The sequence below is a fragment of the Bos javanicus genome, chromosome 15 (assembly GCF_032452875.1).
Source record: "Bos javanicus breed banteng chromosome 15, ARS-OSU_banteng_1.0, whole genome shotgun sequence".
Classification (NCBI taxonomy): domain Eukaryota; kingdom Metazoa; phylum Chordata; class Mammalia; order Artiodactyla; family Bovidae; genus Bos; species Bos javanicus.
In genome coordinates, this window is record NC_083882.1 from 79,566,300 (window position 1) to 79,638,388 (window position 72,089).

At 40.9% G+C, this 72,089-nt stretch overlaps 1 protein-coding gene across 2 annotated transcripts; it reads right to left on the reverse strand.

Annotated features, from left to right (window-relative positions):
* Positions 1–7,316: 7,316 nt before the first annotated feature.
* Positions 7,317–52,398, reverse strand: LOC133261464 (fatty acid desaturase 2-like protein FADS2B). Of its 2 annotated transcripts, none has more exons than XM_061439944.1 (12): positions 52,078–52,398; positions 38,009–38,119; positions 29,625–29,822; positions 27,796–27,897; positions 22,729–22,854; positions 18,056–18,116; positions 15,372–15,448; positions 15,091–15,188; positions 13,311–13,407; positions 11,261–11,340; positions 8,981–9,106; positions 7,317–7,393 (listed from the first exon to the last, which is right to left on the reverse strand). In XM_061439944.1, exons 1-12 carry the CDS (start codon positions 52,396–52,398, stop codon positions 7,333–7,335), a joined length of 1,458 nt encoding a protein of 485 aa, XP_061295928.1. In that variant the 3' UTR covers positions 7,317–7,332. The 2 variants fall into 2 exon arrangements, with proteins under 2 accessions (XP_061295928.1, XP_061295927.1); XM_061439943.1 differs by having other exon boundaries at positions 15,091–15,203.
* Positions 52,399–72,089: the final 19,691 nt, after the last annotated feature.

Genomic DNA, 72,089 nt, shown 5'->3' on the forward strand with positions numbered 1-72,089 from the left:
TAAAATAAAACAAGTTTACTAAAAATGTAACTTCAAATTTTTGATTATGCTTAGACAGATATTCATTGTAAAATCCTTTCAACACTGCACATTTTCATAAATGGAGTTTAGAAAGAAAGGGTATCTGAGTGTTCCTTCTCTCAACAGAATTTATGTTTAATCTTTATTGATGTTAATAAAGCACATTAAATTTTTTATATTTAATTTAGTACTTTCTGTATCTTTAAGGTAGATGATTAGCAGGGAAATAATCAAGAAAATCCTTTACAATATACTGTGATATAATTCTATTTGGCATGATTTCCAGTAGAGAACTGTGTACTTACATGATTGACTGGAAGCTTGGAAAACTAGAGCCCATGGCTCTCCACTATTCTTCCAGCCTGAGATCTGGCTGCTGGTTCCAGGGGACTGAGTAAAGTCAGAAGTGGAAGGTGATGCCCAGGTGTTATCTGTTGTAACAGGAGAAATAATTTTCTCACTTGTGACTCATAGTCCTCTCATCTAAGGAAATGCGCCCTTGTCGTCATTAAAATGGTTCAGTGTCTTTCTGTCCCTTGAGTCTATTTGACTTTGTGGCTGCTCTTGCTGTTGATGGGGCCAGGATGGAAGGAACCCTAGTTGCATTAATAACAACAACCATCATCTGAATGGGTGTTCCTGGCTTATGAAAGTATTTCTATTTGCTTAATTTATTCAGCTTTCCCAACAAAGCTATGATGCAAATAGGCCAGGTAATATCATGCACCCCACCTATTTTACAGATTGAGGCAATGTGTGAGAGACATGGCCAATTTCATGGAACAAGTAGGAAAGGGTGTGCCCTTTCCAAGTGTGTCCACTGCTCATGACTTGTATTACCACTTAATTCTCTTTATTTTTGGTTTCTTTATATGAATATTAATGAGTATTGACTATGGAATCAGAGATCCGTGGGTCTGAAACTCTACTCACCCCTTCCTACCTGTGCTATCAGGCAAGTTGCTTGGCCTCTCAAAGTAGCATGTTTTTTATCTATAAAATGAGATTAATCATAGAACTTGCCCTGTGGAGCTGTTGTGAGGGTTAAATGGAATAACACGCATTCCACACATGAAGAATGCAACTCAGTACTTACTGCTTGGTAGATGCTCATAAGTATTGGTAAGAATTTTAATAATTCAGAGTTAAAATATGAAAGTACTCTTCATATACTTGATAAAATTCATCTTACTATCTGGGCTTCCCCAGTGGCTTATTGGTAAAGAACCCGCCTGCTAATGCAAGAGATATGTGGTCCACTGGAGAAGGGAATGGCAAACCACTTCAGTATTCTTGCCTTGAGAACCCCATGAACAGTATGAAAAGGCAAAATGATAGGATACTGAAAGAGAAACTCCCCAGGTAAGTAGGTGCCCAATATGCTACTGGGGATCAGTGGAGAAATAACTCCAGAACGAATGAAGGGATGGAGCCAAAGCAAAAAGAATACTCAGCTGTGGATGTTACTGGTGATAGAAGCAAGGTCTGATGCTGTAAAGAGCAATATTGCATAGGAACCTAGAATGTCAGGTCATGAATCAGGGCAAATTGGAAGTGGTCAAACAAGAGATGGCAAGAGTGAATGTCGACATTCTAGGAATCAGTGAACTAAAATGGACTGGAATGGGTGAATTTAACTCAGATGACCATTATATCTACTACTGCGGGCAGGAATCCCTCAGAAGAAATGGAGTGTCCATCATGGTCAACAAAAGAGTCCAAAATGCAGTACTTGGATGCAATCTCAAAAACGACAGAATGATCTCTGTTCGTTTCCAAGGCAAACCATTCAATATCACAATAATCCAAGTCTATGCCCCAACCAGTAACGCTGAAGAAGCTGAAGTTGAATGGTTCTATGAATACCTACAAGACCTTTTGGAACTAACACCCAAAAAAGATGTCCTTTTCATTATAGGGGACAGGAATGCAAAAGTAGGAAGTCAAGAAACACCTGGAGTAACAGGCAAATTTGGCCTTGGAATACAGAATGAAGCAGGGCAAAGACTGATAGAGTTTTGCCAAGAAAATGCACTGGTCACAACAAACAGCCTCTTTCAACAACACAAGAGAAGACTCTATACATGGACATCACCAGATGGTCAACACTGAAATCGGATTGATTATATTCTTTGCAGCCAAAGATGGAGAAGCTCTATACAGTCAACAAAAACAAGACCAGGAGCTGACTGTGGCTCAGACCATGAACTGCTTATTGCCAAATTCAGACTGAAATTGAAGACAGTAGGGAAAACCACTAGACCATTCAGGTATGACCTAAATCAAATCCCTTATGATTATACAGTGGAAGTGAGAAATAGATTTAAGGGCCTAGATCTGATAGGCAGAGTGCCTGATGAACTATGGAATGAGCTTCATGACATTGTACAGGAGACAGGGATCAAGACCATCCCCATGGAAAAGAAATGCAAAAGAGCCAAATGGCTGTCTGGGGAGGCCTTACAAATAGCTGTGAAAAGAAGAGAAGCAAAAAGCAAAGGAGAAAAGGAAAGATATAAACATCTGAATGCAGAGTTCCGAAGAATAGCAAGAAGAGGTAAGAAAGCCTTCTTCAGCGATCGATGCAAAGAAAGAGAGGAAAACAACAGAATGGGAAAACACTAGAGATCCCTTCAAGAAAATGAGAGATGCCAAAGGAATATTTCATGCAAAGATGGGCTCGATAAAGGACAGAAATGGTATGGACCTAACAGAAGCTGAAGATATTAAGAAGAGATGGCAATAATACACAGAAGAACTGTACAAAAAAGATCTTCATGACCCACATAATCACCATGGTGTGATCACTGACCTAGAGCCAGATATCCTGGAATGTGAAGTCCAGTGGGCCTTAGAAAGCATCACTATGAACAAAGCTAGTGGAGGTGATGGAATTCCAGTTGAGCTATTCCAAATCCTGAAAGATGATGCTGTAAAAGTGCAGCACTCAATATGCCAGCAAATTTGGGAAGCTCAGCAGTGGCCACAGGACTGAAAAGATCAGTTTTCATTCCAATCCCAAAGAAATGCAATGCCAAAGAATGCTCAAACTACTGCACAATTGCACTCATCTCACATGCTAGTAAAGTAATGCTCAAAATTCTCCAAGCCAGGCTTCAGCAATATGTGAACCGTGAACTTCCTGATGTTCAAGCTGGTTTTAGAAAAGGCAGAGGAACCAGAGATCAAATTGCCAACATCCGCTGGATCATGGAAAAAGCAAGGGAGTTCCAGAAAAACATCTATTTCTGCTTTATTGACTATGCCAAAGCCTTTGACTGTGTGGATCACAATAAACTGTGGGAAATTCTGAAAGAGATGGGAATACCAGACCACCTGACCTGCCTCTTGAGAAATTTGTATGCAGGTCAGGAAACAACAGTTAGAACTGGACATGGAATAACAGACTGATTCCAAATAGAAAAAGGAGTATGTCAAGCCTGTATATTGTCACCCTATTTATTTAACTTATATGCAGAGTACATCATGAGAAATGTTGGACTGGAAGAAACACAAGCTGGAATCAAGATTGCTGGGAGAAATATCAATAACCTCAGATATGCAGATCATACCACCCTTATAGCAGAAAGTGAAGAGGAACTAAAAAGCCTCTTGATGAAAGTGAAAGTGGAGAGTGAAAATGTTGGCTTAAAGCTCAACATTCACACAACGAAGATCATGGCATCTGGTCCCATCACTTGATGGAAAATAGATGGGGAAACAGTGGAAACAGTGTCAGAGTTTATTTTTCCGGGCTCCAAAATCATTGCAAATGGTGACTGCAGCCATGAAATTAAAAGATGCTTACTCCTTGGAAGGAAAGTTATGACCAACCTAGATAGCATATTCAAAAGCAGAGACATTACTTTGCCAACAAAGGTTCATCTAGTCAAGGCTATGGTTTTTCCTGTGGTCATGTATGGATGTGAGAGTTAGACTGTGAAGAAGACTGAGCACCGAAGAATTGGTGCTTTTGAACTGTTGTGTTGGAGAAGACTCTTGAGAGTCCCTTGGACTGCAAGGAGTTCCAACCATTCCATTCTGAAGGAGATCAGCCCTGGGTGTTCTTTGGAAGGACTGATGCTAAAGCTGAAACTCCAGTACTTTGGCGACCTCATGCGAAGAGTTGACTTATTGGAAAAGACTCTGATGCTGGCAGGGATTGGGGGCAAGAGGAGAAGGGGACAACAGAGGATGAGATAGTTGGATGGCATCACTGACTCGATGGACATGAGTCTCAGTGAACCCCGGGAGTTGGTGATGGACATGCAGCCCTGGCATGCTGCACTTTATGGCGTCACAAAGAGTCGAACACGACTGAGCTCATGATCTGAATGCAGGAGATACTGGTTCAATCTCTGGTGGGGAAAATTCCCTGGAGAAAGAAATCTTACTCTCTAATTAGAAGGAACAACTTTTACACACAGCTTTTTCTTCCTCCTTCCTTCCCTCCTTTCCTCCTTCCCCCTTCTCTCCCTCTTCTGTTCTTCGTTTCTTCCCTCCCCACCTCCATCTCTCCTCTTCCCAGGCTTCCCTCTTTCCTTCTGTCCTGTAGACTGAAAAAAAAAAGGCAGAACATGAGAGCTGTGAGTTAAGTTTTACTGGTGGCAAAATGAGGACTATTGCCCTGGAGACAGGATTTCAGGTAGCTCTGAGAAACTGCGCCAAAGAGAAAGCACGGGGGTGAGTATATACATGATTTCAGTGAAGAAGGTACATGCCATCAAGCACACATTTTGATGGAAGCTTGCTAATAGTCACAGGGAGCAGATGTCACCATTAATGATCTTAGTGTTTTTCTCAGATGTGAGGAGATGCAAGATTTGGGCTCATAAAATCTTCTCCTGGAAATATCTAACTATCTGAGTAACGCTTCTGCCAATTTTTCTCAGAACACAGTGCCTGATTCCTTATCTCCTCCCTGAACCCATTTCAGGGGATGTTGAAGGTCAGCGGCTGCAATGGCTCATGATTTATTCCTTGTAGAGGTAGCAGGCAAGTGCCAGAAGTTGACACTTCATTTTTCCTATCCTCCTTCCTATCCTCACCCACCCCCTTTCTTCCTTCCTCCCTTATTCACGTCTTTACTGAGCATCTCTATCATGTGAGCCAGTCCCTAATCTCATGGATGGTGCAGGCTACCATAGAAGACAAATTATTAAAGTAATTACACAAATGGATGTAAGACTATATCTCTAGTAATTACTACAGAGCTACACAATATATCACAGGAGGCCTTGACTTAATAGGGAAGCTTCCCTGAAACTGTTACCAAGCAAAGGACTCACTGCTTGATGTGCATAAAAGCCAATACTATATATACTCAGTTGTTCAGTCATGTCCAACTCTTTGTGATCCCATGGACTGTAGCCCACCAGGCTTCTCTGTCCATGGGATTTTCCAAGCAAGAGCACTGGAGTGGGTTTCCATTTTGGTACCAGCTTTTGAGAAGTTTTATTTTGAGGCTCACTGGCAAGGAGATGGGGGCAGAGCTCAAATCTGTGTTTTTGATCTGGGGTCTGGTTAAGCTTTTATGAATTAATGGTGGCTGGGTTGGTCTGCACAAATGCTGGTGGGGCAGGTTGCCATTAGTGAGCTTCAGAACATGGTCATCTATGGTAAAATGTGGTTCAGGCTTCAACATGGGATCCTCAAGGACCATGGGCCCTTCACTTCTAAAAGGATTCTGGCATTCAAGTTTCATCCATGCCCTGATCCTTTGGTTTTCTGGGGGTTGTGGTGGTTCCTTTGGTTCCGGGTATTATTTGAGGTCAACAATTCTCTCCTCTGCACTCACCTTGGCTGCCTGGCTTGCATTTGGTTCTCTTGTCTTTGAAAAAGTCTCAGTGACTTGTTAGAAACAGAACCAGTTAGGGGTGATTCTGTGGTTCCAGGATTGCAGATAGGTGGCAGCTAACCAGGTGAGGAGTAAGGGCAGGGATGGTGTCAGAGTAGTTCAGACACTGGATTCAGAAGCCAAGACCCTTTAGCAGAAGAGTGTGTGAGCCTGGAAGGAAACCACCTGGGCTGAAGAAGAGGCAAGTAGTCTAAGGTGGGGCAGGCTCCGTGGGGGAGGACTGACATGTATAGTCTGTTGGCAGTCACCAGGTTTCATCTTCATTCCAAGAACAGCCATGGGAGTCCATTGAAGAGCTGCAGGTAGGGCTGTAACATAACTTTCATGAGCTGCTTAGTGTACAGGGATGTCAGCACAAGTTCCTGTACCTGATGCCTAGTGAGGCCAAAGAAACCCAAATGGAGTTTGGAGCAGAGAAAGGTTTATTGCAGGGCTGTGCAAGGAGAGGAGTGGCTCATGCCCTGAAAAGTCTAGACTCCCAGAAGGGTTTTGGCAAAGCAGTTTGTAAGGGCATGTGAGGGGGAAGTCCTGGGGTTTGGGATCAGCTTGTGTACAGTTCTCTGACTGGCTGATGGTGAGGCACAGGGGTTCCCATCTTCAGTTCTTAGGCTCTAGGTGGCCTTGGACTATGTGTTCATGGTCAAAAAGTGGTTCCTCCTTTTGGTGGTGGGGGTCGGGGTATAGGTTCCTATATGCAAAACAGCTCAGGAAATTTGCATCAGGTACTATTTTCTGGTGCCTCAGAGAGGAAATAAAGCAGAGGATGTGCCAAGATCGCCTTTTGGGGGAAGCTGTTGCCAGGAGGCCCCATCGGGTCCTGCTTGGTTACAGAGACAGAGGTCTGGCCAATCAAGCCATCTTTATTCCTGTGGCCAAAGAGCAGAGGGCAGAAATGATCTGAAGGATGGATCATCTGAATTCTAACCAGTGCTCAGTGATCTGGGGAGTCGTGAAAGTAGCAGGCCTTGGGTCTTCTCCTCTGGGAAGATTATTGAACAAGCTGTTAGAAAACAAAAATTCAACTGAGTATATTTGATGATTGAATTAGCTTTATTCAGTGATTTATGAACAAAGTTAATCAAATGGGGCTCTGAGGGGTTGGGAAAATGGAAGGCTTTTATCAGAAGAAGAGAGGGGGAAGGAAGCTCTCAGCAAAGTATATTTAGGGCAGACAATTTTTTGATGATGGGGAGGGGATGACAAGGGTTTTATCCTCTTCTTCCTCTGGGCTGGGGTCAGGGATGGAGAACAACAGATTACCTCCTAGATAGCTGATCCAAAAAAAATAAAGATAGTTGATCAGAAGAATTACAGATGATTAAAATTTCACTTTGGGGAAGGTTGAAACTGCAAGTAAGTCAGGCATTAGAGAGGTTTGGTATCATGAGCTTTAGCACAAGTGACACTTTGGGGCCTGTGGCTTTCTCTTTAACACAGACTCATGCACATCCACATTATGTTTCTGGATGGCTGTAGTAAGCATCCATCCAGAGGGCTGCAGACTTCTTCAGGGCCCTGCGAGAGGAGCAGACAAAATTGTGAGTAGGCGAGACCCAGGTCAAAGGAGCTACTTCATGGAACACTTACTGTTTTACTTAATTCAGGGCAACATTGTCATTTTCAGCTGTATCTCAAAAATGTCTTTCTATCTTGCCAGTGTGGAGAATCAAATACACTGACTTATGTATCAGAAGGTGAGTCCACCTTTTCTGGCTTCCCAGGTGGCTCATTGGTAAGAATCCGTCTGCTAATTCAGGAGATGCAAGACACGCAGTTTCTATCCCTGGGTTGGGAAGATCCCCTGGAGAAGGAAATGTCAACCCATTCCAATATTCTTGCCTAGGAAATCCCACGGACAGAGGAGCCTGGCAGTCCACAGTCCATCAGCATTTCTATATGGAAGAGATTGAGTTTTTCTTTCAATTATTTTTCTTCTGTACTCCAAAGCATCACTTATTCTTTTCTCCATATTAAAAGAAAAATCTCTACTGAATCTCTACAAGGTAAATCATATAGCTATACCAACCTAACCTGTATCCACCTACCTCTCCTACTTTATAAAGTTAAAGACTTTTCTAGGCTCTGGTGATACAGCTGTGAGTAGGAGTGGTGAGAGTCTTTCCACCTGGAGCTGTGGTCTATATTGGGATACACATATTACATAGTTTATTACCCAATATTCTATTAAATTATGATTGTAATAAGGATCAGAAATGAAGAGAAACAGGTGCTGTGAGAGCACATGATGGGTTTAGTCTTGGGGGCAAGGGAGAACCGAGATGAAGAAAAGACCTTTCAGGTGAGCTTTGGAGAGTGAATGGAACTTGAGAAGGTGACAGGAGGGGGTTGGCAAGTTGAGAGATTTTTCTAGGTAGGAGAAAAAGTGACCAAGGATGTGTCATGGCAAGGGGCAGGGAGTTATGTAGTGGCTGAAGGGAGGCCAGATATCGGGAGGGCAGGAAAGGAGGAGGGCAGTGGTGGAGAGTGAAGATGGGTCACTGTTCAGGGGTCAGATCTGACCAGCTCTAGGCTTGCTGGTTTATTTATTCATATTAAAAAGATACTCTTGCTTTTCTTTTTCCTAATTTTAAGATAAATTATACAACCGAGGTTTTGGCTGCTAATTTGAGGAGCAAAGGATCCTCCAGGGAACTGTGAATGCTTCAGAATGAGTATGGATTCTCAGTTCCTGTAGGAAGAGTCACCCCTGTCTGTTCCACCAGAGCCTGAAAGCATCTTAGTTTGCAACCCTGGACCAGATGATTTGAGAGTCCCTTCCACTGGTTAAGTTCTAAAGCATGTCAAGGCTCTGTGGGTGATACAGACAAATAATACAGAACTCTGGTTTATAAGAAGCTTGAAATTTAGTAGGGCATCAAGGTATTTTTATTAAGAAGTACCCAGAAGGCAGCAGGTAAATGGTAGGAATGACTGTTATCATTTCTGGGTTAGTGGTGTTCCGTATAGAGCCTCATGTCCATCCTGGGCACGTGGATGCTCATTAATGAATAGCTGTTGGCTGAATGATTCATAAAGCAGTGAAGAGTCTGGGGACCAAGAGTGAAGGGAAATGAGAGCTGTGGGTTGAGGGACTGTTATTACCTGATAATATCTCCAAATGCCTTCAATATGGGCTTATTCACATATGGTAGTCCATGCTTGGCACACAGTGACTTCACCAGAGGTGCCACCTTGTGATAATTATGGCGTGGCATTGTGGGAAATAGACTAGGAAACAGAGAAAGGAGATGTAAAACTTCTCAGACCTAAGGAGAAATCCAAAGTCCCCTTTCCCCTTTTACAAAATAAAATGGTATTAGCCATGCAGACCCAACCTTCCCCTTCCACAATATTTTTGTTTTGGGAAGTTAAAAAACTTGCTGGCAGACTCATCTTATCCCTTAACCTACTACAAGCTTTGTGGGTGGCAGTTGTTTAGGAAGAACTAAGGGAATATGTTTTAGCTCCATCAACTGTTTATTTTTGGCCTGATCCAATGAAAGTATATCATTTAGAACTTTCTACCATTTAGAACTACCCACTCTTTAGAACTACCCAGAGAACTAGAGATACTGAACCGCCCACCCTGCTCCTGCTAATCTCTGTCTTAGTCTCTCTTTCTAACTTCCTTAGCAAGAATAGATGGACGTATATTAAGTCATGGTAAATAGCTAAAAGTCCTAGGAAAGGAATAAGAAGTGAGGAGACATGGATTTTTAATCCCAAGTTTTCATTAGTCAGCCAGATGACCGTCTTGGATGTAAACCTCTCCTTTAGTAAAACTATTAGTCCTTTTTTTTGTTTGTTTTGCTGGAATTTTCAAGCCCTAATATGAATAGGGAAATAGAATGAAAAAAATTCCTTGAACTAATACAGGTCTTGTTCCTTCTCTGACTATCATAGACTCACATGGTTAGACAAAGAGAATGTGGAAAGCCTTTCCCCTGACACTCTGGAGAAACTGACTCTCAGTGTTTTCACTTGCATCAAAGTGTGAACTACCCACTTCCTCTCTGTAACTGACACATTGGTAAAGGATTTCCAGATGCCATGTAGAAATTGCAGCAGGGACTCCACCTCATTAGTTATTTTGTAAACTTGGCTCTAAAGACACAGATAAGTAAATATTTGAATTATAGCATAGTTAAGTTTGAACACAAGTTGGCTACCCAAGTGTCCTGATTTTTCTTAGGTTTTGCCAACAAAGCAAATGCAAGGAAATCACCAATTCCTAAGCCCATAGGAATCTGGAACCTGAGTCACTGATACTTTTCAAGATTTCACTCCATTTACTCGAGACTTTATTTTTTTGGGCTCCAAAATCACTGCAGATGGTGATTGCAGCCATAAAATTAAAAGATGCTTACTCCTTGGAATGGAAGTTATGTCCAACCTAGACAGCATATTCAAAAGAAGAGACATTACTTTGCCAATAAAGATCCATCTAGTCAAGGCTATAGGAGAAGGCAATGGCACCCCACTCCAGTACTCTTGCCTGGAAAACCCCATGGATGGAGAAGCCTGGTAGGCTGCAGTCCATGGGGTCCCTAGGAGTTGGACACGACTGAGCGACTTCACCTTCACTTTTCACTTTCATGCATTGGAGAAGGAAATGGCAACCCACTCCAGTATTCTTGCCTGGAGAATCCCAGGGACGGAGGAGCCTGGTGGGCTGCCATCTATGGGGTCGCATAGAGCTGGACACGACTGAAGCAACTTTGCAGCAGCAGCAGCAGTCAAGGGTATGGTTTTTCCAGTGGTCATGTATGGATGCGAGAGTTGGACTGTGAAGAAAGCTGAGCACTGAAGAATTGATGCTTTTGAACTGTGGTGTTGGAGAAGACTCTTGAGAGTCCCTCGGACTGCAAGGAGATCCAACCAGTCCATTCTAAAGAAGATTGGTCTTGGATGTTCTTTGGAAGGAATGATGCTAAAGCTGAAACTCCAGTACTTTGGCCACCTCATGCGAAGAGCTGACTCATTGGAAAAGACTCTGATGCTGGGAGGGATTGGGGGCAGAAGGAGAAGGGGACGACAGAGGATGAGATGGTTGGATGGCATCACTGACTCGATGGATATGAGTTTGAGTGAACTCTGGGAGTTGGTGATGGACAGGGAGGCCTGGTGTGCTGCGATTCATGGGGTTGCAAAGAGTCTGACATGACTGAGCGACTGAACTGAACTGAACTGAACTGGCAATTGTGACACTTCCTTCATTTCTTTCTTCCTTTCTTTATCATTGTTGTTAATTGAAAAATAGCATCCTTTAGAGAATCCTGGTTCATTTTTTTCCCTTAAGATCGCAAGTCAAGTGCTCTGGACTATATGGAGGACAGCTGTTAGTGACAGCCCTTGCCCTTTATCATAAACTATTTCTCTTACTGGTGCTCAATTTGTAAGTTCAAGTGCCCAGTGAACCAGTCATTGAAAAAGGACTGTTCAACATTACAGGTGGCCAAGACCTGCAAAGAAAAAGCTTACATTAGATGTAAATCAACCCATGTCAAACAAGAGATTGTTACTCTTTTATTTATCCATCATTCAACAAGTACTGATTGAGTATATATTTTGTGCAACAAACCATGAGGGATAAAAATAAGTCCCAGGTCTTAGGGACCTTACAATTATGAAGGAAATAAGGCATTTTGCTAAGAAGTATAGATAAAGCAATAGATATGAAGAAGTAAATAGGATTTGACAGGACTAAGTCACTATCAGCCCTCAAAATCAGAAGACTAAGTTATCATGAGTAGGGACTTTGGCAAATGGAAGCAGGATTGTAAGACTCTGGTAGAAATGATAGGAGTTTGAATATTATTACCACAGAATAGATGTAAAGGACTTCTAAATGGGGAATAAAGCCTGCAATGGCTTTAATCAAGGGTTTTGCGCATCCATTCAGTTCAGTTCAGTTGCTCAGTCATGTCTGACTCTTCAAATACATTTATTAATATATACAAGTAGCTTCCTTTTTAATCTAATGTATTTTATTTTGTACAAAGACAGACTGAGAAGAAGTTCATAGGATTCTCCAGACTACTTAGAATGCTTATGAATGTGATTTTTATTCAGTGCCTTTCTAAGATTTAATTCTTGTTAGGGTTGTTGCCATTTTGAATGTTATTTTTGCAGTTGCTCTATGTCAGGGTTCCTCGAAGTGTGCTTTAGAGCATCTTGGGGTTCCCTAGGACACTTTCAGGGGATCTTCAAGGTCAAAATTATTCCCATAATACTTCAGAGGCAGTATTTGGCTTTTTCATTCTCATTCATGCATGCTTATACCATCGGTTTTTCCAGGGGCTATTAAGCATGGGGTGATGTCATCACTTTGATGTTAACCTTTATTGGATTTATCTTATTATTTTAAAATTAATTAATAGATATTTTAAAGCTCTCAGTTTCAATTTCAAATACAGTAAGTATCAGTGGATATAACCTCCACAAACGAAAGCTCTTTGATGTTCTCAATAAGTTTTAAGAGTGGTTTCTTGACCAAAAAGAAAGAATGGTTTCTTGACCAAAAAGATTGAGAACCACTACTGTGTGGAATGTCCAGTGAATTTGGAAATGAGCATGGAGAAGGAAGCAGTATGATGACTGGATTCTCCAGTTAATCACAGCATAGCCATTGTCAGGCTTAAGAGGCAGTGGTATTCTGCATGGGTCATGAATCTTTTAATCATTAACAGCACACTTGCCGAGAATGCTGAGTCTCCTCTCTGGGCCCCACTATCTATACAATGAAATGAGGGGGATTCCAGGGTTCTCCCTTCTGTTATTCTAGGAGTGTGAGATCTGTTGAAAGACTGTACAATGTTGAAGCAGGTTTAGTAAACCTTGCCTGTAAAGTGCCGCACAGTAAATGTTTCAATTCTGCATCACAACTACGCAGTTCTGCTGTTTTAGAATGAAAGCTATCATAGAGAATATGTAATGTATGAGTGTGGTTGTGTTCCAATAAAACTACAAAAACACAGACTGGGCTAGACTGGCCCCTGGACTGTAGTTTATTAAGCCTTAGCTAAGAGCAAAGCTTCTGAAATCAAACTGCCGAGGTTTAAAACCTGCTTCTAGAGAACTCCCACTGGTCCACTGGTTAAGAGTGTGTGCTGACACAGGTTTGATCCCTGGTAGGAGAACTGAGACCCTGCATGCCACACAGTGTGGCCAAATAAATAAATAAACCTTGCTTCTACCACTTATTAGCTGTGTGATCTTGCACAAATTGTGCAACTTCTTCATACCTCAGTGTTATCATTTGCAAAGTGAGAATACTCCGAGCCTGTAGGCACATGTAGCTACATCTTATGTAGCTACATGCAAAACAGTTGACAGTGCCTGGCCCCTGGCAAGCCTCCAATAAACATCATTTGAGGTCAGCAGAAGGTAATCAGATGCTTTGGTGGATGCTTTCCCGGAACAGCATTATTACCTGAGAGCTGAACCAGTCCTGCTTCTCCTCTATGCTTATTTTCATTGGTATGTGGCTCATCTGGGTAACATATGCAACCCAGGGACTTTCAAGAAGCCTTTAAGAGAATAAGAAGAAGATATGATTACTCCTTGGGGAGTTTCAGTTCCACTCACTGGGCTTGCATAACCACTGGCAGATCTGGCTGAGCAGTAGAGGAAATGGCAGTGACTCAAAGGTTCCAATCATGTGGTGGCTGTTTGTTTTTCATCTTTGCAGACCTTTTATATCTAAAGATGATATACTAGGTATTCAGTCACACTACCTGTCTTGCAGCCTACTGTACCAGAGCAGTGTCCCCAGTATTTTCTGTAGGCATTGGTACAAGGCTCAGAAGATACCTAGATAGCTGAAGGTCAGGCTTCCCTGGTGGCTCAGTGGTCAAGATTCCATCTGCCAATGCAGGAGATCTGGGTTTGATTCCTGGGTTGGGAAGATCCCCTGGACAAAGAAATGGCAACCAACTCCAGTATTCTTGCCTGTGAAATCCCCAGAGCAGAGCAGCCTGGCAGGCTACAATCCATGGTGTCACAAAAGAGTCAGACATGATTTAGTGACTAGAGCAACAACAATTTAAGGATATATGCAATGTGATTAACAACTTGGCTGTTGTCATTAGATAGAACTGGGTACAAGTTCTGATTTGGCACTGACACTGGCCCTTACTTGCTCTTGAGTAAGTGATTTAATTTCTCTGAACTTTAGTTCTCTTATCAGAAAAATGAAATTGCTACTATCTCCATTTCCTGGTTCTGCATTTTTGATTACATCAAATAAGATAATGCATGTAAAGCCTTTAGCAAATTGCCTGATGCATAGTAGCTACCATTATTGTTATAAATAGTAATGCAAATGAATGAGGAAGGAATAAATTGGAAGCTGAAGAGGGTTATTCAGTTTTAAGTCATTTTGATTTGGGGAAAATCTCTAGTCATAAAATAACTTTTTAAAAAACTGGCATCCTATTATCTTTGGTAAGAATTATGATGTCCAGCTGGCTTACAGTTTGAAGGACTTGGTGATCTGGCAGAATACAGTTGACCTTTGAGAAACACGCAGGTCCACTTAAATGTGGATATTTTTAAGTAAACCCAGTGTACTACAAGATTACTGGTTGCATGAATTCACAGTAGTGGAACCACATATATGGATAGATGACTATGGAGCTTGAATATCTTTGGATTTTGGTAACTGAGGTGGGTCCAGGGACTAATCCTCCTCAGATGGTAAGGGACTGTTGCTACTGCTAAGTTGCTTCAGTCGTGTCCGACTCTGTGCGACCCCATAGATGGCAGCCCAACAGGCTCCTTTGTCCCCGGGATTCTCCAGGCAAGAACACTGGAGTGGGCTGCCATTTCCTTCTCCAATGCATGAAAGTGAAAAGTGAAAGTGAAGTCGCTTAGTCCTGTCTGACTCTTCACGATCCTGAGGACTGCAGCCCACCAGGCTCCTCCGTCCATGGGATTCTCCATGCAAGAGCACTGGAGTGGGGTGCCATTGCCTTCTGTAATTGGGAATTAATCACGTGAGAAAAAAGGCAAGATTGGGCAAATGCAGTTTCCAAGAAACTCATTCAACTATTTCAGCTGTTTTATCCCACATTTTCTTGGAACTGTCTCAGCTACAAGAATGCACTCTGGTGTCATAATCTGCTAATCATTGCTAATCATAAATAGACCAAGTAAAAAAGGTAAGAGGAACATCCAGGTAATAAGAGTAGGAGATATTATTGTTTTCTTACTTGACTAAGTATATGAGCACCAGGGTTCCGAAGATTCCATAGAAAGGGCCAAATGTGATGAAATAGCGGATATAAAAGCTGCTGACCCAGGCAATGTCCTGTGGAAAGAAGTGCTTGAAAGTTAAGCTAGTGGAAATAAAACTGGCTAAACCTTATATCCTGAAGTTATGTCTGGAAAGGATCTACTCAAGGTAGCTACGTCTGGACAGGATCAAGCATTTACCAGAGGAACCTTCTCTACCAGCCTGATCTAGCTCTGGAGAAACAATCAAGTTGCTCACCTCCCAGGACCTTCTGCAGTACATTGCTCGAATGGAATCCAGGTTTAAATATACTGGCACGAAAAGGGCGGCCCCAACTGAAAAAAAAAAAAAAAACAAGAAGATGGCGAACAAATGAGCAGATATATTACTGGAAGCTAGTGGGAGTTGATCTCCTAACATGCTACCCCTGAAATATTGCCCCTGAGAAGGATGCAAGGTGGAGATCCACAACCACATCCTGGATGCTGCTGGGCTTTTAGAGTCTCTGAGGGTGAACCGGGACTTTGGTTCAAGCTCCCTTAAGGAGATTAGGGAAGGTTTGAAGATCTGAGTCATTCCTGATGAAGGCATCCTGGAAGGGCTTCTGCTGTGAGCTTTCAAGTTTTCTCAAGGTCCCTGGAATCCTTCAATACTTCACGATCCTTTGCGTTGGGCCCTGTCACAATATGTCGAGGTGGCAGATACAGAGCAGGCATACTGAGTCTGGCCAGATAGTTATTTACCTGCATCTCCCCCAGGACCAGTGAAGTTGCCTGGAGCAGGTAGGAGTCTCATGGAGTCCCTTCACATTTTGACAACTCTCTTCTTGATCAAACTTGAGTCAGATGCTCTGGAGCCCCCTTCCTGACGAGGCTTCAAACTTGACTTGTAAACTTTCAAAGTCTGCGAACTGTCAGCATAAATGATTTTGTCCACCCTACACACTAAGAGACTCGCAAAAATGCTAGAAATAGTTTCTAAGAACAGTTCAAGGCTGTGCTCCTGGGATGACTCCAGCCCCCTTAAAATTCTTGAGAAAGTTCAAGACTGTCCAGAGAACTTACTGCTTGTTCAGTAGGCTTCTGACCTCCTTTTCTTCAATCATTTGTTAGAAAACTTACAATTATAAAATTCTTACTGTGTCCCTCTGGGATGGATTGTCCCTGATCCAGAGTGTCTTTCTCAAGGACTTGGGAGTCATCCCTTTGAAGTACAATCTTGAGGATTGGGGTCTGTCCTGAAGCCTCTGGGAGGGTAGGAGTTTGACTTTGATAAGCACCAGTGAGAAGACACACGTGGCTTAACCACATGACCAGCTTCCCCTCCCTTTATCCTCTTTCACTAATTTCCTTTAGCATATTCCTGTGTTTTAAAAGTCTCCCACCTTTCATTTCTGGTGAGTTGAGCTCAGCCTATACTGAATTACCTTTCCCTACTACAGCAATCTGCATGAAAGCTGTCTCACCACCTTTATGAAATGTCAAGCCTCACCTCTCTCTGACAGGTTGAGTATGACTCATTTGTACCTGTCATACTACACTGAAGACATTTGAAAGAAAATGACAAAATGAAACAGCTCCTGAGGATGATGTGGTTTGTAAGCTGGGCATTCTGCAGTGAAGCTACAATATTCATCCATTCCTCATAAGTTAAGGCTGTATTGTTTCACTACACACAGGAAAAGAGTTCAGACAAGAGACTCCAGCAGTTTTTTCTTATGTTAATACACATCTGTCTGGGCCGGAAGAGTTCCCTTCCAAACTGGGGCACCAATGTCCTCCACACTCTTTTTGGTCATGAAAGAGAATAACTGAATTAGGATAAGTCCTCAGAATTCTAGCTCTGGAAGAGGCTGCAGTGGTGGTTGAGCCTCATGTCTCAGAATAAGGACTCATAGGTCATCCCAGTCAGGCACAAGACAGATGACCACTGGTGGCCAATGTTTAGGCAAGCCAGAACATCTGCAACACTTTCTCAATCTTAACACTGTTGGCATTTTAGGGTCAGATAATTCTTATTGTTCAGGGCTGTTCTGTGTACTATAAGACATTTCATAACATCCCTGGCTTCTACCCCATGGGTGTCAATACCATTCCTCCCTCTTTGTTGCGATAATCAAAAAAGGATCTATACGCTGTCAAATGTCCCACTGGGGGCAGCAATGCTCTTAGGTGAGAACCACTGATCTACAGGAAATGTTTGCAATCTTCCCTAATTTGGGTTTCTTTCCCAAATGAATAAGTATGTTTTGCATGAGCATATTTTGGGGTCCTAAACTTTTATTTGTGGGCTATCATGAGTTTGACTTGGTTAAGAGCAAAACATTTTTGCTTCTAATATTTTTATTGATATTACCATTATTCAGCTACCCTATTTTCTCTCAAGCCTAGAACATATCCAGACCTGTCTTATTATGTGTGTGTGTGTGTATCTGTCCACTCAAATACCTTCTACAGCTGTATGTAAGCTGTGGGAACAGTCAAATTTCTTCCACACAGAAGCTCTATAGGTGACTTTTATCATGCGACTCTGCTTTTTCCGGCACCTACTGTTAGTGCTTGAGCATTCTTTTCCTAATTTTCCCCCTATCCATACACCACTATCTTTTTCTTCTTGATAAGTATTGTATTTAGTTTATCCAGGACGAGAGTCACAGATACCAGACCCCTTGATTGGCATCCTGCCTCCCATCCTTCTTGGAGCATCTCCTTCCCTGTACAGTAGCCAGAGTGATGAGATGCCCATTAAGAATGCCTAATCACTCTTCTGTTTTCCTCTTCAGATTTCATCCAAGTAAGTCTGAAATAAAACATGCTGCTTTTTTGAGGCACAAGACCTGAGATCGTCTCTCTGTGGGAGGATTTCAGTCATGCCTTCTGGCTTGACAACTGTTTGCTTCAAGGAAATAGGATGACAAGGATCGTGGCTCCCTGGTGACTCACCCGTGCAGAAGTACAGGTGCTGCTTCTCGTAGTTGATGTGTTTGACTTTGTTCTTGCCATACTGAAAGAAGAGAGAAAAAAACAAAGTAAGAACAATATAGACTTCTGTTATCATACTCAAGGTTGTGTGTGTGTGTGTGTGTGGGTGCACGTGTATGTCTGTGTGTGTGGGGGCATGTGCATGTGTGTATGTGTGTGTCTGTGTGTGTGCACGTGTGTTGGTGTGTGCATGTGTGTCTTTGTGTGTGCGAGTATGTGTCTCTGTGTGTGTGCATGTGTGTATGTATGTGTATATGTCTGTGTGTGTGCATGTGTGTGTACACATGTGTGTGCATGTATGTCTCTCTGTGTGTGCACTTGTGTCTGTGTGTGCATGTGTGTCTGTGTGTGTGCATGTGTGTCTCCGTGTGTGTGTGCACACATGCACATGTGTCTGTGTGCATGTGCGTATGTCTGTGTGCATGTGCATATGTCTGTGTGTCTGTGTATGTGCACGTGTGTTTGTGTGTGTGTGTGTGTGTGTGTGCATGTGCACGCATGTGTGTGTCTGTGTGTGTGCATGTGTGTATGTGTAGAGACTTTATAGAAAGGACCATCTGGTCAGAGTTCATTTATTGTCAAACTGAAGGCACTGAGGAACCAGAACTGAAGGGGGAGGAAATATTTTGGTGACTTTTTCTTTATTTGAATGTGGGTAATTATTGCAGGTATGGTTTATTCCATTTGAATCCAGGGATTGTGATAGTTTATTATTATTCCCATGGGAGCCATTTTCAATTTTTTTCCTGGTGTGGAATGGAATGATGATGGAGGAGAAATATTTCTGATAAGTTTTCAAAGTCTTCTTCAACCTATGTGCTTAGAATTCTGCTTGAAGCTCAGTCTGCTTGAATCCACTTATCTATTTAACAGATATCTGTTGAATGGTTACATTATAAAATACATAGTCATAACCTCTAGTATCTACTTCATCTTTCCTCCTTTATTTTTATCAGTGGATCTCATGCTGTGGTTTACTCATTTTAAGGCATGATAACATATAATTGCACTCATCTCACATGCTAGCAAAGTAATGCTTAAAATTCTCCAAGCCAGGCTTCAGCAATACGTGAACTGTGAACTTCCAGATGTTCAAGCTGGTTTTAGAAAAGGCAGAGGAACCAGAGATCAAATTGCCAATTTCTGCTGCATCATTGAACAAGCAAGAGAGTTCCAGAAAAACATCTATTTCTGCTTTATTGACTATGTCAAAGCCTTTGACTGTGTGGATCACAATAAACTGTGGAAAATTCTGAAAGAGATGGGAATACCAGACCACCTGACCTGCCTCTTGAGAAACCTGTATGCAGGTCAGGAAGCAACAGTTAGAACTGGACATGGAACAACAGACTGGTTCCAAATAGGAAAAGGAGTACGTCAAGGCTGAATATTGTCACCCTGCTTATTTAACTTATATGCAGAGTACATCATGAGAAACTCTGGGGTGGAGGAAGAACAAGCTGGAATCAAGATTGACGGGAGAAATATCAATAACCTCAGATATGCAGATGATATCACCCTTATGGCAGAAAGTGAAGAACTAAAGAGCCACTTGATGGAAATGAAAGAGGAGAGTGAAAAAGTTGGCTTAAAGCTCAACATTCAGAAAAGTAAGATCATGGCATCTGGTCCCATCACTTCATGGCAGATAGATGGGGAAACAGTGGTAACAGTGGCTGACTATTTTTCTGGGCTCCAAAATCACTGCAGATGGTGACTGCAGCCATGAAATTAAAAGACGCTTACTCCTTGGAAGGAAAGTTATGATCAACCTAGACAGCATATTAAAAAGCAGAGACATTACTTTGCCAACAAAGGTCTGTCTAGTCAAGGCTATGGTTTTTCCAGTGGTCATGTATGGATGTGAGAGTTGGACTATAAAGAAAGCTGAGCACCAAAGAATTGATGCTTTTGAACTGTGGTGTTGGAGAAGACTCTTGAGAGTCCCTTGGACTGCAAGGAGATCCAACCAGTCCATCCTAAAGGAGATCAGTCCTGGGTGTTCATTGGAAGGACTGATGTTGAAGCTGAAACTCCAATACTTTGGCCACATGATGTGAAGAGTTGACTCATTGGAAAAGACCCTGATGCTGGGAAAGATTGAGGGCAGGAGGAGAAGGGATCTCATCCTCAACAACAGAGGATGAGATGCTTGGATGGCATCATCGACTCAATGGACATGGGTTTGGGTGGACTCCGGGAGTTGGTGATGGACAGGGAGGCCTGGTGTGCTGCTGTTCATGGGGTCGTAAAGAGTCAGGCACGACTGAGTGACTAAACTGAACATATAATCTTACCACTGGGAATTTGAGTCATTTTCTAGGGGTCTTCTTAGTTAATTTAGTCAGTGCTCAAATGCACAAATGCAGCAAATATCTTGAGAGGAGGCATAGACATAATGGTTTATCTCTATTTCCTAAGAGACACTTAATACATGTTTAGTTGAAGGAATTAATGAATGAATGATAATTCAAATCTCCTGTATAATTTTACCATATGTTCAGTCAGTTAAAACACTGTGAGCCGTGTTTGATTTTTGCTTTTCCCATTCTTTTGATACCTTCCCTTCTACATATTTCTTCTGTTATTTGGATGTAAGAGTTGACCCTTGTTTCTCTTACTCTCATAAATAAAAATAAATGCCATGGTTATAAAGTAATGATAGTTATTTGCAGTTACTCCCAAGCTTCTGGATATTTAAGCGGTAGGAAACTTGAAAGAGGGAGTTGGTGGGAAACTTCCGAGATTTGCCAAATGTAGGTGAAGGACTGATTTTTGAGTATGGCTCCAAACGAGAAGTCTAACTTTTCCAGAGTATGAGCACAGGACCTGGCCCTAGAGAATTAAATTAATACTTGTTAAAGGAATGAATGTTTAAAGAAAGTGGTAGAAAGACTGACAGTAAAATGGGAAGAACAGAAACATTTAGGGCTTATCAGAATTAGTTTTGTTGCAAAACAACTGAATTTAGAGATTAAATGATTGTAAGTAAAGTGGTGCACATTGGCTTTGAAATTATAGTAAACAGAAACCTAAGGCTCACGGGATATGTTTCTCGAACGATGGAGAGGTGATGGTGTCTCCATCCTCTGTGAAGAGGCAGCATGTGAACTGGATACAGTTCTACAGAAGGGGCTTCTGGAGGGGGCCAGGCTGCCTCATGAACTCCCGTGAGACAAGTCTCCATTGCTGTGAGGGACTGAGGAGAGAAGTCAAGTGTCATAAGTTTAGTGATCAGCCGAGGAGTTCACAGGGATTCCCTGGTGGCTCAGACTGTAAAGTCTGCCTGCAATGTGGGAGACCCAGGTTGGATCCCTGGAGAAGGAAATGACAACCTTGCCTGGAAAATCCCATGGGTGGAGGAGCCTGGGGGGGCTACAGTCCATAGGGTCGCAAAGAGTCAGACACGACTGAACGACTTCACTTTAGGAGTTTGCAAACTTCAGAGAGCTCTGACTTGTTTGTGGAGTCATTGTGAAGGACAACTGACTGAAGACTACAGTCAAGGTTTCTTTCTTTCTTTTATTTTCCTTACATTTTGGCAGGAGACTTTTCCCTAATTGGAAGAAGGTTGTCTTCCAAAACTGGGAAAACCTATTTTGAGAAAGTTGCACAATTCTGGTTACCACAAAGTCCATGCAGCAAGTGACCAAGCTATACTCCCTTGTTTTTAGAAAGCTCCTAAATTCTTCCAGAAGGAGATAGAACCTCTTCCTAAGCACTTAATTCTCAGGATCCATCATTTCTTCTCAAGAAAAGATACCTTTCTGTGATTATCCTTATACCTTCTGTGTTGAAAGCAGACTCTAAAAATCTTGGTAATAATCCTTACATGCCAGTTTTTAAGCTGAGGTTTAAGAAAGTCAACAGCTGAAACATCCTGGAGTTTGCCTTCTTTTTTCTTTTCCTTAAGAAGTCTGAACTAGAGGCAAGATCCTAAGTGGATTATGAAGCATTTGAGCTGAGTTTCATGTATGCTGCTGCTGCTAAGTCACTTCAGTCATGTCCGACTCTGTGCGACCCCATAGACGGCAGCCCACCAGGCTCCCCTGTCCCTGGGATTCTCCAGGCAAGAATAGTGGAGTGGGTTGCCATTTCCTTCTCCCATGCATGAAAGTGAAAAGTGAAAGTGAAGTCACTTAGTCATGTCTGACCCTCAGCGACCCCATGGACTGCAGCCTTCCAGGCTCCTCCATCCATTGGATTTTCCAGGCAAGAGTACTGGAGTGGGGTGCCATTGCCTTCTCTGGAGTTTCATGTATAAATGAGCCAAAATGGACCTAAATTAAAATAACAGCTTAGTTTTTTTCCAACAGCTAGAATTAGTTGACATAACTAGATATGTAGATGGTTCATGATTTAGCACTTGTTGAATGTACTGCCATGCCTTCTATGAGTGATTTAGCCTGAATGACTTTTAAGATCATGGAGTTATTCATTCCACATTTTCTTCTTTTCTTACAACACCAGATTCACTTATTTAAAATTTATATCCTGGAGTTAAAAGAAGAGATGCTCTGAAAACATGCTTGAAGCCAGAATCTCCAGCCTGATCTCCTCAAGACAAAGGTGTAGACCTTTCCAAGAACCACTTCCTGGAACATTTATCTAGTGTTTAGGATTTGTAAACATACCTTGACAGGTTGTAAATCTCCAACAACAAAAAATGGGCCTACATCAACATCTGGGTCTTTGGGGTAGATGTTTGTTTTTACATGGTGTTGGAAGTGCCGGTTATTCCACCATTTTGCAGAAAAACCCTGAGGAGAAGAGAACATTCATTAGCTGCAAGATTTCTCTCCTGAAATATCTTTCCTTATCAGAGTTTTTCAAAACTAAACAAAATCAACCCTGAATATTCATTGGAAGGACTGATGCTGAAGCTGAAGCTCCAATCCTGGCCACCTGATGTGAAGAGCCAACTCACTGGAAAAGACCCTGATGCTGGGAAAGATGGAGGGCAGGAGGGAAAGGGGATGACAGAGGATGAGATGGTTGGATGGTATCACTGATTCAATGGACATGAGTCTGAGTAAACTTTATGAACTGATGAAGGACAGGGAAGCCTGGTGTGCTGTGTTCATGGGGTCGCAATGAGTTGGACATGACTAGCACTTGAATTGGAGAGGGCAATGGCAACCCACACCAGTGCTCTTGCCTGGAAAACCCAATGGACGGAGGAGCCTGGTGGGCTGCAGTCCATGGGGTCGCTAAGAGTCGGACACGACTGAGCGACTTCACTTTCACTTTTCACTCTCATGCATTGGAGAAGGAAATGGCAACTCACTCCAGTGTTCTTGCCTGGAGAATCTCAGGCACGGGGGAGCCTGGTGGGCTGCCGTCTATGGGGTCGCACAGAGTTGGACACGACTGAAGGACTTAGCAGCAGCAGCAGCAGCAGCAGCAGCGTTTGAATAGTAACAATCAGAGTTTTCTGCCTACATCTCCAAATTAAGAGATGGATTAGGATATAGATTCCTGGAACATGCAGCCCCCCATTCCTGGGTCACAGAATGATTCATTGGCTAGAGGCTCTAAAAGCCTACCAGCAAATAATTACCTTATCCAGAAATATAAACTCCAGGCTAAAACAACTCCTGATAATGAAGAAGAATAAAAACCATTGAAATGAAATGTTTTTCCATCTTTCTTTTTATTGTCCTCATTTTAAAAAGAAATATGAAACAGGTAGAGCAGATAGTACACTTCTTATTTTATAAATAAAGAAACTTCAGCTCTAAAACTAATTAGTTCTGGGGGGAAAATGGCACCAGGGTTCCTTCTTCAATGAATATTTTAAAGAGTCGTGGATCTGAAGTCATCTCCTATGGGGGCTTGCCTCTGATCATCACATGTTCAAGCTTCAATGATCTCATTAAATATAAATGAGAATAAAACTATTTTAGTTGATGCCAAGCTCATGTCATCTCTGATTAATTTCTTTAGAATTTTCTCTCTTTCAGTGAAAATCTGAAGGTTTTAACAGAGAAAAGGATTTGGAAGCTCATCAACTTAGTTGCATCCATTAGATGTATAAATGCTTCTGTGTGGTTTGGGAAAATTATCTACCCTTTGGTGTTCAATTTCATCTTCAGTAAATATAGTATAATATAATGACATTTACCTGCATGAGTTGTTTGAGGAGACATGAGATGCTGTGTGTAGAATGCTGGCATATTGAGATATTCAATTTCTCTTCTCTTCCCCTATTATGTTAATCATTTATAGAAGAGTAAGCAATAGTCATAGTTTTTATTGCATATTTGACATTTCTCAAAAATTGATTAATGTGTATTTTAAATCTGCAGTGCTCAATAGAGTAGCCCTTATCTATGTGTGGCCACTGAGCACTTAATATGTGACCAGTCAAATTGAGGTGGGCTGTGTAAGGATCTAATACATACTAGATTCAAAGCCTCAGAATGAAAAAAGAAATGTAACATATGTTAATAATTTTTATATTTCTTTCACGTTAAAATGAAAATATTTGGAATATATACAGGAGTAATAAAGTTGGAAGAGGGTGTTTGCTGTGACCAGTGTGTTCTCTTGGCAAAATTCTGTTGGCCTTTGCCTTGCTTCATTCTGTACACCAAGGCAAAACTTGCCTATTACTCCAAGTATCTCTTGACTTCCTACTTTTGCATTCCAGTCCCCTATAATGAAAAGGATATCTTTTTTTTGGTGTTGGTTCTAGAAGATCTTGTAGGTCTTCATAGAACCATTCAACTTCAGCTTCTTCGGCATTAGTGTTTGGGGCATAGACTTTGATTACTGTGATATTGAATGCTTTGCCTTGGAAATGAACAGAGATCATTCTTTAATTTTTGAGACTGCATCCAAGTACTGCATTTTGGACTCTTTTGCTGACTATGATGGCTACTCCATTTCTTCTAAGGGATTCCTGCCCACAGTCATAGATACAATGGTCATCTGAATTACAGTTGCCCATTCTGGTCCATTTTAGTTCACTGATTCCTAAAATGTCTATGTTCACTCTTGTCATCTCTGGTTTGATCACTTTCAAATCACCTTGATTCATGGGCCTAACATTCCAGGTTCCTATGCAATATCGCTCTTTACAGCGCTGGACTTCACTTCCACCACCAGTCACATCCATAGCTCAGCATCGTTTTCACTTTGGCTCCGTCTCTTCATTCTTGCTGGAGTTATTTCCCCACTTTTCTCAAGTAGCATATTGGGTACCTACCGACCTGGGACTTCATCTTTCAATGCCATATCCTTTTGCCATTCCATACTGTTCATGGGGTTATCAAGGCAAGAATAATGAAATGGAGTACAAAATGAAGCAGGGCAAAGGCTAGCAAAGTTAGCTAGACTTGGATTACTGTGATACTGAATGGTTTGCCTTGGAAACGAACAGAGATCATTCTGTCATTTGGTTTCTCACCAAATCCTAGAACATCATAGAAAGGCTGATATCCAGTTGAAGTCCTAGTTTTAGAGATGAGAACAGTGAGAGCCAGAGATAGAATCTGACTTGTTCAGGGTTGCACAGTGAGCGTTATCAGAGCCAGGGCTAAAACCCGCTTTCATCAACCCTTGTACTATTATCTAGCATCTGTCCATCTATCCATCCATCATTCCATCCATCCATCCATTCCTTCATACATTCTACAAATGCTTGTGGAAGGCCTACTGTGTGTTAGGCATTCTGTTAGGCACTGCATTTCAGGGGTGCATAGGATAATGTGCCCGTCCTCCTGGAGCATATCTGAGGGAGATAAGCCCAATTGCCCCCGCTTTTTCCAGCAGTCTGGGTTTTGCAACCCTCAGCTCTTAAACAGAGCAATCTAACTTCCCTTGGTTCTCTCTTTTGTTAAACTTTTATCTGTTTTGCATCTTTTCTTTTATTTGTACATAGTCCTCCCAGGATTAAATAGTTTGCTGGATTCCCCTAGCCTCCCAGAAGTGAATGTCCAGACCCCTTCTAAGAATATCCGTACTCATGACTTTATAGGGTATGTCTCCTGAGAGGTGGTTCTTTAATGGTGTACCAGCTGCTGCTAAGTCGCTTCAGTTGTGTCCGACTCTGTGCAACCTCATAGACAGCAGGCTCCCCCATCCCTGGGATTCTCCAGGCAAGAACACTGGAGTGGGTTGCCATGTCCTTCTCCAATGCATAAAAGTGAAAAGTGAAAGTGAAGTCACTCAGTCATGTCCTACTCTTAGCAACCCCATGGACTGTAGCCTACTAGGCTCCTCTGTCCATGGGATTTTCCAGGCAAGAGTACTGGAGTGGAGTGCCATTGCCTCTTCCAATGGTGTACCAGGGATTGGGCCAAATAGATAATTGGCTAAGAAAAAAACAGAACTTTTTAATAAAAATAAACCTTTTCTCCTAAACATTTAAAATTCTAGTTTTAGCATATATGCTATAATGTTATGTGTGTGTGTATAAATATCTATTTCTGCTTTATTGACTATGCCAAAGCCTTTGACTGTGTGGATCACAATAAACTGTGGAAAATTCTGAAAGAGATGTGAATACCAGACCACCTGACCTGCTTCTTGAGAAATCTGTATGCAGGTCAGGAAGCAACAGTTAGAACTGGACATGGAACAACAGACAGGTTCCAAATAGGAAAAGGAGTCCGTCAAGGCTGTATATTGTCACCCTGCTTATTTAACTTATATGCAGAGTACATCATGAGAAACGCTGGACTGGAAGAAACACAAACTGGAATCAAGATTGCCAGGAGAAATATCAATAATCTCAGATACACAGATGACACCACCTTTATGGCAGAAAATAAAGAGGAACTAAAAGGCCTGTTAATGAAGGTGAAAGTGGAGAGTGAAAAAGTTGGCTTAAAGCTCAACATTCAGAAAACTAACATCATGGCATCCGGTCCCATCACTTGATGGAAAATAGATGGGGAAACAGTGGAAACAGTGTCAAACTTTATTTTTTTTTTGGCTCCAAAATCACTGCAGATGGTGACTGCAGCCATGAAATTAAAAGATGCTTACTCCTTGGGAGGAAAGTTATGACCAACCTAGATAGCATATTCAAAAGCAGAGACATTACTTTGCCAACAATGGTCTGTCTAGTCAAGGCTATGGTTTTTCTTGTGGTCATGTATGGATGTGAGAGTTGGACTGTGAAGAAGGCTGAACACCAAAGAATTGATGTTTTTGAACTGTGGTGTTGGAGAAGACTCTTGAGAGTCCCTTGGACTGCAAGGAGATCCAACCAGTCCATTCTGGAGATTAGCCCTGGGATTTCGTTGGAAGGAATGATGTTAAAGCTGAAACTCCAGTACTTTGGCCACCTGATGTGAAGAGTTGACTCATTGGAAAAGACTCTGATGCTGGGAGGGATTGGGGGCAGGAGGAGAAGGGGACGACAGAGGATGAGATGGCTGGATGGCATCACTGACTCGATGGGCGTGAGTCTGAGTGAACTCCGGGAGTTGGTGATGGACAGGGCGGCCTGGCATGCTGCGATTCATGGGGCTGCAAAGAGTCGGACACAAATGAGCGACTGAACTGAACTGAACTGATATATATAAATATATATATATATATATTTAATATGTATAGTCACTACATTGTTAGTATATGTACATTTACTTGTGGGGTGTATAGTAATATTTTTTGCTGATAAGTGTATGTAGAAACCACTGCTTAGTGAAATGACTTTCAGAATCCCATCATACTCCTGGAACATTCTGTACCTTGAGATGACCAATCACAAATACTTGCATCAGGCGGTTCCACTTGGACTTCTTAAATATGGAAAGGTGTCCCATGTCGTGTTGCAGAAATAAACCCTGAGCCTAGAAGAGACAGGGTTACTGTCAGAGAAGTTGACATGGTAAGAAGAAAGTAGTAAGTGAGCCCGCTGGTAGGTTCAGGAACCCATGAGAAAAGTGGGAGATCTTGTCTGACCTCAAGCCAAGTGTGTATCTGTCACACTTGCTGAATTCTTTTCCATCTCTGTGCCTTTTTACAGGTGGTTCTCTCAGTCTAGAATGCTCTTCTCTCCACTGTCAGAATCTTCCAATGTGGAATGGAAAGAAGATGCCTTTGGAGTCAGGCTAACTTGGGCTCTAAACTGTCCTTCACCACTTTACAAGTTATACAACTCTTGGCAGGCTAGTTGGTAGCTCTGAACTCAGTTCTTTGTCTGAGAAGCAGGGATTATAATAAACCTCACTCATTCAGCTGTCATGCAGCCAAAATACAAGTAAAATTCCTGATAATGCTAAGCAGTCAAACAAATATTTGTTTCCTTTCTTGATTCTAAAAGTTGCTTTTCAAAGAATAAAGCAAGTTGACTTTTCAAGAAAAAAATAAGCATATAAAATTTTGTAATTAACACTGATGTTAATTCTCCATGAAATCATTCCCATTTGCCTCAATTAGAATTAAATGCCTCTTTCTGCTCCCAGAGCACATGCTTGTTTCTTTTCCTTTTGCCTTGTATCCTGTCGAGATATTTAAATGACCAGCTCCTCCCCTGGATGACTGTTTTCCAAGGGCAGGGTCAGGTGCGTTTCCCTTTGTGTCCACAATACAGTGCTGTGGTCATAGAAGGCCATCTTCAGAGATCTGCACTTCATTCAAAGGATTTATCAATTGCCCTGCTACATGCCAGTTGCTGATTGCCATTTCTGGCAGAATACATGATCCTATTATCATGTAATAATAAATAGACTCTCTTCATAGACTGATGTATTGATAAGTATTGGTGAAATGAGGCTTTTTGGTAGGGTCTCAGGGAATTTTTTTAAAAATACAGATAGATAACATCTTTAGTAGAATCTTTTGTTATGAAACATGATGTATAAATAGTGATATATATATACATATATACACACACACACACACATATAGGTATAAATTAATGTGGGGCTTCCTTTCTTCATGGTGGCTAAGATGGTAAAGAATCTGCCTGCAATGTGGGAGACTCGGATTTGATCCCTGGGTCAGGAAGATTCCCTGGTAAAGGGAATGACAACCTACTCCTGTATTCTTGCCTGAGGAAATCTATGGACAGAGGAGCCAGTTACAGTCTATGGGGTCAAAAAAGGTTGGAAACAACTGAGCGATTAAACAGAAAACAAAATAAGTTCACGTATGTGCCTATAGTCTTAATAAAATCATTGAACAGCCATTAAAAATGTTGGTTGGTTAATGAATGAAAGACAAAGGTGAAGGTTGCATGGCCTAGAACGGAACTTCAGTTACTGACATTGTGTGGATAATGTCGGGCAAAGAGCAGCAACTGTCAAGGATATTTACCACGTGCCAGTTTCTGTGCTAGGTACTCTACAGAGTAACTTGTTTAGTTCTCCTCAGAATATTTCCATAAAAAATTGTTACCCCATGTTACAGATAAGAGAACTGGGGCCCTGTAGGTTTTGAAAACTTATTGGTGTCAGACACTGATGACTAGCTTGCCAGGAAGTGCCAGGCAGCTACTGGCACCAGTGTAAAGAGAGAAGAAAAAATTCTGAGGCTTCCCATAGAGCCACTGCCTGGGCTTGGGATACCTACTTACCTGAGCAACCGTAAGAAGAAAAGAAATGAGTATTGTGATAAGCCAGCCACTGCCAAAATGCCACACTATTACCCAAGCCAGGGCCTCCAAAATCAAGACCTGGGCGAGGTGAAGGAAGAAGAACCCCAGGTTGGCATTGAACATATTCAAGGTCTCTAATGTCCTCCTCAGTTCTTGGAAATCTTCTACCAACTGGGACTGTGAGATAAGCATGCAAGAAAAGAATTAGTTCCTTCAGTGGAGAGGGAGTACAGATCAACATAATTATTAATCTATTTTAATAATTTAATAATTTAATCTATGATACCTTAATTTTATGAATAGATATTTATTTATTTAATAAGTATAATTAGGCATAATTTAAACAAACCCCAAACCTTAAAAAATTAACATAAAAGCAAAATGCTTAAAACAAGTTATGAAAAAATTTTTTTCTGGAGAAGAGACAGATGAGTAGTGATTTGTAAACTGTCCTCAAATTGTTATGGGACTTATAATTTACTTCTTTTTTGGGGAGTGGGGGGTTCAATGAAGAGATACATATCTCTAACAATTCTCTTTTTAAAAGTGATTAATTAAATTTTTTTGATGCAGATCATTTCTTTTGAAATCTTTATTGATTTTGTGACAATATTGTTTTTATTTTATTTTATTTTTGGCTGTGAAGCATGTGAGATCTTGGCTCCCTGATGAGGAATCAAACCTGCACCCCCTGCATTGAAAAGAGAAGTCTTAACAACTGGGCTGCCAGGGGAAACCCCCAAAATTAATTTTCTACTTATCAGAACAAAAAATTTGTTTCTTCAGATTCTATTCCATTGTAGATCATTATGAGATACTGAATATAGATCCCTGCCAAACAGTAGGTCCTTGTTGTTTGTCTGTTTTATATGTAGAAGTGTGTATCTATTAATAATAGTTGCCTTTTTAAATTAATGTGTTGTTTGATCTCTGATTATACTTTGGGCAACTTTGCTATCTACATGGATCTGTGTTACTTTCTATGTTATCAGCTGATAACATAGATAAGTGGCTGGCTTATCACAATATTCATTTATTTTCTTCTCACGGCTGCTCAGGTAAGTAGGTATCCTAAGCCCAGGCAGTGGCTTTATGACTGGCATATCAATATGCCAGTCTTTAGTGTGTGCAAAAGACTCCTTTATGAAAGATAGAGTTCACTTAGGTTAGCTGAAAGGATGCATTTCCTGTGAGATGCTCAGGAGCTCTACAGGAATGAGACAGGGTCTCCTGTGGTATTAGTGAGTGTGTCTTCCCTGGTTGCTCATAGGGTAAAGCGTCTCCCTGCAACGTGGGAGACCGAGGTTCCATCCCTGGGTCAGGAAGATCCCCTGGAGGAGGAAATGGCAACCCACCCCAGTATTCTTGCCTGGAGAATCCCATAGAAAGAGGAGCCTAGTGGGCTGCATCCATGGGGTCACAAAGAGTCGGACATGACTGAGCAGCTTCACTTTCACTTTCCATTGGCTGGAGGAGTCCTGATTCTGTGTACATGTACTGTGCTTATGTATGTAGGTCAAGTGCTAGCACTGACTTACAAACTTGCACATCATACTCAAGAGTCAGTGAAAGGCCTGGGAAGAAATATCTCCTTAGCTTAATGGCTATAATGGGTTTGAAACTCAGACTGTTGAGAAAGTGACCAGGGTATAAAAGAATGAAAACTGGATTGTTCAGATGTAAAAGAGAAGAAAAATTTGAAATAATAATAAAAAAGAGATATGAACATAATCCTAGAAGGAAGAAAATTCATTTCAAAATTCACTGATACTTTTAAATGATCCAATGCCTGGGAAAAGTCTGGATGGGCTCATCTTGAAAGGCCCATGAACATCAGAATTCTGGTGGCCATAGATAACTTTAATAGATCACACAAGTGTGCTAGTCAACAAAAGAGTCCAAAATACAGTACTTGGGTGCAAAATCAAAAAAGAAAGGTGATCTCTGTTCATTTCCAAGGGAAACCATTCAATATCAGAGTAATCCAAATCTGTGCCCTGACCACTAATGCTGAAGAAGCTGAAGTTGGATGGTTCTCTGAAGACCTACAAGACCTTCTAGAACTATTACCAAAAAAGATGTCCTTTCATCATCAGTTCAGTTCAGTCACTCAGTAGTGTTCGACTCTTTGAGACCCAATGGACTGCTGCACGCTGCTTCCCTATCCATGACCAACTCCTGGAGCTTACTCAAACTCATGTCCATTTAGTCGATGATGCCATCCAACCATCTCATTGTCTATCATCCCCTTCTCCTCCCACTTTCAATCTATCCCAGCATCAGGGACTTTTCAAATCCCTGTTCTTCGCATCAGGTGGCCAAAGTATTGTACTTTCAGCTTCAGCATCAGTCCTTCCAATGAACACCCAGGACTGATCTCCTTTAGGATTGACTGGCTGGATCTCCTTGCAGTCCAAGGGACTCTCAAGAGTCTTCTCCAACACCACAGTTCAAAAGCATCAATTCTTCAGCACTTAGCTTTCTTTCATCATAGGGGATTGGAATGCAAAAGTAGGAAGTCAAGACATACCTGGAGTAACAGGCAAGCTTTGCCATGGAGTACAAAGGGAAGCTGGGCAGAGGCTAACAGAGTTTTGCCAAGAGAACACACTGGTCATAACAAACACCCTCTTCCAACAACATAATAGATGACTCTACACATGGACATCACCAGATGGTCAATACTGAAATCAGATTGATTACATTACTTGCAGCCAAAGATGGAGAAGCTCTATACAGGCAGCAAAAACAAGACCAGGAGCTGATTGTAGTTCAGATCATGAATTCTTTATTGCAAAGTTCAGACTAAAATTGAACAAAGTAGGTAAAACCACTAGGCAATTCAGGTATGACCTGAAGTAAATCCCTTGAAGTTGTACAGTGGAAGTGAAAAATAGATTCAAGGGATAAGATCTGATAGACAGAGTGCCTGAAGAACTATGGACAGAGGTTCATAACATTGTACTGGAGGTGGTGATCAAAATCATCCCCAAGGAAAAGAGATGCAAAATGGCTAAGTGGTATCTGAGGAGCCCTTACAAATAGCTGAGAAAGAAGAGAAGTGAAAGGCAAAGGAGAAAAGGAAAGATATACCTCTCTGAATGCAGAGTTCCAAAGAATAGCAAGGAGAGATAAGAAAGCCTTCCACAGTGATCAATGCAAAGAAATAGAGGAAAACAATAGAATGGGAAAGACTAGAGATCTCTTCATGAAAATTAGAGATACCAAGGGAAAATTTCATACAAAGATGGGCACAATAAAGGACAGAAATCATATGGACCTAACATAAGCAGAAAATATCAAGAAGAGGTGGCAAGAATACACAGAAGAACTGTACAAAAAAGATCTTAATGACCCAGATAACCACGATGGTGTTGTGATCACTCACCTAGAGCCAGACATGCTGGAATGTGAAGTCAAGTGGGCCTTAGGAAGCATCACTACCAACAAAGTTAGTGGAGGTGATAGAATTCCAGCTGAGATATTTCAAATCCTAAAAGATGATGCTGTGAAAGTGCTGCACTCAATATGCCAGCAAATTTGGGAAACTTAGGAGTGGCCACAGGATTTGAAAAATCAATTTTCATTCCAATCCCAAAGAAAGGCAATGCCAAATGGTGTTCAAACTTCTGCACAATTGCATTCATTTCACAAGCTAACAAATTAATGCTTAAAGTTCTCCAAGCTAGGCTTCAACAGCACATGAACTGAGAACTTCCAGATGTTCAAGCTCAATTTAGAAAAGACAGAGGAACCAGCAATCAAATTGCTAACATCTGTTGGATCATAGAGAAAGCAAGGGAATTCCAAAAGACATCTACTTCTTCTTCACTGACTATGCTAAAGCCTTTGACCATGTGGATCACAACAAACTGTGGAAAATTCTTCAATAGGTGGGAATACCAGACTGCCTTACCTGCCTCCTGAGCAACCTGTATGCAGGTCAAGAAGCTACAGTTAGAACTAGACATGGGACAATGGAGTGGTTCCAAATTGGGAAAGGAGTACATCAAGGCTGCATGTTGTCACCCTGCTTCTTTAACTTCTATACAGAGTGTATAATGCGAAATGCCAGGCTGGATGAAGCAGAAGCTGGAGTCAAGATTGCTGGGAGAAATACCAATAACCTCAGATATGCAGATGACACCACCCCTATGGCAGAAAATGAAGAGGACCTAAAAAGCCTCTTGCTGAAGGTGAAGGAGGAGAGTGAAAAAGCTGGTTTAAAATCCAACATTCAAAAAATGAAGATCATGGCATCCGGTCCCATGATTTCCCATGACAAATTACAGTAACGTTGTACTGGAGGTGGTGATCAAAATCATCCCCAAGGAAAAGAAATGCAAAAAGGCAAAATGATGTCTGAGGAGGCCTTACAATAGCTGAGAAAAGAAGAGAAGTGAAAGGCAAAGGAGAAAAGGAAAGATATACCCAACTGAATGCAGAGTTCCAGAGAATAGCAAGTAGAGATAAGAAAGCATCTTATGTGAACAAAGCAAGAAGTAGAGGAAAACAATATAATGGAAAAAACTAGAGATCTCTTCAACAAAATTGGAGATGTCAAGGGAACATTTCATGCAAAGATGGGCACAACAAAGGACAGAAATGGTAAAGACCTCACAGAAAAGAAGATATTAAGAAGATGTGGCAAGAATAAATAGAATTTTACAAAAAAGCTCTAATGACCCAGATAACCAGGATGTTATGGTCACTCACCAAGAGCCAGACATTTTGGAGTGTGAAGTCAAGTGGGCCTTAGAAAGCATTGATATGAACAATGCTAATGGAGGTGATTTAATGCTAATGGAGGTGATGGAATTCCAGCTGAGCTATTTTAAATCCCCAAAAGATAATGCTATTATAGTGCTACACTCGATATGCAAATTTGGAAAACTCAGCAGTGGCCACAGTAGTTGAAAAATCAATTTTTATTCCAATCCCAAAGAAAGGCAATGCCAAAGAACATTCAAAGTACCATATAATTGCTCTCATTTCACATGCTAGCAAGGTAATGCTCAAAATCATTCAAACTAGGTTTCAACAGTACATGAACTGAGAACTTCCAGATATACAAGTTGGATTTACAAAAGGCAGAGGAATCAAAAATTAAATTGCCAACATCTGTTGGATCATAGAATAAGCAAGATAATTTTAAAACAAAACAAACAAAAAAAAAAACTGCTTCACTGACTACTCTAATATTCCTCTGGGTTTACTGTTTCTTCTGACCCTTTGTGGATCACAACCAGTTGTGGAAAATTCTTAACAAGATGGGAGTACTAGACCTGCCTCCTGAGAAACCTGTATGCAGGTCAAGAAGCAACAGTTCGAACCAGACTTGGAACAATGGACTGGTTCAAAATTGGGAAAGGAGTACATCAAGGCTGTATATTGTCACCCTGCTTATTTAATTTATATGCAGAGTACATCATGTGAAATGCTGTGCTGGATAAAGCAGAAGCTGGAATCAAGATTGCTGGGAGAAATATCAACAACTTCAGATAAGAAGATCATACAACTCTAATGGCAGAAAGTGAAGAGGACCTAACAAGTCTGTTGATGAAGGTGACAGAGGATGGTAAAAAAGCTGGCTTCAAACTCAACATTCAAAAAATGAAGATCATGGCATTCAGTCCAATCACTTCATGGCAACTAGATGGTGAAATAATAGAAAGAGTGACAGAGTTTATTTTCTTGGACTCCAAAAATCACTGCAGCTGGTGACTGCAGCCATGAAATTAAAAGATGCTTTCTCCTTGGAATAAAAGCAGTGACAATCGTAGATAGCATATTAAAAAGCAGAGACCTTACTTTGCCAACAAAGGTCCATATCGTCAAAGTTATGGGTTTTCCAGTAGTCATGTATAGATGTGAGAGTTGGACCAGAAATAAGGTTGTGCACCAAAGAATTGTTGCTTTTGAACTGTGGTGTTGCAGAAGACTCTTGAGAGTCCCTTGGACAGCATGGAGATCAAACCTGTCAGTCCTATAGGAAATCAACACTGAATATTCATTGAAATGACTGATGATTAAGCTGAAGCTCCAATACATTGGCCACCTGATGGGAAGAACAAACTCATTGGAAAATACTCTGGTGCCTGGACAGGTTGAGGGCAGGAAGAGCAGAGGGCGACAGAGAATGAGATGGTTGGATGGCATCGTGGACTCAATGGACATGAGTTCGAGCAAACTCTGGGAGATAGTGAAGGAACATGGAAGCCTGGCGTGCTGCAGTTCACAGGGTCGCAAAGAGTCAGACATGACTCACTGACTGAACAATGGCATCTCGGCTCCTACACCTTGTCATAGGAACCGGGCTATGTGTCCAGGCTGTCTGCCTGGTGGCCCAGTCATCTCAGTACAGTGCGTTGCTTCCTGACACACAGCCTTGAGGAATGCACATGGGCCTCAGGAGTCAGCCTAAGTATTCGTCTTGGGCCTGCACGTAACCAGTTCTCTCTCCTCAGAGTCTTCCTATCCCCTTGTGAGTTTGTTTCTTCATTTCTTTAAGTGAAAATGTAATTCTTATTCTTTCTGCCTCACAGTGATCTCTGGATCACCACTTTGTACGAAGTATTTCAAAAGAATGGTACAATTATAAGCTGTTTTAAAACATGAAGTGCAAAACACACACACACACACACAAAAACGCAGTGCTTAATATTAGCTAAAATCCCTTTAAGCTCAACCATTCTAGTGAAGTCTAATCTTATGGAGGCCCTGCCTTCTGAAGACAGTTTTTCATTCAACCAAAGTCTTGGCAAAAGAAAAGTGGTGCTTTTCGTGGGGGATACAGAAAGGTTTGGAGCCAGAAAGAGGTGAACTAGAGTTCCTGTTCTTTGCTTTTCAGAAGGTAGTTTATTCTCTTGGAACTGTAATTTCTCCAATTGTAAAAAGAACTATAGTTAGGATATAGTCACATCACTGACTCAACAGCTATTTATGGAAATCCTACTGCAGGTCCAATCCTGTGCTGATAGGTATCGAGGTCTCAGATCAGATCAGATCAGTCACTCAGTCATATCCGACTCTTTGCGACCCCATGAATCACAGCATGCCAGGCCGCCCTGTCCATCATCAACTCCTGGAGTTCACTCAGACTCACATCCATCGAGTCAGTGATGCCATCCAGCCATCTCATCCTCTGTTGTCCCCTTTTCCTCCTGCCCCCAATCCCTCCCAGCATCAGAATCTTTTCCAATGAGTCAACTCTTCACATGAGGTGGCCAAAGTACTGGAGTTTCAGCTTTAGCATCATTCCTTCCAAAGAAATCCCAGGGTTGATCTCCTTCAGAATGGACTGTTTGGATCTCCTTGCAGTACAAAGGGACTCTCAAGAGTCTTCTCCAACACCACAGTTCAAAAGCATCAATTCTTCAGTGCTCAGCTTTCTTCATAGTCCAACTCTCACATCCATACGTGACCACAGGAAAAACCATAGCCTTGACTAGATGAACCTTTGTTGGCAAAGTAATGCCTCTGTTTTTGAATATGCTATCTAGGTTGGTCATAACTTTCCTTCCAAGGAGTAAGCATCTTTTAATTTCATGGCTGCAGTCACCATCTGTAGTGATTTTGGAGCCCAGAAAAATAAAATCTGACACTGTTTCCACTGTTTCCCCATCTATTTCCCATGAAGTGATGGGACCAGATGCCATGATCTTCATTTTCTGAATCTTGAGCTTTAAGCCAACTTTTTCACTCTCCACTTTCACTTTCATCAAGAGGCTTTTGAGTTCCTCTTCACTTTCTGCTATAAGGGTGGTGTCATCTGCATATCTGAGGTTATTGATATTTCTCCTGGCAATCTTGATTGCAGCTTGTGTTTCTTCCAGTCCAGCATTTCTCATGATGTACTCTGCATATAAGTTAAATAAGCAGGGTGACAATATACAGCCTTGACGAACTCCTTTTCCTATTTGGAACCAGTCTGTTGTTCCATGTCCAGTTCTAATTGTTGCTTCCAGACCTGCATACAAATTTCTTAAGAGGATGAGCAAAATTGACATAGTCTCTGCTCTCATGGAAACTGGTTTAACAGGGAACATCAGAGAATTATAAGCAGTCATGGAAAAAGAAAAGTTATGTGCAAGTTGCATGCCAAGAAGTAGGTGGTTAGAAACATGGAATTACTGTTTGGCACAGGGCCACACATCCCATTCCTTTGATTCTCATAGGTTTAAGAATGCTGAGGATCTCAGGAGGATGACATTGCTTTGAAATACTTGGAATCCTCTCATTTATACTATTGCAGGTCCTCCCAGGCAGGATGGCTGGTTTCCCACAGAAAATGATAAATTGGCCCTGTAATGTACCTCGTCCCCATCCCTCCACATACTCTTGAGTCCCGAGACCTCACTCACATTTTTGTTTCTCTCCTGATTGGGCTCTTTTGGAGCAAGCTCTCCGATGAGCAGTGGTTTAAGGTACAACTGCACAATGTCAGGGTCCGGATGCATGGCTCTGAAGACGTCCTGTGAATCAGAGAGAACTGTTAGAGGCTTAAAAATGACACGTTTATGCACAGATATCTCCCCTTTCTTACCTCGTTCTGTACTGACCTTAGGAATCAGCACAGACTGTGTTATAGAGCATTTACTTCTAACTCTAGGTTGACACTTCAAGTTCATTGATCAGAATTACCCTTGAAATTCCTCTGTGGCAGATTCATTTTGATATTTGGCAAAACTAATACAATTATGTAAAGTTTAAAAATAAAATAAAATTAAAAAAAAAAAGACAATTAAAAAAAAAAAAAAGCCTCACACTGCAGATCCACCCACTGAGTGCATGGCTTACTAGGCAAGTCCTGGGTAGAAAGTTGATCCCCAAGCATTGGAAGAGATTGTTGTTTATTTTATTGAGCCCAGAAGCAGTAGTTGGCTTTGAGATTATGGGCCATGGTGAATCTTTAGAGTCAAACCTCAGGCTTGGTGTGGGAGTTGCCCACATTGTTTGGAGCATGCAGCAACCAAGACTGCCTATGCAAATCACATCTCTCAGTTTCCGTTTTGCTTGTTGGTCAAGGACCAAGGGACAGAGGTGTTTGAATTAAGTTATTTCCAGGGAAAGACAAGTTAAAGTTGATGATGATAACAAATGTCTAAAAGAGCATGGGAGCAAAGCCCTCGAATCCTTAGTTGTCTAAAGTGGCACTTTCTTGGTTAAGTTTATCACTGAAGGAGCCTTAGCACTCTTTCTATACAAACAAACAAACAAACAAAAAAACACCATGGCATTCTCTGTAGGGGCTAGAGACAGGCACAAAATAGAGCTGACCAACTATATTTTTCCAACTCCATTCCCATGTTATGTAGTAACTCCAAGTGGCTATGAGAAGCAGTGTTGGTTCCAATGTCCTGCTTAAGTTTGGAAATAAGAGATTAGACTTTTTTTTTTTTTTTTTCTCCAGGGATTTAAACTGCTTTGGGGGGAAGGGGGCTTCTCCAAGAGTAAGATACTGGACTTCTTGCTATTATGGCTTTGAGAATAGGAATGACTAATATGAAGAAAAATAACCAAGGTTTTAATTTGAATATGTGGAATCCATACACAATACCCTGGAGTGGTGGTGTTGCATAGTGCTGATTAGGAAACTGGATCCCTGAGCAGCCTTCCCACACCTAAGTTCTACACTTGCTGTGCAATTGTGGACAAGTCTCTTGACCAGTCCATGCTCCTGTTTTCTCTTCCCTAACATGGGAGTGACGGTAATAGCTACTCAATTTATAAAGTTATTATAAAAATTAAGTGAATTGATTAGAATCTGAGTGGTTTATAGTAAATTCTCAAACATATTAGTTCTCTTTCCTATATGTATACCTCTAGGCTTCCCTGGTGGCTCAGATGGTAAAGAATCTGCCTGCAATGCAGAAGACCCCGGTTAGATCCCTGGGTTGGGAAGATCCCCTGGAGAAGAGAAAGGCAACCCATTCCAGTATTCTTGCCTGCAGAATTCCATGGACAGAGGAGCCTAGTGGGCTACAGTCCACGGTGTTGCACAGAGTTGTACATGACTGAGCGACTAAGACACACCTGGATAAGAGCTACCTGCCTTCCTTCTCTTCAATAAAATATAACAGTTCAGAGAGTTTTTTTCCATACTCCACTCAGAGTGAGCTCTGAATTATTTTAGTGAATATAATGAACCGTCCATCTTCAAAATCTAAAGCAACTTTAGATACATCTAGAACTACATACAAGCCTACACATAAAGCATGTCCATATGTGTAGGCTTGTATGTGCATATATATAATGAATGAGATTATTCACAAGGTTGCAATATCAACTCTTTAAACTCACTTTTCTAGATTAAGTGCTGAAAGAAGGGATTTGTATCTTCTAGAACCAGTCGAGGCTCTACTGTTCATTCTGCCTTTGTACACTTTCTCTGACCCCCTTGGGAAATGCTGCTTTCAAAGATGTGTTTTCGTTGTCACATTCAATGACCCTAAAGTTAGTTTACCTAACCAGGATGAGAGTCATTCAGTGATTAATAGTGTGACTAAAACATTTCAGGGTGGCCCATACTGAAAAATCATGTTCTGCCTGCTGTTAAGGAAGAGATGAGGGTGAGAAACATTCTGAGGGATCAAGATCAAAGTGTAGAGGAGGGGTGAGGCCCTGCATTTGCATCTTACTCTGAGCAGTCATCCAGAGCCCTGGAACAGTGTGCTGATGCTAATATTCCTCTGGGTTCACTGTTTCTTCTGATCTTCAGCAAGATTCACAGGTCAATACTGCGACAACAGAACCTGAAGACCTACAGGGTTTTCCAGAATAGTAAGAATTTCCCTGCTGTGTGGAACTCTTTTCATTGTATTGATGGGCAGTACAAATGTGGTTTAGGCAGTCTTAGAATATTCAATTTGAAGGAATTCACTATTAGAGTCTAGATACCGAGTAAGTTGTGAAATCTTCTCAAAAGGCCTTCAAAAATGAGTTTTTTTTTTTTTTTTTTTAATTAACTTTATTTGGCAAGTATGCTCCTCCTGAAGAAAGTCCAGGGGTAAATGAAGGGGAGAGGGAGTAACACCATTTTTTTAGTGTATCCTGTATACAAGGTGCTCTATGGGCCAACTCATCATCATCAACTTAGTTATGTGAGGTTCTATCATTTTTGTTATACATATAAAGACGTCAAATGGCAGGAGATTGCCACAGTAAGTGGGAGAGCCAGGATTTGAACTCAAGTCGATGTGGCTTTAAAGCCAGGAAGCCATAAAGGTCCATTCCAGCTTTAACATGTACAGTTCTTTTCCTGAAAGAAGGATAACACAAGATTGTTTTGGGAGGATGTTAAGATCAGTATATGCATGGTAGGCAGTTAGTAAAGTATTTCCCCACCTTAGGTTTTAATAACGTGCATCACTTTGTCTGTGGCCCCAACCTGCTGGGAGCCGGCATATTGCATATTGAGTGCATACTGCATATTGCATATTGAGTGCAGCACTTTCCACAGCATCATCTTTCAGGATCTGGAATAGCTCAACTGGAATTCTATCACTGCCGGGAGCCAGCGTGAGGAACTCCACCCATGACAAAGGTCATGAGGAAGGAGGCTTGGCATACACAAAGGCGGGATCGAGCCTCAGGAGTCCCCCATCTACCCCCAAATCCAGAGTCTGCCTACTTTCTGCTTTGTGCTCTCACCTACACCTCTGACTTTACGGGGGGCTGTCCCCCATTACCTCTCTCTGAAAAAAGAGTTAGCTTACAGCTCCAGTTAACAATTCCTGGGTGTGACAGTGTTTAACCTACAAACTCCTTTGGAAATCCTCTAGCCTGCCTGAATAGGTTTTTCCAGCCACATGTGATTGCTCAGAGCCTCCCAACTGTGAGAGGCATGAGATGTTCTAAACTGTCTAAATACAGATTCCTTTGAGCAGTTAAAAGATTGATTAGACATTGTATTGGTGAAGGGATTTTCACTTGTTGGGCCAATGTTTGCTGCTAAGTTTCCATATCCCTTACCTGCTGTGTCCCTGGCAGTGTATTGATTAATATAATTGGTGTAAATAGTAGCTTTAATGTTTGTAACCTGGGACCCTTGAGTTAATTCTTTTTCTTGTTATAGCCCACCACACCTTTGCTCTGTAGGAATGCAACTTTATCTAATGCTTTTGGAGGGTGGCGCTTGACTTATCACCTTTAGAGAAAAATAAGTTTTGTGAAGAAAGGGTCTTAAAATGTTAACAGGCCTCCGGGCCAGAAGATGATGCAAATCACCTAAGCTTTTGCATATGATAAGTTTGCAGGAAGAAAGCCTGGCTGGCTGCCTGACTCTACCCCTTCCCCCATTATCCTCTATGCATAACTTAAGGTATAAAAACTACTTTGGAAAATAAAGTGCGGGCCTTGTTCACCGAAACTTGGTCTCCCCATGTCGTTCTTTCTCTTACCTTCTGGCTGAATTATTCAGCCTCTTTTCTCCACTGAATTTCCTCACTGAGCTATCCTCATTCTATTACTCTTTATATCCTTAATTAACGTTTAATTAAGCAATTGTTTCCTGATCTTCGCCTATGCCATCTCTCCTTCGAATACCCTGGATCAACCGGGGCTGGTCCCCGGCACCAACCTACTTCTCCAGGTTTACCTCTCACCGTACCCTTCATGCCTCATCCTCTCCAATGGAACTCTCCCTATTCAATAAACATTCCATGACCCTGTATAGTTCTGAAGTTTTGTAATACATACTGCTCCCTTTGCCTTGACTGCTTTCCTCCATTTTTTTTCTACTTAAATTTCCTTCTTATTCTTGAACATCCACATGAAATATGCCTTCCTAACACAGTCAGGAAAGTTATTTATGATCTCTCTGGGCTCCCATGACACTTGTTCCTAAGGCTTTGCAAATGATGTTGCAGTGAATCTTTGTATTCACAAAGGCCTTCTCCAGTGCCTTTTGACTTTTTTGAAGACTGAGACAATGCATTATTGATTAAATTATACCTGATATTTTTCACTGTGACTGGACTATGACATGTGATCAAGAGAGGTCTGATGAATAAGGGGAAGGGTGAATGAATAGAGCAGCATATGACTTCTCTAAAAAGGAGAAAGTTGAGAAGTATTGAGTTCAAAGGATATGGGTCTTAAGCACTGCTGTCTCTTCCCCACTCTCAGCATCTCTATTTTCTGACCTTTTAACTACTTTATCATCTCTCATTTTCATCTGTTATCTTTTGATTCACTTCTCATCTCTGTTTCCTAACCTATTCATAAATTTATACTGTAGCTCTTCTTAACACTGATTATTTCCCAAACAGTATCAACACAGAGGAAAGATGTGATTATCTTTGCTTTCACAGTGACTTTGGAAATCCTGCTGATTTTTTGCTGTTATTTAATGGGGGCTGGAAAGATGTCCATTATTGGAAGAGCAGTATGATCCCTAGTGGGAGAGACAAGTATGTAAAGTGAGAAGGCCTGAGAAGGATCATGTCCTTACATCTTAACTACTGTATACAGGCTGTGCCCCACATCAAGGCACTTGGCCTAGAGGGCATGTGTGGGTTGAAATTCAGGAGACACTCCATTTGCCAAATATTGTTCTGCAATCAATCAAAGTATGTGCCTATTAAATTTACACCAAAATACAGTATAGGGAGCAGTGCAGTATGTTGTTTATATTGGGAAATTTATCTCTGAAGCTTCGATTTGTTTTCTAACTGTGGATACTACTTAGTCTGCTGCATGGGCTCATTTATTCCTTCATTCAGTCAGTCAGTCATTACAAAACCTTGCTGAATACCTAGCCAAGCATCAAAGAGCTTAAGCTTTGGAATCAGATGCCATTAAATGATGATAATTTTATATTATTATCATTATTTGGTTCCTCTGAAGTGAGTTGAAATTTCCCGAAATTCAGAAAAAAAAAAAAACTACCCATGGTGAATTTATGTATATAGTCACAAAACAATATAACTAGAACATAGATTTTGATTTACTTATCTCAAACAGCCCACAGGGGACTTCCCTGTCAGTCTGGTAGTTAAGACTCCATGCTTCCAATGGAGGGTGTGGGTTCCATCCCTCTTGGGCAACTAAGGTCCCACCCGCCTTGCAGCACAGCCAAAAAAATAAAAATAAAAAATTCACCAGAATATTCAATACCCAACCACGGACACCCATTCCTACACCTTTGGGTAATTCCTCTTCTGGTTCCTTTTCAGATCTCATCTATTTCAAGGCAAATGCTTAATCAAGGTCCCTCGTATTTCTGGGAGATCACAAGTTTTGAGTAGGCTGATTTATGGGGAGAATATAGTCTTTGCCTTCATTGTGGAAAAAAGCCACTTTGGAGTGGAGAATATTTATGTGAAGTCACCAAAATTCCCCTCCACCCACATGGATAAACAGAGGGTTGTTTATTTATTTATTTGCCATAACTCACTCTATTGTTTGAGAACTTTCATTATTTGAGATTTTTTTCCTGTGATATACTTAACTAAGCTCCAGGCCAGACTCTCTCTATCTCCACTCTCCCTGCCAAACCTATTCATCTTTCTGACTACATTATCTCATAATGGCAACTGCCATCCACCTACCTATATAAGGCATCCATCATACAGTTTAGGCTCCTTACTCCTGCTTACTTACCCAGTCACTTATCCCCTATTATAAATTATGTCTCCTGGTTATCCACCCCCCTCCCTCATTTCTGTTGTCACTGCCTTTTTCAGGACTTCAACATGTTCCCTGGACTCCTGCCTTCATTTTGACTCTTTAAAAAAAAAAATTTATATGGGGTCATAGCCTATTAACAATGTTGTGATAGCTTCAGGCAGACAGCAAAGGGCCTCAATCATACAGATGCCTATATCCATTCTGCCTTGACTAACACTTCTTGATCTTCAGCCTTTACTTAACCAACAGGCTGGCATTTGAAAAAGAGTCCCTCTTCATGGCCATTGTCATCCATTAGCACTTTAACTGCACTTGTCTCTATTCTCATACCTATTTTTCACCTTGAACCATCATTCAAATGAGAAACAAATTAAAATTTAATTTTAAAGTAAAAACAAATGTTGACAGCCCACAAAAGATGCAGTTATTACTGATGACAACATTCCTTTTACAAACAGCTAGGTTTCCTTGTAGGATTGGGTGTAGGGAGGGATGCTGGGCTAGAGAAGTTTCATTACCTGCAGTGGGAGGAGAGGATGACCTACAGTGATGGTAAAATCCAGAGTCCTTCGCTCAGAACTCAAGACCCTTTCTCCCTCTCCTCCTTCTCTTGTCTCTTTCTTTACTTCCCACACACTTCATCCTCTCTTCCTCCTTCCCCTCTTCTCATCCTTAAGCCATCATATCGACCAGGATTGTGTTAAGCAAAGGATGTGGCCAGGCCGGGACACCTATTCTGCTGGTGCTTGCTCACGATGTGAACCTGATCTGTATTCCACCTCTGTACACATCCTCTCTTGCCCCGCCCCAGCCTTGCCTCTGCTGATTCCACATGAGTCTTTTGGACTTGCACACAGCTCTAACCTCTTCCACATTGCAGTCTTCCAAGCAGTTGAAACACATTTTGCTATATTTCCTCCAGGCTTTTGTCATCTTTTTCCTGTCATATTGAATTTTTACCCTGATGAAGAGCTTGAGTTTCTCAGTGTCCCTCTCAGACCCTGATGTTTAGACATGAGGTGGCTTAGCATGCACCTTTGGTAATAACCATGACTTCTTTGTTCTGAATTTTCTGCTCTTGTGCATACCTCACAAGATTCCATTTACATCTTTTGTGGAGCTCAGAAATATTATTGACTTACTTATATAAAACTTGGGGCTTCCCAGGTTGTGCTACTGGTAAAGAACCCACCTGCCAATGCAGGAGACATAAGAGATGCAGGTTCTATTCCTGGGTAGGGAAGATTCCCCTGGAGGAGAGCAGAATAGTCCACTCCAGTATTCTCACCTAGAGAATCCCCAAGGACAGAGGAGCCTAGTGGGCTATAATCCATAGGGTTGCCCAGAGTCAGAGATGACTGAAGTAACTTAGCACAACTTAGCATGTAGCATGCTTCATATGGACATATTGTAATCTATATGATTAATTCTTCTTGTTGGACTTATAGGTTGTTTCTGGCTTTTCATAGGTAAGTTTTTCTAGGTGAGAAGATCTTTAGTTATTAGCATTGTGCATTAGTTTTAAATCATACAATTTGAAAAAAAAATAAAATAAACAACATGTTCTATAATAGGAATTGATGTGCCTGTGTCTTGTATAATAGACTTACCCTCTTCCAACAACACAAGAGAAGACTCTACACATGGACATCACCAGATTGTCAACACTGAAAACATATATAGTATATTTTTGCAGCCAAAGATGGAGAATCTCTATAGAGTCAACAAAAACAAGACTGGGAGCTGACTGTGGCTCAGATCATGAACTCCTTATTAGCAAATTCAGACTTAAATAGAAGAAAGTAGAGAAAACCACTATAAAATTCAAGTATGACCTAAACCAAATCCGTAAGTATAATTAAGTGGAATTGAGAAATAGATTCAAGGGACTAGATCTGATAGAGTGCCTGATGAACTATGGATGGAGGTTTGTGACATTGTACAGGAGAAAGGGAGCAAGACCATCCCCTAGAAAAAGAAATGCAAAAAAGCAAAATGGCTGTTTGAGGAGGGCTTACAAATAGCTTTGAGTAGAAGAGAAGTGAAAAGCAAAGGAGTAAAGGAAAGATATACCCCTTTGAATGCAGAGTTCCAAAGAATATCAAGGAGAGATAAGAAAGCCTTCCTCAGCGATCAATGCAAAGAAATAGAGGAAAACAATAGAATGGGAAAGACTAGAGATCTCTTCAAGAAAGTTAAAGATACCAAGGGGACATTTCATACAAAGATGGGCTCAATAAAGGACAAAATGGTTCCTTCCGGAACAGAGGCAGAAGATATTAAGAAGACATGGCAAGGATACACAGAAGAACTGTACAAAAAAGACCTTCACGACCCAGATAATCATGATGGTGTGATCACTCACCTAGAGCCAGACATCTTGGAATGTGAAGTTAAGTGGGCCTTAGGAAGCATCACTATGAACAAAGCTAGTGGAAGTGATGGAATTCCAGTTGAGCTATTTCAAATCCTAAAAGATGATGTTGTTAAAGTGCTGCACTCATTATGCCAGCAAATTTGGAAAACTCAGCAGTGGCCATGGGACTGGAAAAGTCAGTTATCATTCCTATCCCTAAGAAAGGCAATGCCAAAGAATGTTCAAACTAGGGCACAATTGCACTCATCTCACATGCTAGTAAAGTAATGCTAAAAATTCTCCAAGTCGGGCTTCAGCATTGCGTGAACCATGAACTTGCAGATTTTCAAGGTTGATTTAGAAAGGCAGAGGAACCAGATATCAAATTGCCAACATCCGCTGGATCATCAATAAATCAAGGGAGTTCTGGGAAAAACATCTTTTTCTGCTTTATTGACTATGCCAAAGCCTTTGACTATGTGGATCACAGTAAACTGTGGAAAATTATGAAAGAGATTGGAATACCAGATCACCTGATCTGCCTCTTGAAAAATCCATATGCAGGTCAGGAAGCAACAGTTAGAACTGGACATGGAACGACAGACTGGTTCCAAATAAGAAAAGGAGTATGCCAAGGCTGTATATTGTCAACCTGCTTATTTAACTTCTATGCAGAGTACATCATGAGAAACGCTGGGCAAAAGCTGGAATCAAGATTGCCGGGAGAAATATCAGTAACCTCAGATATGCAGATGACATCACTCTTACAGCATAAAGTGAAAACTAAAGAGCCTCTGAGGAAAGTGAAAGAGGAGAGTGAAAAAGTTGGCTTAAAGCTCAATATTCCGAAAACTAAGATCATGGCATCTGTTCCCATCACTTCATGGAAAATAGATGACGAAACAGTGGAAACAGTGGCAGACTTCATTTTGGGGGTTCAAAATCACTGCAGATGGTGATTACAGCCATGAAATTAAAATATGCTTACTCCTTGGGTGAAAAGTTATTACCAACCTAGACAGCATATTAAACAGCAGAGAGTTTACTCTGCCAACAAAGGTCCATCTAGTCAAGTCTATGATTTTTTCCCAGTAGTCATGTATGGATATGAGAGTAGACTATAAAGAAAGCTGAGCACTGAAGAATTGATAGTTTTGAACTATGGTGTTGGAGAAGACTCTTCAGAGTCCCTTGGCCTGCAAGGAGATCCAACCAGTCCATCCTATAGGAAATCAGTCCTGGATATTCTTTGGAAGGACTGATGTTGAAGCTGAAAGTCCAATACTTTGGCTCCCTGATGTGAAGAGCTGATTCATTTTATAAGACCCTGATGCTAGGAAAGATTGAAGGTGGGAGGAGAAGGGGATGACAGAGAATGAGATGGTTGAATGACATCACTGACTCATTGGACATGAGTTTAAGTAAACTCTGGGAGTTGGTGATGGACAGGGAGGCCTGGCATGCTGCAGTCCATGGGGTGGCAAAGAATCATACATGACAGTGTGACTGAACTAACTAACTAACTCTTAGTAAAAGTCTTTGGACAAAATGACAACTTATCTCAGAATAACTAAGGAATGATAAATGTCATTTTTGAGTGTTTAATCTGTGCCAGGTATAAGAAGAAAACCTTTGTTTTATCTTCGCTGACTTTGACATCCATAATAAGATAGAAGTATCATTATCCCACTTTCTAGATAAAGGAGCTGAGGCTCCAAGGCTTCAGCAAGCTCCTTAGGACATTCCTAGCAAGTGGTGGAGCCCAGATGCAAACCACACCTCTTTCATTCTCAAATTTGTACTCTTAATCATTAGACTGGACACCTCAAAAAGTTTTAGAATGATTGACCACATGAATGAATGAATGAATGAATGAATGAGTGACCCTATGGAACAAGCTACCTTGGTATCATTACGTACTTTTCATGAGAAGGATGGAGGCTTGGGGAAGTTTCTGTGTAAATAAGGAAAGATGCCCCGCTCTGGGCAGGTGTAGCTATGGGCCAGGGCTTGTGCACAGAGATCATATGTTGGTGCACATTTGCCTTTCAGGGCACAGCCTGCAAACACTTTAGGCTGTAGAGAGAAAGCATCTGACCTCAGGTTCTCTAACTTCATGTTCTTCCCTCCGTCCCTAGAGTCATGCTGTTTCTCCACCACATACTCCTCTGTTCCCAGTTGGCAACAAACAATCAGGATTTCTAAGCAGGTGATAAACAGGAAATGTGACTCACACCTCTGAGTCTATGGAGGTGTGATATGAATAACAATAGCTATGATTTAATGAAAAGTGCATCTGGTATTATGCTAAACACTTTACAATCTTTAGTCTCATTTCCTAATTAGATGGGTAAGGCCATTCCCATTATGCAGATGATGAAGCTGAGTTCCAGAGCATCTCAGGGACTTTCCCAGGCTTGTATAACCAGTATACTGCACCTCAGGCTCCATGAGTGGCCATGGAATACTGTGGTTGTCAGAATTCTTCTGGCACCCTTCCACTCTTCTCTAGCCATCCTCTGGAGACTTTTCTCTGAACATTCTGGATCTGCCTTCTAAAAATCCAGGGTACATGACTGACCACACTTAGGGTGTTCATCCTTAAGACACAAATCCTGAGGTGTTGTGGGTATTTTCCCATAAGGTTTAATTCTTCCTTGTTAACTAGACTTGGATGCAGAATTGTGGTCTTTCTCTAACTTCTGGGAGATAAAAACTCACCAGCAAATTACAAATTCATCAGCTGAGCTGCTTTCTGCAAGCTATGTCCACCAGTTATATTCAAGGTGGTTGAAGGTACATATTTTTGCTAACACATCCTCTGAGCTGATTCTGTGACTTGTGTTAGAAAGCATTGTCCATATTTTCTTTCTGTAGTGGAGGTGAGATATGTGGTATTTTTCCCTCTTTTCTGCCACTTTATTTTTTAAATTGAAGTATAATTGCTTCACAGAATTGTGTGGTTTTCTGTCATACATCAACAAGTATTTTTTCCCTTTATTTTTGTTAATCTTTCTCCTGATTCTTGCACAAATGACTGTCCCTTGGCTCCTTCTATCCTCAGCTGTCTGGCTTCCTAGGGTCTTCCTGACACATGTGAGAATCCCATCAGGGCTACAAGCTCATGCACACTTTTCCAGGAAAAGGTTGAGCTTTGTTTTAAAAACATCAGATCAGACCAGAGTGGTTGGGGATGTGGAAGGGTCTGCTCAGAAAGGCATTCCTCTGACTGCAGAATCAAGACAAGAAGATGGTAGAAGACCCTGATTAGACAGAGAAGTTGAGAAATTAGGGGGAAATGAGAAGTGGGGAAAGAAGATGTTGCTAGTGTCAAAAAAACAAAATCTTTCTTTCTTTGCAAACTAGCCATATGCTTGTGTATTCTGTTTTTATCTGTCAAGTAATGCTCACAGAGCAGAGCTTCCTGAATCAATGTTTTTAATGCTATGCTTTGAAACCAGTTGGAAAAATTATATACTAACATGAAAATGACAAGGATAACATAAAAAAAAAATCTCTTTAAATTTCTACTCAATAATATGTTAATTTTCTGATCTTGAATTAGTTTATTTAACACCTTTTATTCTCCATTTCTTCATGTGTATAATATGGAGAAAAAGTTCCTAATTGGGCTAAAATCAACTTTCTTATAGAATATTTTAGAATGGATTCCTAAATGCATTTATGGATTGAGAAGCCTCCTAATTCAATATTAAATGGAAATTTTATTTTTAAGATCAGCTATAAAGGGCTTTCGGAGAAGGCAATGGCACCCCACTCCAGTACTCTTGCCTGGAAAATCCCATGGACGGAGGGGCCTGGTGGGCTGCAGTCCATGGGGTCGCTAGGAGTCAGACACGACTGAACGACTTCACTTTATTTTTTCACTTTTCATGCATTGGAGAAGAAAATGGCAACCCACTCCAGTGTTCTTGCCTGGAGAATCCCAGGGATGGAGGAGCCTGGTGGGCTGCTGTCTATGGGGTCACACAGAGTCAGACATGACTGAAGCAACTTAGCAGTAGCAGCATAAAGGGCTTTATGGTAAAAAACTTATCTGATTTAAAAATTTGTCACTCTTATTTGTGTGCTCTGAGACACATTATTTTCATGTTTTAGTATCAGTTTTTTTAATCTTTAATATGGGAATACTATTCACTTTTCTTAGAGGTGAAACTCCAGTACTTTTGGCCACCTCATGTGAAGTGTTGACTCACTGGAAAAGACTCTGATGCTGGGAGGGATTGGAGGCAGGAGGAAAAGGGGATGACAGAGGATGAGATGGCTGGATGGCATCACCAATTCAATGGATGTGAGTTTGAGTGAACTCTGGGAGTTGGTGATGGACAGGGAGGCCTGGCATGCTGCAATTTATGGGGTCGCAAAGAGTTGATGACGAATGAGCTACTGAACTGAACTGATTCACTTTCTTTATGATAAGGTTTAAGTGAGGTCATGCATTTGAATGTGTCTATGTGTCTTTGGGCTTCCCAAGTGGTGCTAATGGTAAAGAACACTCCTGCCAATGCTGGAGAGGTAAGAAATAGTTTCGATCCCTAGTTCAGGAAGATCCCCTGGAAAAAAGCATGGCAACCCACTCCAGTATTCATACCCGGAGAATCCCAAGGACGGGGGTGCCTGCCGGAATGTGGTCCATAGGATCGCAAAGAGTTGGACACAGCTGAAGCAACTTAACACATATGATGCGTGATATTTTAGGCATCCATTGAAAGTCTATTTTTTCAGCTATTTTGGTGGAGGAGAGTTATGAGGAAAAACAGTGAAGAAAAGTGGTTAAGACTGAAAGTTCAGAAAGATAAGTATTTTGAATCTGAGATCTACTGGCTGGGTGAACTTGGGTCAGTCATTTAACCACTCTGATTTCAGTTACTTCTTCCATGAAAGTGGGTTGTGTCACATTGAATTAACTACACAACAAAAAATAACTCTATAAAGTCTAAAAGCCTATGTCACTGTACGCTTTCAACATTGTTCAGCATTTTGATGCTCGCCAGATGAGTTGCTGTCTGTTTCAGGCACTCCAGTTGTAGGAGTCTGAGAAATTTCTACTTGAATGAAGACATTTTTTTCCAGATTTTACTCACCTATTTGTAACTTTCTTCTTGTAAGACAATGACTCCATTTCAAAATAAAACAAAACAAAAAAACATAATGCCAAGAACAAAAGCAAAACCTGAAATACACATAGTATCTACTGTCAGCATCTGAGCCCACCCCAAACCTAGTGCAAATAATAGCTAGACCTTGAGGCTTAATTAGCTTTCAACTTTTTGCTGGATAGGAATCCATAAAAATTGGTTTGGGAGGAAATGAGTGATCATGGAGCTTGAACACGTACTTGAAATGCTTTTGGAAAGACAGTCAAGGTCCCAGCCACCCAGCAGCTGGAACAGAGAGACAGAGGGCAGACTTTGAGCTCCTTACCGTGGCATCTTCCCCAGCGCAGTGGTTGAGGACCAGCCGCCCACCGGGATGCCTGTCCGCCCAGCCAGTAACATCGTAGACCTTGCGATTGATCACCAGCCACTGGTCAGTCTCCTGATTGTGTCTCTGGATCTCCTGCCAGGTGTACATGCTGATGCTTTTTCTGGGCAAGCCACACTTTGCGTTTGCCTCCTGCCTTGCAGGGAGCTTGGCTCTCCCACTTGCTGCTGGTTTCCTGTTTGCCTGATGCTTCGCACCCAGGTCCAGCTGGTTCTCATCCACAAGGCTCCCATTGCCCTCAGGCTTTTCTTCAAACATCATTGTCTTTGTGCTTTTAGAATTTCTGGCGTGACACCTGGAATTTCTAATTCTCACCTGAATAAACTACAGAATGACCTTTTCCCTCTCCTTTTATTCCATGAAGTAAGAAGCCTACACAGAAAACTTTTTAGCCTACTTGACTCTTGGCAAACCTGATAGTGAACTCCTTCCCAGCTTTTCACGTCTCTGTCCTGAGTCTTTTTTTTTTTGTCCTGATGAAGACTGTACTACCTTTCCCTGGACCCAAGAAGATTAGTCTACCTTTGTCTCTTCTCTCTCTCTGTTGGCTGATCATTTAGCAGCGTTCTTATTCATCATTAAATGTCCCTTAGTCAAGAGCTGGAGCCAATCACAACCCAGAGAATGGTGTGGCCTGACCCCTGGGAGGAGGGGCTGGGCTCCTTCTCTGCTGACTGCCTGCAATGGCATCATTCTGGATCAGGCTCATTAGCTCTCCCCATTGAAAGGAACAATTGTTTTAATTCAACACATGAGCAGAAGATTTCAAAACCTCTAGGAAGATATGAATGCCTCCTGGAATTGGGAAATGTTCTTTTGTTGTTAAGATTGGAAATTTTCCTTTTATTCTGATTTTCTCAGATTACTGCTTGTTTTTTTTTAATTAATTGAGAAACCTATATGCAGGTCAGGAAGCAACAGTTCGAACTGGAAATGGAACAACAGACTGGTTCCAAATAGGAAAAGGAGTACGTCAAGGCTGTATATTGTCACCCTGCTTATTTAACGTATATGCAGAGTACATCATGAGAAACGCTGGGCTGGAAGAAGCACAAGCTGGAATCAAGATTGTCGGGAGAAATATCAATAATCTCAGATATGCAGATGACATCACCCTTATGGCAGAAAGTGAAGAGGAACTAAAAAGCCTCTTGATGAAGGTGAAAGAGGAGAGTGAAAAAGTTGGCTTAAAGCTCAACATTCAGAAAACGAAGATCATGGCATATGGTCTCATCACTTCATGGGAAATAGATGGGGAAACAGTGTCAGACTTTATTTTTTGGGGCTCCAAAATCACTGCAGATGGTGATTACAGCCATGAAATTAAAAGACGCTTACTCCTTGGATGGAAAGTTATGATCAACCTAGAGAGCATATTAAAAAGCAGAGATATCACTTTGCCAACAAAGGTCCATCTAGTCAAGGCTATGGTTTTTCCAGTAGTCATTTATGGGTGTGAGAGTTGGACTGTGAAGAAAGCTGAGCACTGAAGAATTGATGCTTTTGAACTATGGTGTTGGAGAAGACTCTTGAGAGTCCCTTGGACTGCAAGGAGATCCAACTGGTCCATCCTAAAGGAGATCAGTCCTGGGTGTTCATTGGAAGGACTGATGTTGAAGGTGAAATTCCAATACTTTGGTCACCTTATGGGAAGAGCTGACTCATTGGAAAAGATCCTGATGCTGGGAAACATTGAGGGCAGGAGGAGAAGGGGACAACAGAGGATGAGATGATTGGATGGCATCATCGACTCAATAGACATGGGTTGGAGTGAACTCCGGGAGTTGGTGATGGACAGAGAGGCTTGGCATGCCATGGTTCTTGGGGTCACAAAGAGTCAGACACGACTGAGCAACTGAACTGAACTGAATTTATTTTTTTAACTTAAGAATAATTGCTTTACAGAGTTTTGTGGCTTTCTCTCATGCATCAACAAGAATCAGACACAGGTATGACCATATCTTTTTGCATCTGCCTCCCCATCTCACCCTTCTAGATTACCATAGAACCCCTGTTTCAGTTCCCTGAGTCATACAGCAAATTGTTCTTTTGACAGCTGTTATTTCTCCCTAAGGCTTTTAAATTTCTGGGAAAAAAAAAAAAAAAAAGCATTTTGACTTTAAAACGTTTATAACACCCTATTGAGGTTACCTTGGTTTATAACATTATATAAATTTCAGGTATGGAAAATTATATTTCAAATTCTGAAGCACTACAGTATACTCACCACCAAAAGTTTTATTTTCCATCAGTCATGGTACAGTTGACCTTTTTTTTTCCCCCTCTCTCATCTTTTTTTTTTTTTTTTAATTGGAGGCTAATTACTTTACAATATTGTAGTGGGTTTTGCCATACATTGACATGAATCAGCCACAGGTATGCATGTGTTCCCCAGCCTGAACCCCCTCCCACCTCCCTCTCCATTTCATCCCTCAGGGCCATCCCAGTGCACCAGCCCTGAGCACCCTGTCTCATGCATCAACGTGGACTGGTGATCTGTTTCACGTATGATAATTTACATGTTTCAATGCTATTCTCTCAAATCATCCCACCCTCGCCCTCTCCCACAGAGTCCAAAAGACTGTTCTATACACCTCTGTCTCTTTTGTTGTCTCACATTAGGGTCATTGTTACCATCTTTCTGAATTACATACATGTGTGTTAATATACTGCATTGGTGTTGACCTCCTTTTCCCATTTTACCACGCTCCTAACTCCTTCCACTCAGGTAGTCACTGCACTGTTCTGTATGTTTGTTTGTAACTTATTTTATTTCTGTATCCACAAAGGAGTGAAACCATATGGTATCTGTCTTTCTCTGCTTGATTTTGTTCACTTAGTATAATATTCTCAAGAAAGTGAAGTTGCTCAGTCATGTCTGCTCTTTGCAACCCCATGGACTGTAGTCTACCAGGGTCCCCTGTCCATGGGATTCTCCAGGCAAGAATACTGGAGTGCGTTGCCATGTCCTTCTCCAGGGATCTTCCCAACCCAGGGATCGAACTTGAGTGTCCCGCATTGCTGGCAGATGCTTTGCCATCTGAGCCACCAGGAAAGCTCAAATTCTCAAGGACCATCCCTATTTCCAAAAGTGTTAAGATTTCAACTTTTAATCATTTTGATTATTTTTTAATGATTTCTGATAATTTTTGTCTGTTTTGTTTTCTTTGCTTTATTGTTCAGTTGGCACTCTGCTTTTTTTTTTTTTTTTAATTTTATTTTATTTTTAAACTTTACATAATTGTATTAGTTTTGCCAAATATCAAAATGAATCCGCCACAGGCATACATGTGTTCCTCATCCTGAACCCTCCTCCCTCCTCCCTCCTCCCTCCTCCCTCCCCACACCATCCCTCTGGGTCGTCCCAGTGCACCAGCCCCAAGCATCCAGTATCGCACATCGAACCTGGACTGGCAACTCGTTTCTTACATGATATTCTACATGTTTCAATGTCACTCTCCCAAATCTTCCCACCCTCTCCCTCTCCCACAGAGTCCATAAGACTGTTCTATACATCACTGTCTCTTTTGCTGTCTCGTACACCAGGTTATTGTTACTGTTACTTTCTAAATTCCATATATATGCGTTAGTATACTGTATTTATGTTTTTCCTTCTGGCTTACTTCACTCTGTATAATAGGCTCCAGTTTCATCCACCTCATTAGAACTGATTCAAATGTATTCTTTTTAATGGCTGAGTAATACTCTATTGTGTATATGTACCACAGCTTTCTTTATCCATTCATCTGCTGATGGGCATCTAGGTTGCTTCCATGTCCTGGCTATTAAACAGTGCTGCGATGAACATTGGGGTACACGTGTCTCTTTCCCTTCTGGTTTCCTCAGTGTGTATGCCCAGCAGTGGGGTTGCTGGATGCAAACTAGTACAGCCACTATGGAGAACAGTGTGGAGATTCCTTAAAAAACTGGAAATAGAACTGCTTTGGTTTTGTTTTATGCTTTGTTTAGCTTTTTAAAAGTTGTTTGATTTCATTTTTGTTTTCTTTAGTTTGTCTGGTTGTTCTCTTGTGTGTGTGTGTGTGTTTTAACATGCTATTTTATTTTATTTTTAGTATAAATTTATTTTAATTGGAGGTTAATTACTTTACAATATTGTATTGGTTTTGCCATACATCAATCTTGTGTTTTGTTTTCTTTTTGGTTCTGTTTTCATTCCTTTTTTGTCTGTTTGTGTTACTTTGCTCTTGTTTCTATTTACAGTTTGGGGTTTTGTCTTTTCTTTTTTTCCCTTTTTTTAATCTTCATTGTGGTTTTCATTTACATTTCCCTGATGACTAACGATGTTGAACATCTTTTCATATATCTGTTGGCCATCTGCATATCTTCTTTGGAAAAATGTCTATTCATTTCTTCTGCCCATATTTTAACCAAGTTCTTTGCTTTTTAGAGGTTGAGTTGTATGATCTCTTTATGTTGAGTTGTTTGGATCCCTTTTTGCTCATATCATTTGTAAATATTTTCTTCCATTCAGTAAGTTGTCTTTTTTGTTTTTTTGGTGGTTTCCTTTGCTGTGGAAAGCTTTTAAGTAGGTCCCATGGGTTTATTTTTGTTTATTTATTTTATTTTTCACTGTGCTTGATCTTCATTGCTGAGCACGGGCTTTCTCTAGTTGCAGTGAACAAGGGATAGTCTTTGTTGAAGTGGCTTCTCTTGCTGTGCAGTATGGGCTCTAGGCACACAGGCTTTAGCAGTTGTCTTGTAGGCCCTAGAGTGTGGGCTCAGTATTTGTGGTGTAGTTGTGGCTTAGTTATTCCATGGCATGTGGGATCTTCCTGGACAAGGGATTGAATTTGTGTCCCCTGCATCAGCAGGTGAACTCTTAACTGCTAGACCACCAGGGGGGTCTCCTATGTGTTTATTTTTGCTTTTATTTATTTTGTTTTATGTTGTTCAGTTGTTCAGTCATGTCCAACTCTTTGTGACCCCATGGATTGCAGCACACCAGGCTTCCCTATCCTTCGACATCTCCTGGAGCTTGCTCAAACTCATGTCCATTGTACATGTGTACACGTGTACATGTATGCTCACCCAAGTTTATGCCCAAGTTCAAGAAGAATGAAAGCAGACAAGCCAGTTAAGCTCTTGCAGTACTCTGAGGGAGAGGTGATAATGGATCCCACATGAGGAGTGGCAGTAAAAGTGGAGAGATTGTTCAAATGAACTTATTCTTTAATATTTTTCTCTGATATATTGCTTTTCTAACAAGGAAAAAAGTTGAATTTTTAAAAGCCAGGTTTTTAGTCCATGTAGCTATTTCCCCATACTCCAATACCCAATGATTAATCCCATCAGAATGCTGATTAGGTTAAATCACATATAATTGCTGCTTTTTAAACATCAAGCCAGTCAAATATAATTAGTGTCTTATGGCTCAGTGTAAGAAACAAAATTCATCTGAACATGCTCACATTGAGCGTCTATTTTCTGCCAGCCTTGTGCTGGTTCCTACAACGTTGTGTGTGTTCATTTTAATTACCTGAGTTTCACCCAGGGACACTTACTAAGGATCATGACCTTTATATCTGCGTTCTAACCACCTAGACAGTGACTGGAAAATTTTAATAGAAAGAGCCCTATTTGTACAGAAGAAGCAAGGTTGGGGTCCTTGACAAAGCTAGAAATAAAAGAATCAACAAAGATAGTGATTTGGGGATGGATTTTTCTGGTTCAAACTGATATTGTCCTCATGGTTGGTAATTGACTCAAGAGATAAAGGATTGGCATTAATAGAAACAATTCTCTCTAACTCCTACCAAAACCTAAGGGAGCATTGGTCTCATCCTTTGAGCCAAAGTCCTAAGAATATGCAGGAAATAATTCTAAATTTGGGATTTAGCTGTCTCTGTGGTGTGGAGTTGTGTTTTTGAGATTGGTTCATGCTTTGGAACATTATTCTGAAAGAATGAAGTTGGATTCTGGTTTATAGACTCCATGGTGGGGACTGGGCTGAATGACAGGTAGAGCCAGTAGAAATCTTTTATGAAACCAAGTAGAATTAGTAATTCTTGGTGGGAGTATATGATTCTGCAAAAACAGCATGTGGTTTTTTGAAGAATGGAATTTCCTCAGCTAAGTCTATGGCATCTACCATGACTTTGTCAGCACCCTAATGTAAGTGATCTTTGAACTTACTCCTTTGCCCCTGGGCCACATTCAAATCATGATATTTGTGGTGTGATGATAAACAAAATGGACTCTCCTCTCACAAGTAAAAGAAACACCGCCAGGAATAGTACATTTGTTCAAAATAATGGTGATGATGATTTGACAGTGGTAACAATAATAAAACATTTATTAAGCACCAAAGATGTGCCAGCAGGATTCTAAACCCTTCACGTGCATTAGAAAAGTTAATCCTCACAACACTCCTATGGGACAAGCACTAAATGCTTTAGTGCTGCTGCTAAGTCACTTCAGTCGTGTCCGACTCTGTGCGACCCCACAGACAGCAGCCCACCAGGCTCCCCCGTCCCTGGGATGCTTTAGTAACTTGCTCTTATTTTCACAGTTCACAGTGGCAGGAGTAGCAAATCACTTACACAATGACTAGTCTTCTAGCCATAGTTACACTTCTCAAGAAACTTCCTTCTGCTGCACAGAAACTTTGTTTCTATAGTATGCTTTGTTTAGGAACCTTCTCATTTTACCTGGCCAGGAAAACATCTATGTATCCGTTAAGACTCATTTAAGGAAACTTGTGAAGGTTTCTTTAACTCTCTTGTGTTTTCTTCATACTTAGTATATTTCACTACACACTAATGTTCATTATGTGCCTGTCTGGTGGCTCAGATGGTAAAGCGTTCACCTGCAATGTGGGCAACCCGGGATCAATCCCTGGCTTGGAAATATGCCCTGGAGAAGGAAATGGCAACCCACTCCAGTACTGCTGCCTGGAAAATTCCATGGACAGAGGAGCCTTGTAGGCTACAGTCCATGGGGTCACAAAAGAGTCGGACACAACTGAGCGACTTCACTTCACTTCAGAGACTACTGATGAAAGGATCATATGTATGTAAACAACAGCACAAACTGATTGCTCTCCTTTTAAAATTTCCTGGTGAAAAATCAGTTACCATCAGCCTTCAATAAAGAAAATAACAATTCTTACTTTTGGCTCAGAAGTTTCAAGGTACTATCTAATCAGAATGTAAGACAAACCCTGCTTTTATGTGTGAAGGCATGAATCAGTAATATGACAAGGCCAAGGAATGTGGGTTTTTTAGAAAATGCCGTTTTTATCATTGTAAGCTGGCCAATTTATCCTGACCCTTTCTGTTTGCTTTCCGAAGACTTAGTTTTAGTTCAAGATAAACTGGAAGCAGAAACTCTGACCATAAACATAAATTGTACCATTGTGAATTATGAATGGGTCTGTAATTAGAGATCCTGAAAGTCATGGTACTGGTAGCTGCCTATTCAAACAGGTGGTGCCTAAACTGTGATAAACAGAGTCCCTTGGACTGCAAGGAGATCCAACCAGTCCATCCTAAAGGACATCGGTCCTGGGTGTTCATTGGAAGGACTGATGTTGAAGCTGAAACTCCAATACTTTGGCCACCTGATGGGAAGAGTTGACTCATTTGAAAAGACCCTGATGCTGGGAGAGATTGAGTGCAGGAGAAGGGGATGACAGAGGATGAGATGGTTGGATGGCATCACCGACTCAATGGACATGGGTTTGGGTGGACTCCAGGAGTTGGTGATGGTCAGGGAGGCCTGGTGTCCTGCAGTTCATGGGGTTGCAAAGAATTGGACACGACTTAACTTTCACTTTCACTTTTCACTTTGATGCATTGAAGAAGGAAATGGCAACCCACTCTAGTGTTCTTGCCTGGAGAATCCCAGGGACAGGGGAGCCTGGTGGGCTGCCAACTATGGGGTCGCACAGAGTTGGATACGACTGATGCGACTTAGCAGCAGCAGCATGTCCATTGGGTCAGTAATGCTATCCAAACATCTCATCCTCTGTTGCCCCCTTCTCCTGCCCTACATCTTTCCCAGAATCAGGGTCTTTTCCAATGAGTCATCTCTTCACATTAGGTGGCGAGAATATTGGAGCTTCAACATCAGCATCAGTCTTTCCAATGCACATTCACAGTTAATTTCCTTTAGGATTGACTGGTTTGATCTCCTTGCTGTCCAAGAGATTCCCAAGAGGCTTCTCCAACACCACAGTTCAAAAGCAGCAATTCTTCAGTGATCAGTCTTCTTTATGGTCCAAATCTCACATCCATACATGCCTCCTGGAAAAATCATAGTTTCACTATATGAACCTTCACTGGCAAAGTGATGTCTCTGCTCTTTAATATGCTCTTTAATAGGTTTGTCACTGCTTTTCTTCCAAGGAACAAATGTCTTAATTTCATGGCTGAGTCATCATTTGCAGTGATTTTGGAGCCCAAGGAAATAAAATCTGTCAGTGTTTCTAGTTTTTCCTCCTCTATTTACCACGAAGTGATAGAACTGGATGCCACGATCTTTGTTATTTGAATGCTGAGTCTTAAGCCAGCTTTTTCACTCTCTTCTTTCACTTTCATTAAGAAGTTCTTTAGTTCCTCTTCACCTTCTGCCATTAGAGTGATATCATCTGCGTGCGTGAGGTTGTTATTTCTCCCGGCAATCTTGATTCTGACTTGTCATTCACCAAGCCCGGCATTTCACATGATGTACTCTGCATAGAAGGTAAACAAGCAGGGTGAAAATATACAGCCTTGATGTACTCCTTTCCCTATTTTGAACCAGTCCGTCTCCCCATCCTGTTCTGTTGCTTCTCGTTGTACATACAGGAGGCGGGTAAAATGGTCTAGTATTCCCATCTCTTTAAGAATTACCCAGTTGTTGTGATCCACACAGTCAAAGGCTCAGTGTAGTCAATGAAGCAGAAGTAGATGTTTTTCTGGATTCCCTTGCTTTATCTATGATCCAACAGATTTTAATAATTTGATCTCCAGTTCCTCTGCCTTTTCTAAATCCAGCTTGTACATGTGGAACTTCTTGGTTCACATACTGCTGAAGACCTGCTTGAAGGATTTTGTGCATTACCTTGCTAGCTTTTGAAATGAGTGCAATTGTACGGTAGTTTGAACATTGCTGATTAGCTGGATGCATTGCACTACCATTTTTACTTTTTGGCGTCTCCATGTCTTCATATCACATTGCATGATGCATTAATGTTGTTCTCAAGAACTCAGTGATCCCAAAGAATACTGAATTAGAAATCAAAAGCTATTTTTTGGCTGATAATTGAACATTGCATTGGATAATATCTGAGCTTTTTTTCCAGCTCTTAGATAAAAAGAAGCCCTGTTTGTTTTCCTTGCTCTGGTAAAGTTAGGTCCTCACTGTTCTCCCTTAACCATAGACAAAGTGTACTTCTGAATCTGCTCTACTGTGTATGGGATTAAATCTTCAGATAATATGAGATTTCATAATAAATACTTGTCTCTGTTATATATCAGATTATATCTTCAGATAATATGACATTTCATAATAAATATTTATCACCTGTGAACATGTGTGCCAATCATCCTGCTAGGCATTTTTAGATGATGTGCAAGAAAGGCAGAGTGTGTGATCTCTGCTCACAGTGGTTTCCCATCTGCCACCCTCTTATACCTTCTGCACTCCTGTTATGGTCTATGTGTGAAGTCACAAAGTCACCATGCCTATGTTAGTCCCCACCATCCTGCCTTTCTAGGGTACTCCCGCCCATTCTTCAGAATTCAGTTTAAGCACATGCTTCTGTTGTTTCATGCTCAGTCTTGAAGGAGCTGAAGCTCCTCATCTGTGTTCTCACTCTTCCTGCGGCTCGGTGAGGTCACTGCTTTGGTTTCGTTTGTGTTGCTGTCACTGCTGTTGCGTCTTTCCTCCTCTAGATCATCAGCTGTTTGAAGGCAGGGAGCATGCCTTTTCCACTTCTGCATTTTTCAAAGCAGGCACTAACTAGTGTTCAGTATTTGCTTACAGAGTGAATGACTGGTTCAGTGGATAGCTAAGACCCAGAGTTGTGTGCGCTCTACTCTGTCATATCTACTTTCTGTGATGGAGGTGAAGGGAGTGAGTGCAAGCCCCACTTAAACTAACCCCCCAGCTCCTATCTCACCTTAGCAGTGCCAAGCCTTGTGCCTGATTTCAGTGTTAACCCTGATTCTTCTTTCTGACCTGATGAGGACTGTCTTTAGGTCTTTAATTCTAGGTGCACTCATTTATTTTTTGATGTGCTGTTTACATTCTTGTATCATTTACATAATCTTTAAGTCTGGTGATAATTGCAAAGTTTGCTAAGTAAATTCTCATGAAGGGCAAAAGGTGATTTCTGAATGTCTAACTCGTGAGTCTCAGTGAACTCCGTGAGTTGGTGATGGACAGGGAGGCCTGGCGTGCTGCGATTCATGGGGTTGCAAAGAGTCGGACACGACTGAGCAACTGATCTGATCTGATCTGAACAAACTCTTCAGGTGACAAACTAAAGACCCAAACTGTGGTTTTCTAAGAAGCATTTGCTGTTGCAAGTAGCAGATTCATGCCTTTTCATTCAGTACTGCAGTTGATCTTCTGGTTCTCATAGTTGTTTTTACCTTTTATTGCACAACTGCTATGTTCCAAAATGTTAATTGCAATTTCTCAGTCAGTCTTAACAGTTGATCCTTAGCCCCATTTTGCAAATGAGTTTCAGAATAGATATGAATTGCTCAAAGTCACATAGCTGGAAAGTGACTCAACTAGATTTGAACTTGATTGTGGTTGCTTCATAGCTGAAGCTCTTTCTGTTTTACACAGTGTTATTCCACTATGACTAATTTTGTCACATACCAGTTTATTGTCCAGCTTCATCCTAATTACCCTCCAACTTTCTTCCTGAGTTTGAGCAGAGCCATTGGATATTTCAAGAAGGAATCTTCAATTTCTGACATCTATTGGGGCGGGGGGTGGTGGTAGGAAAAGTAGAACTACCACATTAACCATAAGTTTTACTCCTAGGTATATATCCAAGGAAAACAAAAACACTAATTCAAAAATGATATATGCACCGGAATTTGTAATTACCAAGCTATGGAAGCAACCTACGTGCCCATCCATAGTTAGATGAATGAATAAAGATGTAGCAAATAGGGGGAGTTTTATAATCACAGTTTCACTTTCAATACTGGTGGTTAGTCTGTTTATATTTTCTGTTTCTTCATGCTTCAGTCTTGGGAGATTGTTCATTTCTAAGAATTTGTCCAGTTATTCCAGGTTGTCCATTTTGTTGGCATATTGTTTGTAGTTGCTTGCAATAGTCTCTTATGACACTTCTTATTTCTAGGGTATCTGTTGTAACTTTTTATTAAATTTAATTTTATTTTTAATATAAATGTATTTATTTTAATTAGAGGCTAATTACTTTACAATATTGTATAATAAGGTTTTTGCCTTACATCAACATGAATCTGCCAACAAATCTACACTTGTTCCTCATCCTGAACCCCCTCCCACTTCCCTCCCCATCCCATCCCTCTGGGTCATCCCAGTGCACCAGCCCCGAGCACCCTGTATCATGCATCAAACCTGGACTGATATTGTACATGTTTCAATGCCATTCTCCCAAATCATCCCACCCTCGCCCTCTCCCACAGAGTCCAAAAGACTGTTCTATACATCTGTGTCTCTTTTGCTGTCTCGCATACAGGGTTATCCTTACCATCTTTCTAAATTCCATATATATGTGTTAGTATACTGTATTGGTGTTTTTCCTTCTGGCTTACTTCACTCTGTATAGTAGGCTCCAGTTTCATCCACCTCATTAGAACTGATTCAAATGTATTCTTTTTAATGTTGTAAAATCTTTTTCATTTATCTCTTTATCAACTTGAGCCCTCTCCCTTTTTTTCTTGATGAGTCTGGCTAGAGGTTTATCAATTTTGTTTAGCTTCTAAAAGAACCACTTTTAGTTTCATTTAATTTTTTTTCTATCCTTTGGTTTATTTCTATTTGATTTATCTTTGTCCTGATCTTTTTTATTTCTTTCCTTCTGCTAACTTTGAGTTTTGCTTGTTTTATCTCTAGTCTTTTAAGTATAATGTCAGGTTTTCTTAGGTTTGTGATTTTTCTTCCTTCCTGAGGTAGGATTGTATCACTATAGACTTTCCTCTTAGAACTGCTTTTGCTGAATCCTATATGTTTTGGATGATTGTACTTTCATTTTCATTTGTATCCAAGTGTTTTTGTTTTTTTTTTAATTTTCTGTTTTATTTCTTCTGTCATCCACTGGTCGTTTAGTAACATATTATTTAGCCTCCACCTAGTTTACAGTTCTTTTTTTTTTTTTTTCTTGTAGTTGATTTCAAATCTCATAGTATTGTTGTTGGGGAAGATGCTTGATGTGATTTTGATTTTCTTAAATTTACTGAGGTTTTCTTTGTGGCCCAGCATGTGGTGATCCTTGGAGAATGTTCCCTTGTGCACATGAGAAGAATGTGTATTCTGCTACTTTTGAATGGAATGCTCTATAAATATCAATTAAGTCTTCCTGGCTTAACATGTTATGTAAGGTCTGTGTTTCCTTATTTGTTTTCTGGATGATCTGTCCATTAATGTATCACTGTCATTTTCCCTTCTCCTTTTCTTGGCTGTATTTGACTTACGTATTGGGATGCTCTTATGATGGATGCGTATATGTTTACAATTACTACATCTTCTTCCTGGATTGATCACTTAATCACTATGTAGTGTCCTTCTTGTCTTTTATACTGGTCTTTATTTTAAAGTCTATTTTGTCTCACATGAGTATTGCTACTGCAACTTTCCTTTGATTCACATTTGCATGGAACTCCCGTTTTCCATATCTTCACTTTTAGTCTGTATTTGTCCCTAGGTCTGAAGTGGATCTCTTAAAAACAACATATATACAAGTCTTGTGTTTTAACCCATTCAGCCAGTCTGTGTCTCTTGGTTGAAGCATTTAATCCATTTATGTTTAAAGTAATTATTGATATCCATATTCTTATTGCCATTTTTGGTAACTTTCGGATTTGTTTCTGTGGGCCTTTTTTCTTCCTCTTTTGTCCTCTTCTCTTGTGATTTGATGGCTACCTTTAGTGTTGTGTTTGAGTTAATTTTTCTTTATCTGTGTGTGTATCTGTTGTATTGGGTTGGCCAAAGTGTTCATTTGGGTTTGTCTGAAGACCTGAATGAACTCTTTGGCCGACCCAATAGATTTTTGGTTTCAGGTTACCATGAGGTTTTGATATAGCAGTCTGTATATAAACAAGATTGCTTTAAGTTATTGGTCTTTTAATTCTAAATGCATTTCCAATATACTGCAATTGTGCTCTTTATCACAGTTGCTGCTTTTGATATTATATTTCTGTGCAAATGATTTCACACCTTTCCCGTAGTCATGTACGAATGCAGAGTTAGATCATAATGAAAGTTGAGCATTGAAGAACTGATGTTTTCAAACTGTGGTGTTGGAAAAGACTCTTGAGAGTCCCTTAGACATCAAGGAGATCAAACCCATCAATCCTAAAGGAAATCCCTCATTGGAGGGACCGATGCTGAACCCTAAGCTCCAACACTTTGGCCACCTGATTCAAAGAGCCAAGTCATTGGAAAACAATGGTTTTCTCCTTTTATAGAGGTTTTCTCATTTTATAGAAATATTTATAGTACTTAGACCCTAAACACAATATGAAGGAAGCCCAATATGTGTTCAATGGTGTAAATTAATTCTAATTCACATATTTCTTCCCTTGAACTCCATTTCTCCCCATCTAAGCTGACTGGGGGAGGCTTAACTTAAACTGTATATTATGATGTCATATTACATAACATTTTATGTGTGTGTTTGTGTGTGTGTGCCTGTGAGTGTGTGTAGATTTAGCATAATGAGGTGGAGAGAAGAGTTTTTTCCCAATCACTTTTGCCTAATGTCACCAGCTTAGAAGAGTAATTCAGGCCTCTCAATGGCAAAGTTTCCAGTGTTCACTGTCTGGTTGATTACTTCAGTTTCCTGCTACATAGATGTAGACTGAATTAATGACATGTACAAACTGGGAGATTTATATACAATATTACAGACATTGTACAAGGGAGTCTTTAAAGATTCTGCTTTGCACTTAAGAGCTTACCAGAGATGTCCAAAATGTGAATTTGGAGAGACATTTGCTTTCTGTGAGATCCATTCCCACCCCCTGCATGTGTTATACTTCTCATCTATCTGGTATTTGAGGAAATAGTTTTGTACAGGTGCTGCTTTCATGGATCAGGGAATTGGAGATGATCAAATGATTCATTTCAAGGTAAGGGACTGAAATCAAACCCTCTGATTTTTCTCAATTGGAATTTTTTTTAATTAATTTTTTTTTTTTTTACCCAGCATGAAGAAAACTGATTTCTGCTAAGCCAGAGCAGTAAGCAGAGAGTAAATCAGGTGAACTGTAGCATTACTGCATTAGATTGTTAAAAGTACAAGGCAGGGAATGTGCCTTGTTCAAATTTGTACCTTGCAGTACCATATAGTGGGCAATCAACTGATGGTATTTTTCAGTATCCATAATAGCATGGCTTTAGCTTAAAAAACACTTTGAAATGCACCAATGCCTTTAATATTTATTACTTAACACAAATGCCAGTAGATCAAAGCTTTGTATATGATCCTTATTTTGCAAATAAGGAAACAGACTCTGATAATTTAAGAAATTGCTCCAAGTCACAGATCAGTTCAGTTCAGTTGCTCAGTTGTGTCTGACTATTTGTGACCCAAAGGACTACAGCACACCAGGCTCCCCTGTCCATCACCAACTCCCGGAGCTTGCTCAAATTCATGTCCATCAAGTCAGTGATGCCATCCAACCATCTCATCCTCTGTCGTCCCCTTCTCTTCCTACCTTCAAACTTTCCCAGCATCAGGGTCTTTTCCAATGAGTCAGTTCTTTGCATCAGGTGGCCATAGTATTGGAGTTTCAGCTTCAACATCAGTCCTTCCAATGAATATTCAGAACTGATTTCCTTTAGGATTGACTGGTTGGATCTCCTTGCAGTCCAGCGAACTCTCAAGAGTATTCTTCAACACCACAGTTCAAAAGCATCAATTCTTTGGTGCTCAGCTTTCTTTATCCTCTAACTCTCACATCCATACATGACTCCTGGAAAAACCATAGTATGACTATACAGGACTTTGTTGGCAAAGTAATGTCTCTGGTTTTTAATATGCTCTCTAGGTTGGTCATTGCTTTTCTTTCAAGTAGCAAGCATCTTTTAATTTCATGGCTGCAGCCACCATCTGCAGTGATTTTGGAGCCCCAAAAGGTAAAGTCTCTCTCTGTTTCCATTATTTCCCCATCTATTTGCCATGAAGTAATGGGACTTCATGCCATCATCTTAGTTTTTTGAATGTTGAGTTTTAAGCCAAGTTTTCACATTCTTCTTTCACAAAAAATCAAGAGGCTCTTTAGCTCTTCTTCACTTTCTACCATAAGGGTGGTGTGCTCTGCATTTCTGAGGTTTTTCCAGCAATCTTGATCCCAGCTTGTTCTTTATCCAGCCTGGCATTTCACATGATGTACTCTGCATATAAGTTAAATAAGCATGGTAGCAATATACAAATAAGCAGCCTTGCTGTACTCCTATCTCAAATTGCAACCAGTCTGTTGTTCCATGTCCAGTTCTAACTTGCTTGTTGACCTGCATATAGATTTCCCAGGAGGCAAGTGAGGTGGTCTGGTATTCCCATCTCTTCAAGAATTTTCCAGTTTACTGTGATCCACACAGTAAAAGACTTTAACATAGTCAATAAAGCAAAAGTAGTTGTTTTTTTCTGGAACTCTCTTGCTTTTTCGATGATTAAATGGATATTTGAAATTGGATCTCTGGTTCTTCTCCCATTTCTAAATCCAGATGTCATATCTGGATGTTCACAGTTCACATACTGTTGAAGCCTCTCTTAGAGAATTTTGAGCATTACTTTGCTAGCATGTGAGATGCGTCCAATTGTGCAGTAGTTTAGTTCTGAGGGCACTAATGAATGAATGATGGATGGGGTAATATGCCATGTCTCCAGATTGAAGAGATTACCCTGGCAACCTTATTTAAGTTCTGCTTAATTAATAACACCCTGTTTATCTAACTTCTATGCAGACTACATCATGTGAAATTCTAGGCTGTGCTTTTCACCCTCCTTCTTTGACTTCTATGCAGAGTACATTAAGCAATATGTATTAAGCATATTAAGCAGTATGCCAGGCTGGATGACACACAAGCTGAAATCAAGACTGCCAGGTCAAATATTAACAACTTCAGATATGCAAATGATACCACTTATATGGCAGAAGGTGAAGAGGAACCAAAGAACCTCTTGATGAAGGTGAAAGAGGAGAGTCAAAAAGCTGTCTTAAAACTCAGCATTCAAAAAATGAAGATCATGCCATTGATCCTGTCAGTTTCAGTTCAGTCACTCAGTCGTATCTGACTCTGTGACCCCATGGGCTGCAGCATACCAGGCCTCACTGTCAATCACCAACTCCCGGAGTTCACTCAGACTCACGTCCATCGAGTCAGTGATGTCATCCAGCCATCTTATCCTCTGTTGTCCCTTCTCCTCCAGCCTTCAATCTTACCCAGCATCAGGGTCTTTTCAAATGAGTCATCTCTTCACATCAGGTGGCCAAAGTATTGGAGTTTTAGCTTCAGTTCAGTCCTTCCAATGAACATTCAGGACTGATTTCTTTAGGATGAACTGGTTGGATCTCCTTACAGTCCAAGGGACTCTCAAGAGTCTTCCCCAACACCACAGTTCAAAAGCATCAACTCTTCGGTGCTCAGCATTCTTTATACTACAACTCTCACATCCATACATGACCATTGGAAAACCATAGCCTTGACTAGACAGACCTTAGGTGGCAAAGTAATGTCTGATTTTTAATACACTGTCTAGGTTGGTCATAAGTTTTCTTCCAAGGAGTAAGTGTCTTTTTATTTTATGGCTGCAGTCACCATCTGAAGTAATTTTAGAGCCCAAAAAATAAAGTGTGCTGCTGTTTCCCCATCTATTTGCCATGAAGTGATAGGAACGGATGCCATGATCTTTGTTTTCTGAATGTTGAGCTTTCAGCTAACTTTTTCTCTCTCCTCTTTCACTTTCATCAAGAAGTTCTTTAGTTATTCTTCACTTTCTGCCATAAGGGTGGTATTATCTGTATACCTCTCTCAGAAATCTTAATTGCAGCTTGTGCTTCTTCCAGCTCAGCATTTCTCATGATGTACTCTGCATATAAGTTAAACAGGGTGAAATTATACAGCCTTGATGTACTCCTTTTCCTATTTGGAACCAGTCTGTTGTTCCATGTCCAGTTCTAACTGTTGCTTCCTGACCTGCATACAGATTTCTCAAGAGGCAGGTCAGGTGGTCTGGTATTCCCATCTCTTCCAGAATTTTCCACAATTTATTGAGATCCACACAGTCAAAGATTTTGGCATAGTCAATTAAGAAGAAATAGATGCTTTTTCTGGAACTCCCTTGCTTTTTGGATGATCCAGCAGATGTTGGAAATTGATCTCTCATTCCTCTGCCTTTTCTAAAACCAGCCTGAACATGTGACAGTTTATGGTTCACGCAGTGTTGAAGCCTGGCTTGGAGAGTTCTGAGCATTCCTTTACTAGCATGTGAGATGAGTGCAATTGTGTGGTATTTTTAAGCATTCTTTGGAATTGCCTTTCTTTGGGATTGGAATGAAATTTGACCTTTTCCAGTCCCATGGCCACTGCTGAGTTTTCCAAATGTGCTGGCATATTGAGTGCAGCACTTTCATAGCATCATCTTTTTGGATTTGAAATAGCTCCACTGGAATTCCATCCCCTCCACTAGCTTTGATCATAGTGATGCTTCCTAAGGCTCACTTGAATTCACATTCCAGGATGTCTGGCTCTAGGCGAGTGATCACATCATCATGATTATCTGGGCCATGAATATCTTTTTTGTACAGTTATTCTGTGTATTTTTGCTACCTGTTCTTAATATCTTCTGCTACTATTAGGTCCATATAATTTCTGTCCTTTATTGAGCTCATCTTTGCATAAAATGTTCTATTGGTATCTGTAACTTTCTTGAAGAGATCTCTAGTCTTTCCCATTCTATTGTTTTCCTCTATTTCTTTGCATTGATCGCCAAGGAAGGCTTTCTTATCTCTCCTAGCTGTTCTTTGGAACTCTTCATTTAAATGGGTATATTTTCCTTTTCTCCTTTGCCTTTTGCTTCTCTTCTTTTCTCCTTTGCCTTTTGTTTCTCTTCTTTTCACAGCTATTTGTAAGGCCTCCTCAGACAGCCATTTTGATTTTTTGCATTTCTTTTTCTTGGGGATTTTCTTGATCCTTGCCTCCTGTACAATGTCACAAACCTCTGCCCATAGTTCATCAGGCACTCTGTCAAATCTGATCCCTTAAATCTATTTCCCATTTTCACTGTATAATCATAAGAGGTTTGATTTAGGTCATACATGCATAATATGTTAGTTTTACCTATTTTGTTCAATTTAAGTCTGAATTTTGCAATAAGGAGTTCATGATCTGAGTCACAGTCAGCTCGCATTTTGTTTCTTCTGATTGATGGAGCTTGTCCATCTTTAGCTGCAAAGACTATAATCAATCTGATTTCAGTATTGACCATCTGGTGATGTCCATGTGTATAGTCTTCTCTTGTGTTGTTGGAAGAGGGTGTTTCCTATGACCAGTGTGTTCTCTTGGCAAAACTCTATTAGCATTTTCCCTGCTTCATTCTGTACTCCAAGGCCAATTTGCCTGTTACTCCAGGGGTTTCTTGTCTTCCTAGCTTTGCATTCTAGTCCCGTATAATGAAAAGGACAAGTTTTTTGAGAGTTAGTTCTAAATGGTCTTGTAGGTCTTCATAGAACTGTTCAACTTCTGCTTCTTCAGCCTTACTGATAGGGGCATAGTCTTGGATTACCGTGATACTGAATGGTTTGCCTTGGAAATGCACAGAGATCATTCTGTCATTTTTGAGGTTGCATCCAAGCACTGCATTTCAGAGTCTTTTTTTTACTATGATGGCTAATCCATCTCTTCTAAGGGATTCTTGCCCACAGGAGTACATATAATCATCATCTGAGTTAAATTCACCCATTCCAGTACATTTTAGTTCACTAATTTTTAAAATGTCGATGTTCAGTCTTGCCATCTCCTGTTTGACCACTTCCAATTTGCCTTGATTCATGGACCTAACATTCCAGATTCCTATGCAATATTGTTATTTACAGCACTGGGCCTTGCTTCCATCACCAGTCATATCAACAACTAGTGCCAGAGTCCAGCTCCAGCAACCAGGGATTCAACCTGAAGAGATGACGGTGTCAGCCAATGAGACAGCTTCTCATTTTTCTATGGACTGCCTTGCCATGAGCCAGCACGGGAGTCCCCACCCATAACAAGGTTATGTAGGAGAGTTCTGGTGGGCAAGGCGAGCCAGAACTCGAGGGGTGCCCCTCTGGGCCTGCCTGAGTGTCTACCTCAAAACCAGAGTCTGCCTGCTTTACTGCTTTGTGCTCTCACCTACACCTCTGACTTTACGGGGGGCTGTCCCCCACCACCATCTCTCTCTCTGAAAAAGAGTTAATTTACAGCTCCAGTTAATAAAGTTCCTGGGCGTGACAAGAGTGTTTTAGTTCACAAACCCCTCAGATGGCTCTCTAACTTGTCTAATGACAAGTTTACCTGGATTCCTACAGCTATGCATAGGATTGTTTACAGTCTCCCAACTTCGAGAGGCACGGGAAGCTTAAGATATTCAAATAGCTTAGAGCCTCTCGGAGAGTTAGAAGCTGTCAGAATAAAACCAGTAAAAGATTTCACTGATGAGCCACTGCTTGCTGCCAAGTTTCCACATCCCCTGTATTGTATCCTTGACTGTGTATTAATTAATATAGTTGGTATGTAGAAAAAAT

What these genes read in the sequence shown, in the direction of transcription:
- LOC133261464 (XM_061439943.1), bottom strand. Translation starts at nt 52,398, where the DNA reads ATGATGTTTGAAGAAAAGCCTGAGGGCAATGGGAGCCTTGTGGATGAG. An exon ending in GAGATTTACAACCTGTCAAG is followed by an intron (nt 18,117 to 22,728) that starts GTATGTTTACAA and finishes CTCTTCTTTCAG; the next exon opens with TATGGCAAGAACAAAGTCAA. An exon ending in GCATTTGGAGATATTATCAG is followed by an intron (nt 7,394 to 8,980) that starts GTAATAACAGTC and finishes CTCCTCTCGCAG; the next exon opens with GGCCCTGAAGAAGTCTGCAG.